Source organism: Nelumbo nucifera, chromosome 2, assembly GCF_055504915.1.
Source record: "Nelumbo nucifera cultivar China Antique chromosome 2, China Antique-T2T, whole genome shotgun sequence".
Classification (NCBI taxonomy): domain Eukaryota; kingdom Viridiplantae; phylum Streptophyta; class Magnoliopsida; order Proteales; family Nelumbonaceae; genus Nelumbo; species Nelumbo nucifera.
Genome location: NC_142650.1, coordinates 49,914,454 through 49,986,542, shown reverse-complemented (window position 1 = coordinate 49,986,542; position 72,089 = coordinate 49,914,454). Strand labels below are relative to the sequence as shown.

At 37.5% G+C, this 72,089-nt stretch overlaps 2 protein-coding genes and 1 long non-coding RNA gene across 4 annotated transcripts; 1 reads left to right on the top strand and 2 right to left on the bottom strand.

The window, feature by feature from the left end:
- Window positions 1–29,750: 29,750 nt before the first annotated feature.
- Window positions 29,751–34,858, bottom strand: FES1C (Fes1C). Its single transcript, XM_010264259.3, is given in 8 exon segments — window positions 29,751–29,942; window positions 29,944–30,408; window positions 30,771–30,873; window positions 30,953–31,174; window positions 33,820–33,870; window positions 33,965–34,107; window positions 34,625–34,657; window positions 34,659–34,858. Coding segments are annotated over 8 exon segments (1,125 nt in total). The 5' UTR covers window positions 34,709–34,858; the 3' UTR covers window positions 29,751–29,884.
- A 393-nt stretch (window positions 34,859–35,251) lies between these two features.
- LOC104601068 (uncharacterized) lies at window positions 35,252–38,305 on the top strand. Its single transcript, XR_016082949.1, has 3 exons — window positions 35,252–35,585; window positions 35,723–35,915; window positions 37,474–38,305. It is a non-coding gene; the product is annotated as an uncharacterized LOC104601068 (long non-coding RNA).
- Window positions 38,306–44,615: 6,310 nt separating this feature from the next.
- Window positions 44,616–60,699, bottom strand: LOC104601067 (pumilio homolog 2-like). 2 transcript variants are annotated; one of them, XM_010264258.3, is made up of 9 exons: window positions 59,310–60,699; window positions 54,095–55,632; window positions 53,869–54,010; window positions 53,649–53,756; window positions 49,236–49,448; window positions 49,012–49,122; window positions 47,756–47,950; window positions 46,237–46,411; window positions 44,616–45,149 (listed from the first exon to the last, which is right to left on the bottom strand). In XM_010264258.3, exons 1-9 carry the CDS (start codon window positions 59,940–59,942, stop codon window positions 45,112–45,114), a joined length of 3,153 nt encoding a protein of 1,050 aa, XP_010262560.1. In that variant the 5' UTR covers window positions 59,943–60,699; the 3' UTR covers window positions 44,616–45,111. The 2 variants fall into 2 exon arrangements, with proteins under 2 accessions (XP_010262560.1, XP_088755192.1); XM_088899066.1 differs by lacking the exons at window positions 44,616–45,149; window positions 46,237–46,411; window positions 47,756–47,950 and adding an exon at window positions 48,847–48,903 and having other exon boundaries at window positions 59,310–60,693.
- Between the last annotated feature and the right edge of the window lie 11,390 nt (window positions 60,700–72,089).

Sequence of the window (72,089 nt, the reverse complement as noted above, 5' to 3'; positions counted from 1 at the left end):
CACTGCTGCAAAAGGCTGTATATCTTAGTGCAAAAAAAAAAAAAAAGGTATTGAATTTATGGACTTGTCAATCTCCATCCTCTCTTTCTCTCTCTCTCTCTCTCATGACTGCATGGGTTGTGATTCTAGGTTTTAGCCCTATATGCAAGAGCAAAATAGTAGATATTGGCATTTGGATTAGACCCTATCCGAATCAAAATAAATTTAAATGGATTGGATGAACTAATGAGGCATTGAATTGGACTAGTCCAGACTTAATGGTCCAAATTTTTTGGATTGCACCGGACCTGTTCCATTTGTAATGAATTTATACTAGATTGGGTTTGATTGAATCAATATTCAGTCTATTAACATAAGAGTATAGGTGTCAATGGACGAAGTTTGGGTACCCGATCTAAATTCAAACCGATTTGGACAGTTTGGACAGCGCTGGCATTGAATTGGACCAGTCCAAAATGGTCCAAAGTATTCATTAGATTGGATTTGACCCGGTCTACCTATAATGGATTCATACTGGATTGGATCGGATTGGACCATTAGCCGTTCCATTGGCAGCCCTACTCCCATCCTAGTGGTTCTCTTTTTTTTTCTAATTATTCTGTCTTCTTGCCTACCAATACCCGGTTCATTATAAAAGTTTTTTTTTATCTTTTTTTGAGGTCAAGTTTAGCTTGGAAATACTTGTTTTGGTAGGAAGAGGCAGTGTTTTCAAAATCGGACCAGACTGGATGGTTGGACCATAAAACCAAGAACTGATTCTATTTCACTCCAGAACTACTTTTTTGGCCAAAAATCATTGATTTGGTCAACGAACCATCGAATTGACCTAGACAATGGTTTTTGGCCTTTTTGTTTTTCTTTTTTTTTTTTTTTTGTTAGAATGGGCCATCCATTGAACTTGGAAATCGGTCCAACTGTCAGACCGTTCAACCTGGAAATCGGTCCCGAATGGTTCCCTGTCTGGTTCTAAAACCTTGGGAAGAGGTGCCTTCACTAAAAAACAACTTGAGAGACTCAACAAGAAGAAATAATAAAATACTAGTGGGGATCCATGTGATGCACGGAATTTATTAAGCGAAGGCTAAATAATAGAAAGGGTCATTTACTAAAATACCCCATATAGTTTCATAGATTTACTAAAATCTACTCTAGATTTTACTAAAACACCCACTTGTAATTGTTTTATATTTTCAACTTTTTAAATAATTAATGATTATTCATATTTTCTATACTACTTTTAATAATTTTTTTATAATACAAAAATAACAATAATTAATTTCAGTTAAATTTATTCATCAAACTAATGAAATTGACCAATCTAATCAACTTGGATCGAGTTGATTACTTTTCTAGCATTTTAACTTGAATTTGGTTCAACCTGAAAATCGGTCTAGGTGTCAGACCGTTCAAACTGGAAATCGGTCCCTAATGGTTACCTGTCCGGTTCTAAAAACATTGGGAAGAGGTGCCTTCACCAAAAAACAACTTGAGAAACTCAACGATAGCGGTTTGAATTCCATTAGATTACCGGCTACAAGTTCATCAATCTTTTCTTTTGTGACTTTTGAGTTTTGCTTTACAGTTTACGCTTCACAGGTGAGCGGGGGAAAAGGCAGAGTAGGTGGAAGAAGAATTATTTATTTATTTTATTACGAGAAGAGAAACGCTGGTCTCCCTGTTTCTTTAACAAACGTATCCAATCCAATTACAGTAAGATAGATGTAAATACAGGGATCATCGGGTGTAACCTCTTCTCCCTTTGTATTTGTGATTTAACAAAATCCCTATAAGCTTATTTTGAATCACAAAACTCAAGAGTTCATTTCTTCAATAATCCTTCTTTGACATTGGTTTTATTTGTAGCTTTTAACTAGTGAATGGAGCAGAAATAGGGTATTATTACACTATTTCTTTAACTAGTGACGCTGGTCTCCCTGTTTCTTTAACTAGTGAATGGATATATATATATATATAGATATAGATATATTTGCATTAAACTATAACTATTAGTAAGATTAATTATATTGAAATTGAGATACTTTCATTTAAAATTACAATCCATTTATATTCCATTTGAAAATAATAAAATTTTATTAACCATAATAAAAATAATTTAGTAAGTTACTTAAATAAAATAAAAGAAATAGTAATTATTGTTATTAATAAAAATATTTTTATTAATATAATAAAAAGAATAGCATAAATTAAGAACTAATATCAATTTAAAATTAATATAAAATGCTACAAAAATATCAAACAATTATTAATTTTATAATTAAATTTTATTAATTTAAAACCAACTTATGTTCCACTAAAAGATAAAAATTTATATAGTTAATTAGAATTCATAAGGAATTTAAATTCAATAAAAATTAATATACTTAAATAAATTCAATTTTAATTAATTTCACAAATTAATAAAAAATATTAATTTTAAATATAGCTTAATTATTTTTAAAAAAAATTAAATTCCATTTAAAAATAAGGAAAATTATAAAATCCTTGGGTTTTCTAACAATCCTATGAAACTCCCCAGTATTCTGACATAAGGAAAAACTTAACCTATTGTTTTGAAAAAATGTGCAAATACATTCCTTTTGTCAACATTCCAAAGAAAAATTGTTTATGTAATGCATTAGTTTTACTTCACTTCAGCCTTTTTATCTTACTTTGTCCAAGAAGAGTAAGGATTCTTTAAATTATGTATGATAATGCATTAACAATGATAAGGGTATTTTGGTAACTTCAATGTCTTTGTTATCGAAAATTCAAGGGGAAGGGGGTATTTGCACTTTTTTATCAAAAACTATAGGAGAGGCCTTTTTTAGAGTCAAAACAGAAAGGTAGTATATAAAATTATTATATGAGGATGTGCTTTTAGAATTTTATCTAAAAATTAATAAAAATACTTGAATTGAACTTAGATGTATACCATTTGATTGGAAATGTCACAAAGCTCCATATTCAATTTTGCTTATAAATAAAGCTCGTGCATTGCACGAGTCCTGATTAGTACTTAAAAAAGATGAAAAAAAAAGTATATTCATACTTTCAGCTTTCCACATGCCTACCCATGAAACATTACAGTTGTGCATCGGGAATATATCCCTTATCATTTATGAGTGATGTTACCAATACATAGCGGTAGTATTCTGCATGTAAAAATGTGGGAACAATTTGTAAGTAGCAGATCTAGAATGGTCCCAACTCCCATCCCATGATAAAGTACATGTGCAGTTTCAAACGAGATTGGCTTCCGTCAATGCAACATCTATTCCAACAGCCTTTACAACCTTTGATGGAGGCCCATCCCAAGGCCCATCTCACCCCTAGGGGCGGCAGCTCCTAGGATAAGGACAAGAATCCAAGATAAGTCAAAAAAGGATAATTCAAGACCCATCAAGACTTAATCCAAGACTTATCAAGAATCCAAGATTATCAAGACTCTTCCAAGATTAGCAAGAATCCAATCAAGATCCAACAAAGACTCCAAGAAGCATCAAGAAATCCAAGACTCCCAGATTCATGCATAAGGAGAGCCAGGGAGATCGGACGGTGGAAGATCAAGCCCAAGAATTCCAAGAGAGTTTGACCTTATCAAGACAGCCCAAGAGGATCAAGATTCATGTTCTTTCCTAGTTCTTTTACAATTTCTAAATGTATTATAAATACTGTTATTTCCCCAGAATTATGCATCAATTCATACTTCACATTTTTCAGAATTTCTTCAAGTTCTCTTCTTGAATTTTCGCCACCTTTTCTCTCTCCTAGAGAATTCGGTGTTCTTCGCTAGAAGCTAGCGATCGCCCGGTGCTTGCATAGCCAGCTCGGTTTCTCATTGCTTCCACGCTGCGTCAGGTGGTATCAAAGCAGGGAATTCGCCCAGTCATGTCCAACCTAGACGGTAGCAGTCGCAACCCACCCCGTGACGGAGATCAGGGGTTTCCAGCTGTTTGGAGAGCAATCGAAGAACAGTGTACAGCCACACGTAACATCGAGCAGCAGTTGGTAGAGATGGTTGAACAACAGCGAACCTTGTTACGGGAAGTTGCTCCACGGAACCGGGAACATTCACAGCAAATCGAGAGAGACGACCATGACAGACCACCCGTCCATACTGTGCTACGACGACCAGTCCTGGATGACGATAGTGATGATGATCTGGAATTTGGTGGTGCTCCAGTTCTTCCCGGCAACGACAGAAATGGTAGAAATTGGCACAATCAAGGTAATTTCAATCCTCGTAGGAATAATGATGAATTTAAACTCAAGGTAGATATTCCTACTTTTAGTGGAGATCTTGGTATAGAGGGACTTCTGGATTGGATCACAAAAGTCGATAGGTTCTTTGATTACATGGAGATACCAGAGGAACGAAGGGTAAAACTGGTAGCTTTCCGATTAAAGGGAGGCACATCTGTTTGGTGGGAACGGATGAGAGAAGGAAGGGGTCCTGTTCGAACCTGGAGGCACATGAAACAATTAATCAGAGGTAGATTTTTACCTCCTGATTATGAACAATATATGTTTGAATCTTATCAGAGGTGTGCGCAGGGTTCACGTAGTGTTAATGAGTACACACCAGAATTTTTAAGATTAGCAGAAAGAAACCAGTTGTCTGAAAGCGATAACCAGTAGGCAGCCCGTTATCTGAGCGGGTTGAGACCGTCCATCAGGGACAAAATTGGTGTACAGATGGTTCTCAGTGTGCAAGAAGCAAGGAACCTAGCCTTGAAAGCAGAATTAATGTTCCAAGACAAGGCACGCAGTGATAATTACCGCCGATACAGCGGGAGCGACAACAGACCAGCAACTGTCGACAGGAACAAATCAGTCCCGGCAATACAACCTTCTCACCCGCCAAGCACAAGTAACGCCGGTAAGGCTACTACAGGAGGACATACTCGAGGTAATCCTTCCAACCCTCCTAAACCCAGTAACCCTTATGCAAGGTCTGCTCCTATTAAATGTTTTAAACGTAATAAGGTGGGACATAGATCCAGTGACTGTCCCAGGAGGAAGGCAGTTAATATGGTAGAAAGGGAGGAGGAAGAAGATATTGAGGAGGAAGTATACTGTGGACCTGATGGGGAGGATGAAGAGGGTCCATATGAACATGAGGAGTATACTTATGTGGTAAGAAAATTAATGTTGTCCCAGAAAAATAAGGATACTTCTCAAAGGCACAGATTATTTCGTACCAGATGTACTGTCAAGGAAAAATTATTTAATTTAATTATTGATAGTGGCAGTCAGGAAAATATTATTTGCAGGGATGTCATCCAACAATTACAGCTGATTCCTGAAAAACATCCCAACCCATACACAATTGGGTGGACCAAGGGAGGAGGCAGCGTATGAGTGGAAGAACGCTGCAAGGTACCTTTTTCAATTGGTAAGTACCATGATGAAGTATATTGTGATATTGTAGATATGGATGCTTGCCATATTTTGTTAGGGAGGCCTTGGCAATTTGATACAGATGCAAGGCACATGGATAGGAAAAATACCTACTAACTTGAAAAAGAGGGTACACGTTATACTTTGTTACCCATGGCAGAAAAAAATATTACAAATACTCCAAAGGCACATGAAAAGAATTTCCTTGCCATCACCCATCATCATGCTGAATTTGTTAAAGAATGTAAGGATACTCATGAAATACATTTGTTAGTAGTAAAAGGAGAAGATGTTAATGATGAAAATAAAATTCCAGCTGAAGTACAGGGACTACTGGATGAATTTAATGATGTAGTTCCAGAAGAGTTACCAAATGAACTCCCTCCCATGAGAGATATACAACACCATATTGATTTTGTTCCAGGTGCTAGTCTACCTAACCTCCCACATTACAGAATGAGTCCTAAAGAGAATGAAATCTTACGGAAAAAGGTAGAAGAATTATTGAAAAAGAGACACATTCAAATCAGCATGAGTCATTGTGCAGTACCTGCCTTACTTACACCTAAGAATGATGGCAGTTGGAGAATGTGTGTCGACAACAGGGCCATTAACAAGATTACTATTGGGTACAAACTTCCCATTCCTACGCTGGACGACATGTTGGACCAACTGAGCGGAGCTGTAGTTATCTCAAAAATAGATCTCAGGAGTGGATATCATCAAATCAGGATCCGTCCCGGAGATGAATAGAAGACAACCTTCAAGACTAGAGATGGCTTGTTCAAGTGGTTAGTCATACCCTTTGGACTAACCAACGCACCCAGCACATTCATGAGGCTGATGAACCAGGTATTGCGCCCCTTCATTGGTAAATTTGTGGTAGTTTATTTTGATGATATTTTGATATACAGCAAATCTATCACTGAGCATGTGGGACATATTAAGGAGGTCCTAAAAACATTGAGGGAAAATAAATTATATGCTAATTTGAAGAAATGCATCTTTATGAATGATAATTTATTATTTCTGTGATTTATTATAAGCAATGATGGTGTGAAAGTAGATGAAGAAAAAGTAAAAGTCATTAAGGAGTGGCCGACCCCATCCACTGTCACAGATGTCAGGCGATTTCATGGGTTGGCAACCTTCTATAGGTGCTTTATTAAGAATTTTAGTAGTATTATGGCTCTCATTACTGAATGCTTGAAAAAGGGTAAATTTCAATGGGGAGAAGAGCAAGAGCAAAGTTTTGCTCTCATAAAAGAAAAATTATGTACTGCTCCTGTTCTTGCCTTGCCAGACTTTAATAAATTGTTTGAAGTTGAATGTGATGCCAGTGGAGTTGGCATAGGGGCTGTATTGTCTCAAGAGAAAAGACCCATTGCTTTCTTCAGTGAAAAATTATGTGAAGCCAGGAGAAAGTGGTCTACTTATGACAAGGAGTTCTATGTTGTGGTTAGAGCCTTAAAGACATGGGAACACTATTTAATTGCAAAAGAATTTGTTCTCTATACTGACCACCAGGCTCTAAAATATCTTAGTGGGCAAAAGCAATTAAGAAGTGATTTACGTGCCAGATGGTCTGCTTTCCTAGACAAGTTCCCATATAAAATTGTGTATAAGACAGGACAGCAAAATAAAGTGGCTGATGCACTTAGTAGGCGTGTAGCTCTCATCAAGACCCTCAGTGTTGAGATTGTGGGTTTTGAGTGCCTAAAAGACTTATATGCCCAGGATGAAGACTTCCAACAGGTATAGGAGAAATGTGTGAATAAGCAGTCAGTAGAAGACTTCTTTATTTATGATGGGTTCCTTATGAAAGGGGAACAACTGTGTATCCCTTGCACCTCCCTCCACGAAAAGATCATCAGGGATTTGCATGGGGGTGGACTAGCAGGACACTTGGGAATGGATAAAATGGTAGAAGCAGTTAAGGGGCGATATTACTGGCCGAAATTAAGAAGGGACGTGTCTACTATTGTAAGCAGGTGCTATGTTTGTCAGACAGCTAAGGGACAAACCCAGAACACAGGTCTCTACATGCCCCTACCGTTCCTACTGCTATATGGGAAGACTTGTCCATGGATTTTGTGCTAGGCTTGCCAAAGACCCAGAGGAACATGGACTCCGTCTTCATGGTGGTTGATAGATTATCAAAAATGGCTCACTTCCTCCCACGCAAGAAAACAGCAGATGCATCCGCAACAACCAAATTATTTTTCAGGGAAATTGTCCGCTTGCATGGGGAACCCAAGACCATCACATCAGACCGTGACACACGGTTCCTCAGTCACTTTTGGATGACCCTGTGGAGGTTGTTTGATTCATCACTTAATTTCAGCAGTACAGCCCATCCGCAGACAGATGGACAGACAGAAGTGGTAAACCAGACCTTAGGGAATTTAATTCGCAGCATATGTCAAGAGAGGCCAAAACAGTGGGGTTTCGCCATAGCCCAGGCTAAGTTCGCCTATAACAATGCAGTGCACAGTTCTACAAGAAGATCCCCATTCTCCATCGTATACAGGAAGGTACCTAACCATGCACTGGATTTAGTAAAGCTACCCAGAGTACCCAGCGCCAGTATCTCAGCAGAACAGATGGCAGAACAAATCCAGTCCGTCCAAGAGGCCGTGAAGCAGAAGCTTGAGCAATCCAACGCCAAGTACAAGATGGCCGCAGACAAGCACCGATAGTCTCAAGTGTTTGATGTAGGTGATGAGGTTATAGTCTTCTTAAGGAAGGAAAGAATTCCCGTAGGTACCTACAACAAGTTGAAGCCTCGGAAGTGCCTATATAGTGGACCTATATAGTGGTCCATACAAGGTTATGGTCTTCTTTCCTAGTTCTTTTACAATTTCTAAATGTATTATAAATACTGCTATTTTCCTAGAATTATGCATCAATTCATACTTCACATTTTTCAGAATTTCTTCAAGTTCTCTTCTTGAATTTTTGCCACCTTTTCTCTCTCCTAGAGAATTCAGTGTTCTTCGCTAGAAGCTAGTGATCGCCCGATGCTTACAGCCCGGTTTCTCATTGCTTCCACACTGCATCAACCTTGCATTGAGAATATCTCCATTCGAATTCATTCCAAACCAGTCCCTATATAATAGGATTCACAATCACAACCAGCAGGTATCATTCAATAATACCTGATTAAAATTGACAGCTATACTTAGGTAATTTGATAATAAATCTTACTTGTCAAAATAATACATTAAGACATTATAACATGATAATATTAACCTTTGGAATATGTCAATATACATGTATGCAAATATATATAATTGGGTCAGTTTGGTTTGGACCCACCAGGTCTGCTAATACATTGACAGCCCTAGATCTTATGATTAATCAAGATTATTCATCAAACAAGGGATTCAATCACATTTTCAATCCCAGGTCCACATCAGCCATATATCTCACGAACTCCCACCTTGTGTTAATGATTTCCACAACTAGTAGTAATTATTGAAAGTTCTAATATAAAAGTTACCTATAAAAATAAATTTATTTTGAGTAAGAGGTGAAGATAAGAACGCTACTTTGGAGATCCAAACGGATTCATTTGGTTGTAGGAATTGCAATTGAAACAATTCAATCATTTGGATGGGTGGAATCACAATCTCATTCCCATTTCTGGTTGAATGGCATTCTTCCCATTCAAGGAAATTGCCATTTGCTCATGTTGGGAATGAGAATCCATTCCAATTGATTTGAATTCCCATCTGAACCAAACTGGTAGGGAAATAGATCATTTTAATTCTAATTCTAATAGATTTTAATTTCGACTCCGATTGTGAGTCCAAATAAAAAGAACCCAATAAAAGGTAAAGATAAGAACCGGAGTCAAACAGGACTAGACTTTCATGGTTTACGGAAAATTTAAACAATCTGGTTCTAGGCCAATCATAATATACCATGTCAATTCCATATGATCACACAGTTAGGTTGTTCTAACAAATTGTAATTGATCTCTATTATTGTTCGTCTCTACACCAGGTCCCACTAAGTTAAGGCTGAGGTTTTTCCAGTGGCATAGATCCTTAGCATGACTCGTTTATAGGAAGAGTTCACTGAAGTTGTCTTCTACGTGAGAAAGACAGAAATCTCAGCGGGTGGATAACCTGTATTCCAAATACCGGTTGATACCCAAAATTTCAGTATTGGTCACATCAAAATTCACGGGATGTCTGGTTCTTCCTCACGTCTTTCCGATATATCAATTTTCCTTTTAATTAACGCCCATCAGGTATCGATGATAATTATTTATTTAAAGTTGCCACCTGTCAATAATTCCTTCTATTACTATATCAGCCACCTTAATATATACTGAGTTCACTTTCGCTAGGACACACTGTCTTAACGCAGAGCTAAAATACAAAATCATGGCCTTAAATGTAATGCAGTGGCCCCCAACAAAAAGTCATCAAAAAAAAAAGTTACTTCATCCGAAAATTCGAGGCCCGATTTGACATTTTATCCGATTATTTGGGATTTGGATGATGTATACATAATTAGATCGGATTCAGATGTTACAATCTAGTAATAATTGGATTAGATTTGGATTGACCCTATTCAATTCAATTAAAGTCTGAATCTGATTATAATATAATATTCATTAATTTTAATATATAAGTTTTATATAATTATATTTAAAACTATAAAATATATTTTATATATTATATTATATATGAATTCATGTATATAATAAATTTAGTATGTTATGTTCATATTAATTTATTATATATAAAGGTCAAAAAAATAAATAAATTTTTAATATTTCTGATATTTTATAAATTTTGTAGTGGAGTCGGATTAAATCCGAGTCCAGTTAGGATTTGGATTAGAATCCGATCGGATTTGGATATATGCTACCAGTAATCGGATCGGATGCAGATTTTGCTGCCTTCGATCCGAGTCTGATTTGATTACTACCCTAATTACAAAAAAATCAAGAATTTTGATTAAATTGTTTCAGCATAGGGTTACGATACTGTTGTAGCAAACGTAGATTGATATATATCATAAACTAGTAAATGTGCACATGCGTTGCATGTGACAATGTCAATAATAATAATAATAATATCCTTATCAAATCCATGAACAAAGTAATGGAGGCATGTGTTGCTGGATTTAAATTTTGTATTCCATCATCTACAAAAAAAAATTCTTCTTTTTTTCTAATATTTCTTATTTATCATACTTATTTTTGTGGGACATATAAATATAGAATATCAGGGATTTATGCATAATCTTTTACAAAATTTTTGTACCATCTAAAATTTTGATTTTTATCAAATTTTAAATTTTTATTATTTAAATATGATGAATTAACCCGCATGACTCTAAAAAGAATTCTCTCATTTTTTGGTAACTTTAAACTTTCTATTCCATTTCTATAATTAATAAAAAATAACTCTTGTGTATGACATTTATCTTTGTATAATGTCACAAATGTATAACATCAAAGAAATGTCAAGCTTTTTCTTATATTATTTGTATTTATATGTTTTTAATCTTTATTATTTTAACAAAAATAATAAAAATAATTCTTGTAGGCCTTGGCACAATGATTGGGTTGGTCCATTGCAACCTAGGTGACGAGTGTTCAAATCTTGGCAATGTATAAGTAGAAAGGGGAAAGGCCGCATAGATCTGTCCCTCCTAAACCCTCGCTCATTTGTGGAAGCTTTGTGTATTGGGCTTCCATTTTCTAAATTTTTATTATATTGACCATTTTATCATTGACTGGGCACCTAGATGGAAAATAACTGTTATGATAAGATTTATAAATGGTATATTTACTTTGATTTTTTACCACTTGGTAATAAATTTTAAAAGTGGTTAATGAGAAATCAGATCTATTACATTGATATTTTCCCGCTTCAAAAGCACAAATCTCTTACAATAGATGAGAGATTAATTCTTTTGCTATCATTCGGTACCTAATTCAAAAAGAAAAGAAAAGACAAGATCGAATCATCTTAATATTCCAAAAACTAAACACCCCTGTAAAAAACAATTTAACAGATTGAATGGGAAGTTCATAAAGCAAAGAAAATATTTGTAACGCATGGGAAGTATTTTCCTTTCGACTTGCATGATGATTATACCTAAGATAATTTAAATAAATAGAATAGAACTAGGGGTGGCAAATGGGTGGATTGGGTAAGGGTTGAATATCAAATCACCCATATTGATCCACCAACCCATCATCAATCCTAATTAAAGAGTCATAACCCACCCTAACCCTAACCCACCTTGACCCACTTGACCCATCATATTGGCATTTAACCACCATCACTCATACTAATCCACTCACCCTCGCTTATAAATACAAAAATGATTAGGGATGACCCGTATACACAAAATAATAAATTTTGAGAGAATAATCTCTCTCAAAGCTGTCATGTGACAAAAATGAGTCAAATCAACCTGTATACCCGAAAAGTCAAAAATTGTAGATAAATGCAGAAAATTGAAAAAAAAAATTGCAGAAAATGCAAAAAAATAGAAAAAATTATAGAAAATACAAAAAATAGAAAAAATTACCAAAAATACAAAAAATACTAAAACATTATAGAAAATTCGAAATGTTTGCAGAAAAAATCAGAAAATATGCAAAACAATATCAGAAAATTGTAGCAAATGCATGAAAAATGCAAAAAAAAAGCACCAAAAATTGTAGAAAATGCAAAAAAAAAACCAAAATTTGCAAAAATTCAGAAAATACCAAAAAATTACAAAAATGCAGAAAATAACAGAAAAAATTGCAAAAAATGCAAAACTTTTATAAAAGTGCTTTCGCAAAAATACTTTTATGAAAGTACTTCTATAAAAGTGCTTTCATAAAAGTATTTTCATAAAAGCACTTTTATTAAAGTGATTTTGTGTAACTTTTATAAAAGTGCTTTTATGCTTTCATAAAAGTGTTTTCGTAAAAGTACTTTCATAAAAGTTCTTTTCATAAAATTACTTTGTAAAATTGCTTTTGTAAAAGTTTTTTTGTATAAAATTGCATGTGAGCACGAAAGGTATTAAAATTTATTTTATTTCACTTTTATTAACAAAATGAGATTTGGCATAGTGGTTTGGAAGTGTAATGAAATGTTTGCACGCCAAGAGGTTTAAATTCGAATCACTATAACTTCTAACTTTTGAGATTTGGCGGGTATAGGTAGAATTGACTTTGACCCAATCCATCTTGACCCTATGAGTACCCTCAACCCAATACACCCTAACCCATTTCTACCGACCCTAATGGGTTACAAGGTGAGTGGGTTGGGGTCAAGATTGCCAGCCCTAGTAATGAGTTGACCTTTTCACGAGCTACTCGAATTTGGCTCATAATATATATATATATATAATAAATTTTTTATAATTCTTAATTTTTTAAATATCAAATAAAAATATTTTTTATATATAATTTTTTATTTTTATAAAACATTTTTCCTCAAATCGAGCTCAAGCTTATGAGTTTTTGAAACCAAGTTGAGCTCCAATCCACCCCTAAATAGCACAATCAGCCATCATAACATTACCTTGAAAATCATTTGTGTTGAAAATGCAGCTTTGTGTTATGCCATTAATGAGAAAACAAGAGGCATGTAGTTATTTCTCCACTCTTTCTTCAACATTTAAATATTATCAGAGATAATGATGACAACAAGAAAACCAAAGGTTCTCCTACAAAATGTGAGTGGTATAAGAATCAAGGTTTTTAAAACCGATTTGGACAATGAATCGGTTAGAAATCTGGTTCCTGGGTTGAACGATCCGACCGTTCTGACAAATAAATAAAAATTTTTAAAAAATAAAAAATAATCAAAACCGTTCAACGGTTCAATTGCCTTTTGCTGACCAAATCAGCATTTTTTTGACAAAAATCCAATTTTAGAGAAAACCAGAACCAATCACCTGACTAATTCCTGGTTTTTCCAGCCCGGTTTTGAAAACCATAACAGGAACAACCAAACAGGCAACCCAAGTGCACAAGAGGGTGTCATGTAACCAGAATTCAAAATTGATAGACCTCTTGACCTCCATGGTATTATTGGTTGAGATTGATCATCTCGTTAAGCAATCTATTGATTGAAGTTTTTGTTTCCCTCAACACTTGTAGCTTTGGGTGAATCAAATCCAAGGAATATTCTGTGAGAATTTTCATCACATCTGTCGAATTCAAATTACCCGCTTTCAATATTTTTCTATTTGCAAAGTTGCATGAATTTTTCAGTTTGCAAGAACCACATACCTGAAAGAACATGACATACAAAAGGATAAAACCAAAGGATTGAATGCTGGAAAGCATGACTCAAACGATTGTGACTACTCTTCATAAATGTCAAAGAAAGTACGCAATCTTTTAGCTGGAAATACAGTATCCCTCACAAGGGAAGGGCAAACAAATAGGGCAACCGTTTTTAAGTGACTGATTGACAAGCATCTGCATAACCAAATTTGAAGATTTCAAAGGTCACACTGTATAAACAAGTTACAAGTCAAATACTAAGGTAGTGTTTGAATTGAAGGAAAAGGTAGAGAAAGTGAGGAAAATGTAAAAAAACTTTACAAACTTTGTATAGATTTCCCTACATTTTCCTTCATATCAAACATAACTTAATGACAAGATAATGAAAATAAAGCACTAGACATCAATTACAGTCCAAATTATGCCAAAATTTTAAATCCAAATAGAATATACCCACAAATTTATTTTCAATTTCCCCTGTTACACATACACACGTGCAAGAGAATATCACCACCACCACCATCAATAGCAACCATATAAATAAAAAGTGGTTTGACCCTATTTATTACTATATTTCAGTTAAGCTACTAAAGGCAAATTTCTATCATTATTTACAAATTGTAACAAATTATCAGAAGGAAGATTATTTGCAGTTCAACATGATATAAGTATAACACAAATGATATGGTTTTCTGTCCTTTGTAATAGAGTGCATAAGATATATATCATGCATTGCAAATTTCTACAATTATCTCTTACATATTTGACAAGTAAAAACCACAATAGACAATCTGCATCTCCTACCACTAAACCCACAAGGTGTTCCCATCTGAATTGAATTAGGCCCACCTACAGCCTATCCTAGCCGACTCGTGCTAGAAGAGCATCAATCCATCAAACTTGGGGAAATTTGTTTACCGATAGTCACATTAATTAGAAGATGCTCTATGAACTGATCTAGATTCCAAAATTATTAAGATGGAGTCTAGCAAGAAACAAAATATTTACATGGAAAATGAAAATTAACAGAGATTGATGATCAAACAAACCTATAAATGGATTTTTCACTTCGTTGTTTGTAAGCCCGTCTACCTTCATTAGTTCCCTAATCTGCTTAGGTGTTGTAGGAATAAATTAAACAATCATGCAGCATATTAATGGCCAATTTACATTGTTAATTCCCTAATTTCCTTAAAGGACGGAGGAAAGCCGAGGGAAAAGGGTAGGCTAAAGGCTCTAAATGACAGAATGTCATTCTTCGTTATGATTCAGTCTTCCTTTTATAGTGAATATCCCGAGGTCTTGAAAGGAATGAAGTAAAAGTGTTTGATTCCTATTAGGAAAAAGAATCTTGGATTTAGTGTCAGTTGTCAGAGAACACTATTAGGGTTTTTCCACGTGTCTTATGAAATATTTCAAGGACAAGGTTTCCTTTCGCCTGAGGATTTTCATAATACACATGTGTTACTTCTTTTTGCAAGTCTCTTACATTGACATGACATGAATGACATCAATACTTATCTCACATGTCTTTCCTAATCTTATTGGGCGTCCTATCACACATGTTGTTAGTGAAGCACATGCTTCTTTACTCGTCTCTGACCTGTGATAAACTTGAGCTCATCACAGGTTTGTGGGGGCTCTGATCTCATCACAACCTCGCGATGGCCTCGTGTTCATTGCAGATTTGCAATGGATCCGAGCTCATCAAAGCCTTGCGATTGCTCCAGGTTTGTCTTTGGTATTGTGGTTTTGGGTCTTATTGCAAACCTATAGTGACTTTGAACTCATCGCAAACTCATTTTAGGCTCTAAGTTTGTCGTAAACTTATGTAGAATCAAAACTCATCGCAAATTTGTGCTGAATCCTGAACTCATCACGAGTACCTTTGAGGCATTGGTTTAGCATCTTCTAAGTTACTATAGTTTGGTGATCAACGTGTACCAACACACATTTAATCAAGAATTGTATCTAAGAAAAAAAAGAAAAAAAAAGAGAACCACCAAGCTGATGAAGGGCATTTAAGAATCGTCGGTGCAGTTCCGGAGACCAACATCGCCTGGGCTTCCTGTTTGTCTGTGATTTAGCTTTTCCTCTGTTGTCGCCATTAATTGTCTAATAATTGTTTAGGCTGACGATGGTATCACCCTTATAGATGGTGTTGTGAGTTTATCATCTCTTTGAAATGGATGAAATGTGCCTCCACCTTTCTTCCTTTCAATCTCTGATGGTTTCTGGTTAAGATCATGCATTCTAATTTTAATTTAATCAATCAAAAAAAGGAAATGATGGACTTTTGTTCCTTTCTTGTTTTCCAAAAGAAAGAAAGATCTGATTTTTAATCTGATTTAGGGATGGATTTGGATCTTAGTTCCATAATTGGACAAATTTCAACCAATCTACCTTCTTCCCTGGCTTCTCATTTATGTCCTCGTTCTTGAGCTTGTTTGATTCTTCGTCTTCTTCAGAAGAGAAACCCCGTTTCAAAGGAATAAATTCCTCCAACATAGGAGCTTCGCTTGATGTCTCCTCTGAACATTCAAATTGTCCAACAAAATACTCTGTGGTGGTCGCAAGCTGCTGCCTACATGTCTGGAAGCTTGGAACATAAACAACCCAAAAGGGAAAAAGAAAAACATCAATACATCAAGAACCCACATGAGAAAACATCAAAATCAAGAAGATTCAACGTGTAATCTTATGATAGTGGTCATTGCCCGCAACTGGGTCGCGAGATTCATTACTAGGGAAGTAGAAAAGCAATTAATGATGAGATGGGTATATGAGGGATACCTTGAGTAACAAGCTCCAGACAGAGAGGGAGCTCACGACCAAAGACGTGGGTCCTGCGACGTTCTTCCTCCAAGGCTTCCATGTAAGTCTGACACTTGTGCATAATTTCTGTATAATTAGCCATGATGGTCATGGGGAAATCTGTTTACTAAAACTGAACGTGGGAGCGCGATTTCCATTACGGTGGGAGTAAATTACATATAGACATGTAGGGATAGAACATGTCCAATGAAAATATCAGAAAGGAGGTTATTCGTACTTTAGAATTAGTATAGATATAAATATAGATATGATGCATACCAAGCTTTGAAGTGGTTTACTGGGCCTTGGTTGTTAAGGGTCTAATAGATTCACATGGTTGATTGGACAGGAGGGGAAGGGTTTGGCTCTGGAATGCTTGACAGAGCGCTTGCTTCTACGACTTGGATGGAATTGTTTGGCTCTGGAGTGCTTGACAGAACGCTTGCTTCAACGACTTGGATGGAATTGTTCTCAAACTCTTTTGTCAAACATTTGGTAGCTGGGAGAAGTGACATCTGCCAATTGTGTAATTGTGTTGAATCCAAAGAATACGAGACGAAATAGGAACATTTCCTCTTATTTCGAGGTTATTCTTGTTTGAGAACCAGTTTTCAATATAGAGGTGGAGCGATTGCTAAGGTAGCTAATGCTTCATTTGTAAATAAAGTCCTGGGTTGTAAAAACGATAAAATTGTGTAATGGTGCAGAGAGAGAGAGAAAGAGTTGGTAACTTCAAACAACGGATTTCGTGCATTTAAGATAAACATCAGCCCAAAATTCAATTAAAGAAGCCAGCTTCGAATGGAGCACAACAATTTGTTAGAAACAAAAGATCTATACTGGGGATAATGGGTTCAAGCATATTGGTTGAAAGGAGACGAAATATATGGAGAAAAAACATATAATTTATGGACTGTTTAATGTTGTGAGGAATAAATCTAGATTCAATTAGTGTTATGTATCTTTATTCTTCTTAATATAAAAGATTTTTATTAAAAATGAAAAAAAATGAGATCCCTCTTCCTCTTCTTCTTCCTCCTCCCTTTCCTCTTCCTTCTTCCTCTTGACCCCCTTCTCTCAAGAAAATTCTTACACCTTTTATGTTTTGAACTATATATCATATCTCTAAATAGTAGAACACCTCTGGTTATGCGTTCATGTTTTAAAACATTGATTGTCTTACTACTCATTGGTAGGGTTCTTATGAAGTTCGCCATCGAGTTTGCATGTTCCTTGTATTTTGAGGTGGTGGGGTCCTCCATTCTGAGATGTCTGGTTTTAAAATTGTTTTGATTGACCGGACTGATGTGATTTTGTGGCTAATGTATTATCCAAATATATCATGACCATTATCATTGTTTCCTGTGATTGAAAAGGGATATGATTAAGAGAAGGTTTATTCCTTTCCCACAATAGCCCTTCTTTTAGAAGCCATTAATCATCTCAGAGGGAGAAAACTGTAATCTTGTTCAGTTCTGTGTTTCTTAATTTGTCTCTAGTGGTGTTGGTTAATTAAGTTGAAGCTGCGGTTGGGTGTTATCTTGACGCCCCCTGGATTATATGAATCTTTTTTATTTTAATTAAATTTTTAGGATAAATGGACCGCAATCCATCTTACAAATCTGAATTGCAGCCCCTTCTTAGTTTAATAATAGTCCCTTATGAATCACACACCGTTTATAAATTTGGCATCAATTCACGAGTAGGATTTAATCCACCTTAAAAATCTTAATTCCACATTAAAAGTGAACTGAACTATAAAAACCCTTGATTTTTTTTTTGATTCTTCGAAAATAAATCATCGTTCTAACTTTCCAAAAGATTATCATCACTAAGTTGAATAAACAAAAATAGAAGTATGGTTCTGCAAATCAAGATTGCCACAAATTGATTAAGAAGCTTTGAACTTATGTATTGCTCTTAGCTCTACTGATAGAATATTAATTATTGTTTTACTATTTTTTTTATTATTTGTTCACCAGAGTGAGACCCCCATTGGACAATGTGAGGAGGGTTGGTTGGCTCGTTGCAGCCAAAGTTAACTTCTTCATGGCAGTTGTCATGGTGAGATATAAAGTTGGTTTTTGAATGGACAGGTTGCTTCTCTTCATTTTTTTCCTAGCTTTTCTTTTTGTTATTTTATTACTTTTCTAGGTAATCAGGTTGCCCTGGTTTCTTTATTATATTTGTTGCTAATCAGGTTGCTAAAGTGGGAGAAATCTCCTTCAAAGGCCTAATTTGAAAGAATGTTTCCAACAAAGCATTTTAATAATAACAATCCATTAAATCAATCTAACTTCAAGATCTGAGACTAAAACTAAACTTCAACCTGTAACCTTTATTGCATCTGCTAACAGCTTTATGGTTCATGGATCAATCCATGAACAAGATCCACACTTGTTTGTTCCTACTTTTACTCTATCAAACATGCATATAATTTAAGTTGTAAGTGATGGTTGTAGTTAGATTTGAAGATAAATGCATGCCAAGATGTGTTGGTATGTTGGGTATTGGAATTATGGTGTTAAGTAACCATTTAATCCAACTACTAAACCAAAACACCTGACACGCCAAAACCAAAAAACACAGGCCTATTGAGACTAATGGTTAATATTAAGTGAAGGAATAGAGGTTTATAGATTTGAGGTTTTATCACCTATTGCATTTTGTTTTTGTCTCTGCCACCTTTTTTTATGTTTTTTTGTTATTAAGTGAAAGTGTCTCTAACACCTTCATTTGCATCTGATTCAAGACTATAAGGTAGAGATTCATGCTGCAGATGCACAGGACTCTTATAAGAATGGTGTTATTGCTGTTTTTCTGGAATTTCTATGCTTTTCCCTGGATTCTTGTAGCCAACTCTGCATAGTTGGGAATTAAAGCTTTGTTGAGTTGAAACGAGTTGAGGCTTTTATTCCATAATTCGTGTTCTCATACCAGGAAGCAGCACAGAAAAGTTTTTATTTTTCTAGAATTTTTAATAAAATTTTTTGCATTTTTATTTTTATATTTTTTTAATAATATATTACCTTTTATATTTGTTTAATGGCGGGAGTAGTTGAGACACCATTGGGTAGCAAGACAGTTTTTTTTTGTTTTCTTTAAAAGAGGTGAAGTATTGACTGATAAAAAATTAAAAAAAATAAAAAAGAAAAAGGAAACCCATGTACAACTATAGGCTATACAACGGGAAATACAATATAAATATGGGAAAAGTACGGATAGATCCATTGCAGGAACCTGAATCCCAAGTCAGCCTATACAGAAGCTACAATAACAATTAAATTCAACTTTTGACAAATTCCCACATCAATCAAACATCTTTTCCCTATGCTTTTCCTTTTCCTGTGAGGTGACAATCCAGTTTGTATTCCATGTCATCATAACACTTATTTAAATTTTTATTTTGAAATATAACCTTAAGTTGCAAAGGACTAAAATGACCCTGCTAGGGCCCACGGTCATTGCTCTCTCCCGCCCTCCCTCTTCTTTTCTTCTGTTGTCACTCGCACTCTCAACTCTTTCTCTTCGACTGTTTTTCCTGCAACCGCTAGTTCTCCTCCCCAGCGGTGTTCCTCTTTTTCACTCTCATTTTCTCCTCCCTCGCTCTCCCTCAGTCTCACTCACCCTCTGTCGCCCCTCACTCTCTCCCGCTCTTCTCGCTCTCCCTCTTTTTCATTCTCATTTTCTCCTCCCTCGCTCCCCCTCACTCTTGCTCTCCCTCTGTCGCGCCCTCACCCTCTCCCGCTCTCCCTCTCTCAGTCTCTCTCGCTCTCACTTTCTCCCATTCCCGCTCTCCCTCTCTCCCGCTCTCCTTCCCTCTCGCTCTCACTTTCTCCCGTTCACTCTCACTTCCTCCCGAATTCAGGTTCCACGGCCTCCTCTGCTCACTTTTCATTTTCATTTGCTTTGTCCGTTCTATTTTGATTCTTAAATCACTGGATTGTACTTTCAGTGCGAGAAATCACTGTTCAAGAATCAAAATAGAACGGACAAAGCAAATGAAAATGAAAAGTGAGCAGAGGACGCTATGGAAAACGAATTCGGGAGGAGGGCAGCATCGTAGGAGCAACTTTATTCATTCTCAAAAGTCATTCATCGTTCTGTCAAGCTAAAGTCTCTGTTTCTGATACGAGGCCAAGAAGAACGAATAGAAAGGGAATAATTTCTCTTGATAATTAAATTCAATAGGCAACAGCTCTATGAAAGAAAAGAGATAAAAAGCTAAGATATGTACAGCCAATTATCTCCTAGAAGTAAAGAGATATAGGATACGCTAACAGTTCCCTCCATTTTTTTTGTCTTTGATGCGTTCTCGTTTTAAGGTCTTTCATTATTGGAAACTTGCAATTCCGCATGAAAAGGCGAAGAGCTTCCAACAGATTTTCTGCTTCAAACTGAAGTTTTGCTGCAGAGATCGAATTCATGTCGCTTCGCTTAATCGCTTTCATTTTGTTAAAAAAAACCTCGAACTGAAGTTTTTTTTAGGTTGGCTTCTTATTCTTTTTTTTTTTAAAACATTAGCCAACTTAGGCTCGAGAGAGCTTGTAAGTCTTAACTTCATTGTCGCAGAACTTATTTGAATCTCTTCATCAAATTATGTTTCTTTCTTTAGTTGAATTCTTTGGACGAAGAAATTGTTGAATTACTAGTTCCATTTCGTTCAGTTGATAAGTTGAAACCAACTATTTATTTTTATTTTGTAAAAGATTAAAAATTTGCAAAATATTCTTATCTTCAAACTTGACAGATAACATCACAAATAATTTTTCTTCCCATACAAATAAAGGAAAAATACGGACAGGCCCATTGCAGAAATTTGAAAACTAGGAAGAAGCAGTCAAAGAAAAGAGAGTTGAAAGTGTGAGAGACAACGACAGAGAGAAGAGTGAGGGCGGGAGAGAGCAATGACCATGGGCCCTAGAATGTGAGAGCGAGAGAGGGTGAGGGCGTGATAGAGGGAGAGCAAGACTGAGGGGGGAGCGAGGGAGGAGAAAATGAGAGTGAGGAAGAGGGAGAGCGGGAGAGAGTGAAGAGCGACAGAGGGAGAGCGAGGGAGGAGAAAATGAGAGTGAGAAAGAGGAGCGCCGCTGGGGAGGAGAACTTGCAGTTGCTGGAAGAAGCAGTCGAAGAGAAGAGAGTTGAGAGTGCGAGAGACAACAAAGAGAAAGAAGAGAGAGGGCGGAAGAGAGCAATGACCGTGGGCCTTATCAGGATTATTTTAGTCTTTGCAAGCTGAATTGCCACCTCACAGGAAAAATTTAAATAAGTGTTATTATGGCATGGAATCCAAGCTGAATTGCCACCTCACAGGAAAAACAAGGGAAAAGCATGATGTTTAGTTGGTGTGGGAATCTGTCCTATAATTTCAAAAGTGAATTTGATTGTTATTATAGATCCTGGGATTCAGGTTTTTGCAATGGGCCTATCCGTACTTTTGACCACTATCCCATTTGTCATTACAAAAAAGTTTTCATAAAGAAAAAGAGAACTAAGGGGAACGTTGTTTCTTGATAGATGTGCAATGACCAGGATAGTAGTTTCCCAGCTATTTTTTGCCACACTTCCTCGTCTTGGCAGCCTTTACTTGGAAAAGCTATTTTTTGCCACACTTCCTCGATCATTTACCATAGCACTTTCCCTCTCATACTCAGACCATGTGTCCACCAACCTTTTGCAAAAGCTTCCACTGATGCAGGGTAGCATCTTTTAATGGCAAAAATTCTAAACATTTTCACCCATATGTTGTATGTAAAACTGCAATGCAATAGCAAGTGGTCACCAGACTCTTCTATTCCGTTACATAACACACAAACAGGTGAGTCAATCACCACTCCCCTCCTAGCTAATCAGATTGTCTTTTGTAGGAATCTTGTTCAGATAAGCAGGCCAAACAAAGAAAGCTACCTTTGAAGGGATAAACTTACTCCAGATTACATGCCAAGGGACATCCTGCTCATCCTCTTGGTCAGTTTATAATAAAAAGATTTTACTGTAAGTCTGTAAACTTACCCTTTCGATCTGCTGTCCACACCCTTCTGTCCTCTGAATTAAAATTTATTTGCATGTTGTACAATTTCTGAAGTAGTTGCCCAAGAGGTTCAATTTCCCAATCATTTAGAGCTCTTCTAAACTGTGGACTCCAAACATGAGTTCTTTCCACACTAGCATGTTCATTCAAATGTGATCCCAACTTTATTAAATGGAAAAGGTAAGGATTTGGGATTATTAATTTTTTATCAATGTTTAGATGGTTGATAAAGAAAATTAAATAACACTTAAAGGGCATTTGTATCTTTTTCAAATGTTACTTAATGGCTGATTAACGACTAATTAACGGCAGGTATTGGATTGTCATGTTTTAAAAGTTTGGGTACTGAATTGTCACATTTTAAAGTTTGGGGACCAAAATGACACTAGGCCCAAAATACAATGTACTAAATGGGAATTTTCTCTATTTTAAAGGAAACTTTCCCACTTTGAAACAGCATGAATCAACCCAGCTTTCTAATTCTTGTACCTCACCTACTACAACCAGTTCACGTAGGCCAAAGACTACTTCAAACCACTATAATATTGCCATCAAAAAATCAAGTTGCTCCTGCAAAGCATTGCGGAAGAAAACTGAACTGTCTGCAAATTGTAGCAAGGGAATCTCTAATATGTTCTCTCCCACTGAAAAACTGTTATGGGCCCGGGCGTAGGATCGCGTCACGGGTCGCTCCACTGCAGGAACCTCATATCTCTCCTTGCCCTTGTTCTTGCGTACAGGCCCTATTTTGACTATCTCAGGGGTGATTTGTCCAAGAGATCACCGAACTCTCCTTTACTATCTTTTTTGACTGAATATTCGATATCCTCATTCAATAATAGCATCTCCTTAAATAGGAGATTACAAGAGGAGGGTTCCTTGTTGGATTCGGCTAGGTTAGTCCTAAACGGACTCAAAACTCCTACTTCTAATTAGACTACTTACTTTTAATGGTACTACAATTCCTTCTAAGAATAGGGGATAAGATAAGGGAGAATGGGATAAGGGATAAGGGATAAGGCGCGTTCTCTTGTCGTGTCCGGATAAGGGTGGGCCCACCCTATGAGTTGTCATGTGGGCCCCGCTCTGCTGCTGCTGCTGGTGTGCGTGCACGTGGTGCTATGTGCGGTGCCGCTGCCGCGCGGTGCTGCGCGCGACTCATGGTGTCGCTGCCGTGCGGTGCCTGTCGTGTGCGCGCTGCTGCCTCAACTGCTGCCGTGTGGTGCGGGTGCTCATAACATCACTCCCCTCTTGGACTACGAGCTTGTCCTCAAGCTCGAGGTCTGGATAAGCGTTGTGGAGGTCGGTCCAAGGAATCCAGGTCGCCTCTGCTGGGGGTAGTCCCTCCCATTCGACTAAAACCTCGAAGGTGCCTTGATGGATGCGGGCCGGATGAGGGCACAGGGCTGAAGAATAGGTCTGCCCTCCTGCAAGGGGGATAGGGGAGGCACATGGTCGGGAGGGGTGCCAACATAAAGCTTTAAGAGGGATACATGGAAGATGTCGTGGATCCTGTTGTGCTCCGGGAGCTCGAGTTGATAAGCTACCTTCCCTATCTTCCTTAGAATTTTGAAGGGCCCGTAGAATTTGGGGGCCAGCTTAGGAGGCCCCTGGCGCCTGAGGGACAGCTGCCTGTATGGTCGGAGTTTCATCCAAACGTACTGCCCTGGTTCAAAGGTGACTTCGCGGTGCTGCTGATCGTAGGCGTGTTTCATACGTGCCTGCGCCTGCTGTAGGCGCAAGGAGACTTCGGCCAGGAGGGCATCACGAGCTTGGAGGCTGCGGTCCACTTCTTCCAGCCGCGTTGAGCCCGGCTCGTAAGACAGAAGGTGTGGAGGATCTCGATCGTACACAACTCTGAAGGGAGTCATTCCAAGGGAGGAGTGATAGGATTTATTGTAGCAGTATTCAGCCCATGGGAGGTACTCCACCCAGTGGCGCGGCTGGTCCCCCACAAAGCAGCGAAGGTACATCTCAATTGTCCAGTTCACCACCTCTGTTTGGCCGTCTGACTGTGGATGGTAGGCTGAGGAGAAGGCGAGGGCCGTGCCTTGTAATCTAAAGAGCTCCTTCTAGAATGTGCTTGTGAAGATCAGGTCCCGGTCGCTGACGATGGATTCAGGGAGTCCATGTAGGTGAAAAATGTGGGTGAAGAAGGTATGGGCGACCGAGACTGCGGTATAAGGATGGGATAAAGGGAGGAAGTGAGCATATTTGGAGAACCGGTCCACTACCACGAACAGGACTGACTTCCCCCCAACTTTGGGAAGCCCTTCGATGAAATCCATGGCAATATCGGCCCAGATCTACGTTAGGAGGGAGAGGGGCTGGAGCAGGCCTACGGGGTGCAGATTTTCCCATTTTTGCTATTGGCACACTGTACAGTTCTGGATAAAGTCCCGTACCAAGGCCCTCATAGCTTGCTAGTGGAAGTCAGCATGAATGCGATGCAGCATTTTTTGAATGCCCTCGTGTGTCGAGTGGTGTATGCTGGCGATGATGGAGGGGATGAGGGGGCAATCGGCGGGTAGGTAGATCTTCTTTTTGTAAAATACCAGCCCATCATGGAGAGACCAGTTCGGGTTAGCAGACCCCGACTATATTTATTGGACTAGGTTGTTCCATTATGATGACTGTGGCAGTGTGTTCCGAATGTCTTCTAACAGGGTGGCTCGTGGTTGGGAGATCACATGGAGGAGCACACTATCTTCTTCTCGTCGGGACAGGGCATCCGCTGTACGGTTCAGGGATCCTGCCTTATAGTCCACTCGGAAGTCGAACCCTAGAAGCTTGCTGACCCAATGTTGCTGTGGGGAGGTGGTCAGTCATTGTTCCAGCAAGTATTCGAGGCTATAGTGGTATGTTTTGACGACGAAGGGTCTACCCCACAAGTACGGCCTCCAGTGTTGTACTGCCTTGGCTAGGCCAATGAGCTCACGTTCATAGGCGGGTAATTTGAGATGGCTGTCAGCTAGCTTGCGGCTGAAGAAGGCTATCGGGAGCCCTTGCTGTTGAAGGATGGCTCCTATGCCCGTGCCGGAAGCATCACACTCGACTATGAACTCAAGATCAAAGTTTGGTAGCTGGAGGACTGGTGTGGAAGAGAGGGCTTCCCTTAGGCCTACGAAGGCCGCATTGGCTGTGCTATCCCAATGGAAGGCATTTTTCTTGAGCAGGTTGGTAAGCGGGGCTGCTAACAGGCTGTAATTCTGTACGAACTTTCGGTAGTACCCTGTTAACCCTAGGAACCCATGGAGGGCCTTGGCGGACTGTGTCCGAGGCCAGTCCTTAATGGCTTGAATCTTGGAGCTGTCCACAGTTACACCTTGCCCACTGATTACATGTCCAAGGTAAAGGACTTGGTGTTCCCCAAAGGAACACTTGGATCTTTTAAGGAAGAGTCGGTGCTGCTTTAGGAGCTCAAGCATGACCCGCAGGTGTTGAATGTGTTCCACCCACGTCTTGCTATAGACCAAGATGTCGTCGAAGAAGACCAGTACATATTTACGGAGGTGGGAGTGGAAGACTTCATTCATCAGGGCCTGGAGTGTGGAAAGGGCGTTGCAGAGGCCGAATGGCATAACTAGGAACTCGAAATGGCCATGATGTGTCCTGAAGGCTGTCTTTTCTACATCTGCGGAAGACATCCTGACTTGGAAATAGCCTGACCTGAGGTCTAATTTCGAGAAGAATTGTGCGTCGTGGAGTTCGTCCAATAATTCGTCTACGATGGGGATCGGGAACTTGTCCTTGACGGTTCGGCTGTTGAGTTCCCTATAGTTTACACAAAATCTCCAAGTCCCATCCTGTTTGGGCACCAACAAAACTAGGGAGGAAAAAGGGGAGTGGTTGGGTCGAATGATCCCCTGCTGTAGCATATCTGCGCATTGCTTCTCTAACTCATCTTTCTGTCGGTGGGGGTAGCGATAGGGCCGAACAACGATCGGGTCTGACCCTATAATTAGAGGGATCCGGTGGTCACAGGCTCTAGGAGGTGGGAGGCCCTTGGGTTCTTAGAAAACGGCCGAGTAATCGGTGAGAAGTCTCTCCACATCCGTTGTGCACGAATTTTCCCCCTGGAGTGCATGTAGTTGTGTCTTGGTCCTTGTCCGGGTTCCCTGCCAAGTAACCGGTTTGCCATCTAATTGGAAGGTCATGGTCAGGGCAGCGAAGTCCCATAGGATTGGGCCTAGCGTGATCAGCCATTTGACGCCTAGGACGATGTCAAATTCGTCCAAGGACAATACAAATAAATCTGCTTGGAATGATTCTTTTTCAACCTGAATTCTGGTGTTCTTGCAGATACCGGGGCTGTGGACTCTTTCCCCGTTCGCCACGGCTACCTGTAGTTGTGGCCTGACTTCCATGGGCAACTCTAACTTGCAGCCCGCCTGATTGCTGATGAAATTGTGGGTGCTTTTGGAGTCTACCAGAATGCGCACGGGTTTCCCCGTCACTAGTGCCCTTAGTTGCATCGTCTGGGAGGTTCTGATCCCTGTGATTACGTGAAGTGAGATCTCGGGTTCAGTTGGTGACGGCTCTTCCTCATCCTCTTCAGTCTCGTCTACTAGAAGGCAGAATAGTTTATTGCATCTATGCCCTACGGAGTATAGATCATCGCAATTGAAGCATTACCCCTTCGCGCGCCGTTCTGGCATCTCGGCTCGAGACAGACGCCGGATGGGGGGTGACACCCTGCTGCTCCCTGTCTGTGATACTGATCTGGAGGGTTACCGGTGTGGGTCCTCTGCTCCCTGTTGGACGGAGGGGTAGACACTCTCGCTGGCCTTGACGGTGCCCAAGTCGTGGCTGGCCGTCTAATGCTAAAGGGTCCCTGAGTAAGCTGCATCTTTCGTTCAAAGGCGCGGGCGAGGTTCATTGCCGTAACCAGATTTGGGGGGTGTTGCATCTCTACGTCCACCCTTAAGGGTTCTATCAGCCATGCTGTGAACATGTCCACTTGCTGATCTGGTCTAACCGTGGCCGCTCTGGCAAGCAAGGTTTGGAACTGGCGTTGATATTCAGCCACGATTCCCATTTGCTTGAGGTTGATTAGCTCACCCAGCGGGTTGCTCGTCATCGGGGGTCCAAACCTAAGGAGGCAATAGGACCTAAACTGCTCCCAGCTGAGCCCAGGTTCTTCTTGCTCCACGCGGTAGAACCAGAGTTGTGCCTCTTCCGTAAGGTGGAAGGTTGCCAGGCTGACCTTGTCTCTGTCATCCGTGCGCTGGTTGTGGAAGAACTGCTCGCAACGGTACAACCAACCTAATGGGTCTCCAGTGTCGTCGTAAGATGGAAATTCAAGCCGGCTGTACTTGAGGACAACTGCAGTCATCGGTGTTGTGGCTTGATGTTCGTTGGCTGATTCTGTCCCATCCGTGCGGCGACTACTGGTAGAGGCTAGTCCCTCCGAGTTTTTTTCTTTGTTGGAGAGGAACGCTTCTAACAGGCGACGCAGCTCCCGGACGTCATCTTTGACCTCTCGGACCTCCATACTGGTTTCTGCGAGCCTATGCTCCAGTTCATGGACTCTGAAAGACAGTGGCTCCTGTTCCCCCATGACGGTTGGCTCTGATACCAAGATGTTATGGGCCCGGGCGTAGGATCGCGTCATGGGTCGCTCCACCGCAGGAACCTCAGATCTCTCCTTGCCCTTGGCCTTGCGTATAGGCCCTATTTTGACTATCTCAGGGGTGATTTGTCCAAGAGATCACCGAACTCTCCTTTACTCTCTTTCTTGACTGAATATTCGATATCCTCATTTAATAATAGCGTTTCCTTAAATAGGAGATTACAAGATGAGGGTTCCTTGTTGGATTCGGCTAGGTTAGTCCTAAACGGACTCAGAACTCCTACTTCTAATTAAACTACTTACTTTTAATGGTACTACAATTCCTTCTAAGAATAGGGGATAAGATAAGGGAGAATGGGATAAGGGATAATGCGCGTTCTCTTGTTGTGTTCGGATAAGGGTGGGCCCACCCTATGAGCTGTTGTGTGGGCCCCGCTCTGTTGCTGCTGTTGGTGTGCGTGCGCGCGGCACGTGGCGCCGCTGCCGTGCGGTGCTGTGTGCGGTGCCGCTGCCGTGCGGTGCCTGTCGTGTGCGCGCTACTGCCTCAACTGCTGCCGTGTGGTGTGGGTGCTCATAACAAAAACCTTCTAAAAAATTGCATGAAATTGCTCTCAAAGTCAATTTTCCCAAAACTTTCATCACACATGGAAAAAAAAGATCACCTTATCTACCTTATCTAAGACCCCTCAATCTCCTGAAATGACCACAGGCCATGCCATTAACCAAAACTGAGAATGTAAGAATTGTAATACACACCTTCATCCAATTCCTCCAGTTTGAGCTAAAATTCATCCTCCTTGATATATAATCCAAGAAACCCCAATTTACATGATCATAGGCTTTTGCAACAATCCAGCTCTTCCACTCTTAATCCGAGAACCAATATTAGTTCGTTTGCTGTTAGAACCCCATCTTCCTTCTGTCTTCCATGAATAAAAGCACCCTAGAACTCTGAAACAACATAACCCATGACTGGTTTCGTCCTTCTCGCAAGCATTTGGATAAAATTTTGTAAACACTATCAATAAGACTGATCGGCCTGAAGTCCTTAAGTTCCTCAGCCCCCTTTCGCTTAGGAATTAGAGAGATAAAAGTGAAGTTTAAACTTCTTTCTAAAGCAGCTAAGAGTGAAACTAGAAGACTACCATTATATATCCTCTTTTAGAAAACTCCAACATTTTTTGAAGAACTTCATTGTGAAGCCAGCTGGTATTGCATTGACGAAAGTGCCAAACATCCACAAAAATTGTATTGTTACTTGCATCGTTCAAACAAATGAACTGAGTGCAAAGTGGGCATGAAAATTTTGAAGAGACTTCGCACTGACATAAACCAGACATTTTTGATACGTTAATATTTGGATTTAAACTTTTAAATAAATACTTTATCCATGGAATTCTGATAGAGGTCAAAATGGAATTGCATATTGAATACCATTAAATATAAAATAATGAATCCGAAATATTGTATATCATTAACAAGAAATGAACTGAAAAGGACATAAAATATTGCATAGAATGAAAAAAATAATAATAATTTAACATTGTATAGCATATTCGTGACTTCAAAATAACTTCTCCTGACTAAAATCCATGGCTCTTCAGTAAACAAGCCAACTATTACAAACTTATACATTTGAAAATTATCAGATCAATCGCCTCAATCGGATTGTCTAAGATCTATATTGATCCAATTAAACGGGATCAAATTGGGATCGCCATAATCAAAATGGATTCCAATTTGAATTTGGACAAAACGGATACATACCATTTGTAGCTCTAATTTCTTGAATTTGCTTTCCCCATTTTTAGGTATCAGTACTTGCATCACCACCTGTGCTCGGACCCGCCCTCAATAGCAAAGGTGTCTTTCTTTTTGCTGGTTGGGTCTCTATCAGCAGCGCAGGCTCTCAGCGGAGGTTCAAAAAACTTGCTGGCAACATCAGGTGGGGGTGCATCTTCTCCCGGCAGAACAAGTAAACCTTTCTCTCGGAGAGGAGATGGCTCATTATAACAGGCGTTCCACAGGGAGTCAGCAAGCTGCATTTCCTCCCTGGCGCCCCCAGCGATATCGGAGGCCATGAAGATGATACCTTTTATCCAATCCTGGAGAATTTGCTTTAGCTTCTCACCATGTTCGGTCAAAACGCTTCTGCTTTCACCTTTTCTGTCTTGGACAAGTTCCAGAAGGCCCCTAAGTGCAGCTTCTCGTACATCTGGATGACCACTTGATGCTAAGTGTATCATCAGGCGGGGAAATCCTAATTCTGTAACCACGCTGCAATCAGAACTATTTTCGTGTAGAAGGTACTGGATCAGGTTGAGTGCCTTCATGGCTTATTTATTAGAAAACAGTCGTTCAGAGAGAAATACATGAAAAATAAGGTGTCAGTCATATCAACCGAAGGGCAGGCAGCAATAAGGGCAAACTAGCATAAACCCATTAAAATAAGCAAAAGAGAAGGTACTGGGATCAGGTTGATACGTCAACCACAAGGCAGGAAGCAACAAGGAGAAACTAGCATAATTTGGTGAAAACAAGCACAAGTTTTTTCTAAAAATTAATTAAATGCAAGTAAGTTCACCAACTTCAATAATCATGCAGTGAAGATAATGAAGTCAAAACAAAACATGGCTACATAAGGCCAATGAAAGAACAAATAAAAATATCTGGAAAATCTTTGGAATGAATACCGTTGAAATCTGACATTTTCTGATCCCAATGCCTCCCTCAGTTCTGCATAACCATTTGCTAGACGAAATGCAGAAATCCCAGGTTTATTGTGTCGTATAAGAGCTGAAAGACCATACAAGCAGAAAATTGTAAGCAGCTTGACCAAACTTAATAATAGGAGCTGGTGGGGGGGAGTACTTACATGATATTGCACCAAGTGCTTTGGTCCGAACAGTTATGTCAGAATCTGACGTGAAATTATGGAGGAGAGGTTCCAGACCATTTGCCTCCATTACAAGTTGCTGACTCCTGGGGTTGTTCTGAACAAGGGTGGTTACAACCTCTGCAGCCTTTGCTTGGATGCCAGCATGGGAGTTTTTCAAGTAACCTAGAAGAGGTACTAAACCACCTATTGAATGAAGATCTGCACAACCAACAGAAGATAATAAGCAAGTACCATTTAACAACATATATAGATTTGCATCCTCATTATCACATGTCATACAATTTTGCTAGAGAACAAAAATAAATTAGATAATGGGTTTGGAATCTACATGAATCAATCATCTAAAACAAAACCATTATCAAATTGTTAATGATTAATGAAAATTAAAAAAAAAAGAAATCTATCAAAAAATGAAAATTGTTAATGATTAATGAAAACCAAACGTGGTTCTTTATCACTCTTCAGTAATGAAACCATTTTATATGGTGAACTTACATATTCAAACATGAAGAACGTCAACTAACATGTCTTCATTCCACATAGATTATGCCCACTAAATCTTCCCTTGGTCCTTATTTTTTAACATAAAAAGTTAGGGAAAGAAAACATTCTTTCCAATGGAACTGAACTAAACCATAGTTATAGATCATAATCTTGACAGCTGGAGGTGGAGTAAATAAAGCATAACACATCTGTCCCCTCCCCAGACCCCGCATTGGCAGGAGCTTCGTGCACTGGGCTGCATTTTTAAACATTTCTATAATAACAAAAAACAAAAGATAGCGGATAGAATTGATGAGGTGAAACAAATTTCAGAACCCGGAAAATGATCCAACAGGATATGAATAATCAATCCAACAAAGCATATGTACACCAGTCTAGATGACGGTCACCATACAGTATCAATTTAGAGCATTTGTAGGACTGTAAGAAGTAATCGGCCAATAACCAATTACTATTTGTTTGAGCTTATGAAAGAAAGGAAGAAACAACAGAATGTCTGGAAGCAATTGGTTTGAAGTACAGCTGATGATTGGAAAAATTGAACAGGCCATCTCTTTACACTCCATCTAGAAGATTTTGAATCTTTGGTTCTCCAGCCTTAGCAATGACCAGAGTTCATAGAGGATGTGCATACTACAAGTTTTTCATAAGCTGATATCCTATACCTACATCTTTTTCTACCACAGGGGCGGGGGTTGCCACTAATCTTTTTTTTTTCAATTTTTTTGATGAATGGGGGTTTCCATTTCTACACTTAACACAACATTGCATGGAAACTCATAAAAGACAAGGACAACCAGGTACAGGTTAACGAATAAAAGATTTTGTAGCAAGATAACACATCTGTGCAAGAGAAACATGCTAATGCTAAATCTGACCTAAGCAACCCACTGAACCCAAAAACTAAATATAGAAGGCCATTCAAGTCCACCAAAATGGAATAGAGCATGCACTCAGTTTTGTGTTAAAAGATTGGTTCTGGTTCTTTTTTGCTTGCAAAATATGGGCCATGTAAGGCCATCTCAGCAGAGTATGCTGAAGTTTTTGCTATAAGGGTGTGCTGTTTGACTGCTAAAAACCATGGGCTTCAAAAGTGCTTGGTTGGAAGCTGACTTACTGAACGTTGTAAAGGCTTTATCTTCCTGTTCTTTTGATTGCTCTCCAGTAGTTTGGCCTTTGCTGCAGGATATTTACAGTTTAACAGGGTTCAATGTTAGGTTCATCCATGTTAGCCGAAGAAACATTTTGACTGCCCATGCCCTTGCTGCCAAAGGCAAGGAAGGCCTTCTTTCTTATTGGAGTTCTCCTCCTGATTGGTTATCTGGTTTGGTGACTGCTGATGCAGCCCTTGATAGCTCTTTTGTTGCAGGTGTTTCAGGTTCTCCTGGTTAGGTTGTGTGTTGTCGCTTGGTTCCTATACTGCTTTGGTTTTCTTACCCAAATAAATAAATAAAAAAAAATAGAACATGCACTAGTAGTCTGGTATTGTTTTCCAACTAGACCAGCTCCAAAACGATAAGTACAGACTAAATGCAAAAATGTTCCTAAAGCTTGAAGCATGGACATGTGCCTGAATAAAGTGAGGAACCACATATGAGGAAAATAATTAAAACAAACGCCTAACATATATAGCAATATGCAAATCAATCTATGCTCTAGAAGAAATAATTTCCTGTTAGTTCAATTGGTTAAAGCTCATAATATTACCACAGCTAACCTTAGAACTTTAATGAAATTCAGATACACATGAAACACCCTTATCCAATTTCAATGGAATGGACTTTCTCATGTTTTAACTTGCCGACTGCCAGGCAAGCCTTTTGTTTTCTAGTTCTAATCTATGACTGAAAGCAGATCCTTCTGACATAGACATAGATGGGTCTTTGAGAACCTAGTTTTAGCCTTTTTTTTAAAGAAGGTAAGGTAATTTTTATTAAAATAGAAAAGACAGTATACAAGAGTATACAAAAAGAAATAATGTAGTTTATCTCAATTTCTTCTTCCTTCCCTTGATCAAGTTGGTTTTAGTCCTCCTAATTCAAACATCATGATTGCAATTCTTATGTTAATTGTCTAATTACATAAACAAACAAATAATTTTCTAGACGAAATCATGTTTACAATGTTTATGACTTATCATGGAAATATAGTTGACATTCTGTGTGCTTTATCTGACTTATTATCTGTTTGTGTCACAGGGGATTTCTGCTAGAAGATTAATTAAGAAAAAAAAAAAAGAAAGAAAGAAAGAGAACTCACTTTCATCTTCCATTTCACCATCCAACATTGCAAAGAGAGAAGAAATAAAAAGATAAATGAGACGAGTGTAGCAAACCTACCATTAGCCATGTCAATGGATTCAACATGCTCTTGCAGTTCATCTAACATATCTGCCAAGTTGTAAAACCGGTAGTGAGTATAAATGTAGCACCTTCTATGGAATAGCAATGGAAGTTCAGTAATATGGAATATCAAATGTAGCACCTTCTATGTCTACTGCAGCAACACCTTCAGACTCCAAGACTTGCTCGGGAATTTGCATTACAAGAGTTATCTCTTTCATTCGTTTAATAATATCAATGGTCTGTGACTGCATAGCTTCCATAAACCATTTTCGGTCTTCCTCGCTGACAAACAAGAAGTAAATAAATAATAACATCCACCACTTGTGAGTCTATATAACAACCGCCCAGTTTTTCAGTTTGTGCAGTTGAACTAAAATTCAAATAGGTGATTATCAAATAGGTTCTCATATGGATTAATAGGTATGACTACTATGATTGAAAGTATCTAGAACTATGATTGTGAGAAAAGTCCAAAAGCAGATGGCTTTCCATTGACTAATATCATTGTCGGTACATATTGTATTTAACAGTCCAAATAAAAGAAGGGAAAGTAAAGAAGGAAGAAAAACAAGCGAAAGTTTATAATGCAATCGGTTTATTCTTCAGAGTCCTGTTGTAACAAGGGACTTGCAATGCGTTCCTAAGAGAAAAACTCATAAAGCAAGCAGTCTGCATTTTAGCACTGAGATAACTAGTATGAAGTAGTAATAGGAAACAGCGCCAACCCAACTAAAATAAGGAAAAAAAAAACTGTCCTATCTACAAATTAATTCCAATTTCAGAGAGAGGAGAGAGAGACCTCAAATTGCGTGGGGGACGAGTTCCATCAGAGTGCGAGACTCCACTTCAGCAAGCCTTCCCAAGTCGGTCCTTCTTTGGCCATTGCTACGAAAACAAACCCTAGAAAGAGAGACAGTCAGACAGATAAGGAAGATTTGGAATTGTGTGTCACTCGGAAGATTTGGAACGAAGGAAAATCTTCAGATCAAATAAACAGAGTCCGTATTTATAGAAGAATAAATCCCTCGATCTTACGATCCTTCTGGAAGAATAGAATGATGAAGGCGTTTGATTTTGTAGCGGAACGGAAGGACTCCGCGTCCGAGAGAACTCAGGAAAGATCTGGTATAGTTGAACTTGAATCGATGGTCAGCGGCGAGACTCGGTGTTCCACGGTTCCACCGTCCACGTCACGTGTCCCATATCTATTTTGCAACTTGGCTGGCCCAACTCATATTCAGTCCAGCCCAACTTGTGCTTCAGTACAGCGGGCTAAAATTGCGGACTGCAGGGTGGGCCTGGACCAGTACAGTGGGCCAAAATCACTTAACCAACCTGGACCCGCATTTCGGTGTTGGACAACCAGGCGCAAAGCAAAATTACTCTCTCAGAGGAAGAAGTAGCAGTAGCAGTAGCAGTGGCAGATGAGACATGGCTATTGCATCTACAGTTCTATCTTCAACACCTCTCATCTTGTTTTCCAGACCAAAGCTCGGTTCTTCTCTTAGGGCCTGCCACTCACCTTACCCACCCTACTCCACTCAAAAAGAACATACTTTTATCGACACCTACCACATAAACCTTCACAGAAAAACACTCGAATTTGGAGAATCCCGGCTACATCCGGAGATGTTTTGCCATCAGACGCCCCAATTGAGACTGCCCAACGGATCGTTTCCTCTGACGACAGCGGTGTATTTACAGTCATATCCGTTCTTCTGTTCATCGCTTTTTTTGGTCTCTCCATTCTTACTATTGGGGTAAAGATTCTTCTGGTCTTGATTTTCTTTTCTTTTCTTGGGATTTTATTGATTTTTTAGTTGTCTTGTTTTCTGTTTGGTTCTGGCCGACTAAATCTTTGGTTTCGGAATGTTTTTGGATGGTTTTGGGAGCACAGGTTATCTATATAGGTGTCTCGGATTTCCTGCAGAAAAGGGAGAGAGAGAGAAGTTTGAGAAAGAAGAGGCCATTAAGAAGAAGAAAAAAAGTGGGAAAAGAGTTCAGGTCAGGACTAAGACAGGGCCCAGAGGATTTGGACAAAAAATTGATGACGGCGATGATTTTGATGATTAAATTTGCATTGTACCCAAGTAAGCATCTCAATTTCTTTGTTTCCCTCCGTTGTTTTTATTTCCAATAATTTTCTCTTATCAGCTTTTAGTTGTCTAGATGATTTTTCTTTATTCCCTTCACAATTTGCTTTAAAACAATTTTTTTTCTAATATACCAGAGGATTATGGAATACCCTCTGATTCTGTTCAATGGAAGGTGGATTGTGCCTCCATTAGCACATTCTGAAATGGCACCAAACAAGAACTTCAACAATTTTAGCACAAAGTTCTACCAAAAAAAGAATTTTAGCACAATCTTTCTAAATTTCTCAGGGATATATTTTTATATATATATATGCCTACAATATTAGGAGGAAAGAAAAAGGAGGGGGAAAACAAGATCCCTGAGATTTCAGATAATAATATACGTGTGAAGGCAAATAAAGAAAATTTTTACCTTAAGTCACTTGCAGTTTTTGTGACAACAAAGCTTTTACAAAGTACAAACAAAATTGACTCTCATCTACATTGTTTTTGAGGTCGAATGGGATAAACAAGAGTTCCCCTTTGTTTGTTACTTTGTTAGAACTCTCACAGAAAAAACACTTTTGAAAACATGCTTCCAACTGAGTATGGGTGGGGGCAAATTGTTTGTGCTAGATTTCTCTACTCTCTAACCTGTGAAAATGATCGAGCAAACCATAATCCCACCAAGTACTCCTTCATATTCTGGATTTTTACAGAGTTATGTTGATCTAGTCACATCAAAAAGCTGAACTGATGGTCTCAATGTTCTTGGTCACATTCCCTATTTATTACTCCATTAACCCACATAATAGCTAATGACTGCATATTAGTTTAATTTTGATTTGTCTCTGCATTAACATGACTGTTTGAATTGTAGATGTGACATAATTCCCACATTGTACTTGTGAAAGGATTACTTCTCATATTGTATGGCTTTGTTCATTAGCCTGAATTAGTTTACGCAAATTCTTGGAGATCTTAATAACTTGATTTTGCATAAAAATTGTAAATATGGTAAGGACAGGAGGGGGTGGAATTGTGGAATTGTTGACTCTCTCTCTCTCTCTCTTCAGTGAAATGTTAATGGCTCCTTTTGAATGTCATACAATCTTCCCACATGGAAGAAAAACTAAGAGTGGAAAGTATCCCCCAATAAACCAATTTATCTTTTACCTAGTTTAAAATTTTTATTGTCTTACACTCTTACTCATAAATATCTAGTTTCAGATAACCTTTAGATATTATTGTTTTAGGCATTTATCAGCAGAAATTTCAGTCACTTGTATTTAAGGTGTATTTCTGTTGACTAAAGAAGTGAACTTCCCTAAGTGTGGTCTCTCCACCCTCTCATCCTAAGTTATATCCATAAAAGGAATGGAGAAGTGAAATTTAGAGATAGGACATATAGTCTTGAAAAGTAGAAATAAATCATGTAGCTGCTTTTTAGTCTCTGTTTGCAAAATTTGCTGGGTGGGGGAGAAGGGATTACAAGCTGGTTAGTGCAGCATCTATTTGGGATGCAGGAATAAAGGACAAGTACTAGAGGGGTTAATGCTTTGTACAATGGTAGTCCCAGGCTAACAAGTGTGAAAACATGGGTTCGAGTTTAAAAGCGACCACGAATAAAATCCTGGTATGGATCCTCCTCCACCACTAGATTTGGAAGAATCAGGAATCAACAGCGGAAACCGTTGACCATAAGCTTAGTTAATTTAAGGGTCCGAGCTTTTGATGAAGTCTACAATGGACCACAGCAAACCTGGTTCAGAACCTACCAGATCATCTAACATTGAAAAGAAAAACTTGAAAGCTAGGACAACTTCCATGGATTTCAATGACCGATGGCAAATGAACAGTGGCAGAGAAGGAACAGATGTCGAGCTTCCAGTTCAGGGGAGAGCTAGCGCTTGTCATAGAAAATCCAACAATGGGAACAGAACTTTGGTGATCGAAGAATTGAATGCCAGGCTATTTCAGCTTTGCTTCGGTCAAGCTTGAATAGGGGTACGAGTTGTGGCGTCTTACATATTTGGGTGACAATGAAGAAGAAAAAATAGAGCATGACAGACTGGTTTGGTCTTCCAGCAAGGAGGAGGAGAAAGGAGAGAGAGATGGGAGGTCACGGGAGTAGTGCTTTGTTCGGCTGGGAGGTCATTGTCTATTTCCAACCAGCTGCAGTGTTAATAAACAAGGGGAAGGGAAATAAGAGAAGAAAAAGGAGGCGGCGGCGGCGGCAGTGGAGAGAGAGAGATCTGATTCATTGGTTCGGAGGCGGCAGTGGAGGGAGAAGAGGAACAAAGAAGAGGGAAGAAGAAAAAAAGTGAACATTTTCCTTTTTTTCACTTTTTTAAATTTTAAAAAGTTATGAAAATATAATGAGGCAAGCATGCTTCTTAGTTTTATTGCACAAGTGAGTTGGGGTACCCATGCAAACTATAACATGTTCCGATCTCATTGGAAGTGTACCTGGGCTCATACCAAACCAAGTGCAGGAAATCTGGTCTCATAGCCAAGAGATCTTATTTTCATTGGCTCCTCACAGGGTGCCCCACAACACATCCAAACTGTGCATTGGGAACATCTATCTCCCCATGAGAAGTACTAGAGATATTCTTAATGCATGTTGAGATGTGATGTGGGGTAATCCAAACTGTATATCTAAAACACGTAAAAAACGAGTTCACATCCCAACCGGGTATTGGGAACATCTCCCAATGACAGATAAAAACATGTCTATGTCATGGCAGTACTTCATGTGATTATTTAAAACCTGAGAGCCCTGTACCAGGGCTACAAAATGTATCCCTTTGATCTTCTGACGGTACCATTTTACCCTAAAAAGAAAAGGATTGTTGTATTTTTGTTAGAAACTACAAGTTATTTTCAGCTATTTGCAGTTTATTTATTACTAAATAATAATTTGATTATTTTAAATTTAATTTAGAGTTTCACTATGGTGCATTCCCTTATGTATTGGCTGTGTGTTAAATCCAGATCTCAATCAATAACGCTTATTTTTTATTGGTTCACATTTGATAAAATGTATGTCCATATTTAGCAAAGTGTGCTTACCATTACATTCGACCAATCACGCATCTCCCTACCATAGATGCTGACTTTAATTTGTTAATGCTGCTCAATATCCAAGTTTTACAAGAATCCAAGATAAACCCAACGGATAACATTTGGATCAAATTTGGATCTAGGTATATCCAATTCCGTCTTATCAAATCTTATATTTTTTTCACAAGGCAGAAATATGGTAAATTGGCAGGCGGTGTATGAAAAATTAGGGAACCTTTGGTTGCATGACCTTCTGTTTACGCTCACATATGTAAACAGGTTCAATTCACCACCTCCGGAGTCCGGTTACAATGCTTTTGGACTCAAAGGGAACGGAATGAATATATTTTGTGAATTAATGAAAAGAAACAAAACCTTCCAACGGTGAGAATTAGAAACCATCCACCCTAAACTTGACACTTGAGGTGGCAAATCTTCCATTGTCGGAGTCCAAAACGAAAACGAAAACAACAATATAACAGCCAATGGCAACCAGAAAGCTCCCTATATTTGAATGGTTTAGGTTCAGTTTGGGAAGACGGTGCAAATACAAAGTTTAAAATGAACTACTAATTTGCACACTTACCAAACTGAGCCTACTTTGTATTTGTGTTATACATATTTGCATTTGCACGCTTACCAAACTGAGCCTTGCACTCTTCCCAAACTGACCATTCGATCCAAATACGTGGAAGTAGAACTGTATCTATGAAGCAATGCTTATCTAGTTGAAAGAGTGCAGCTTCAGTGCAGATGCTGAATGTTAATCTATTAATAACAACAAAATAGTAGGTGATGGCGAACAACAAATTTCCTATAGAATAATAGAACATGAAAGTTGAAACCATGATTTAGGTGCACATGACTGGCCGACTAGGAATAAGAGAAACAGAACTAAGATCTAGTGTGAAAATGAGCTTTTCTTTCACACTATTCCAAATGGGGGACAGTCGACCTAGCTTTTTCTTATTGATTTTTGTTAAAGGGAACAACTGGTTAAAGGTTTCACCGTTTCAGTGAAGTAAAACCTTGTTAAGGTTCTTGAATAAGAGAATTTCATTTCATCCCCACGCTTGAGTGTTCCTTCACAATGTCTTATGCTTCCTAGAGGCTAGAATCAAATAGAAAATCTCGTTCATAGTGCCCAAGGTTTCACAGTAATGTCTATAAACAAATACTCTTTGAATAGAGCTGATTATTTCTTCTATCAAAAAAAAAAAAGAATACAGCTGATTATTGCTGTATTTAACTTGTAGAGTTCTCCAAATTCACCGTCTGTAGAGAAGATGCACGAGACTTCAATATTTCAATCAAGGTTTAAAATATTATTACATATCGATGTGTATCAATTGATACGTATTGATTTTCAAGGTCCCAGATATGTTAAATAATGAGGCTAGGATTGTTGCATATGTTAATTAATGATGTATCGTTTTTACTGTTTAAACATCAAAGCAAAAAATTTAAAAGAGTGATTGGTTACCATGTCTACCATAACTGGTCATAATTTTTTCTAATATCATGTCTTTCCGGCAATGTTTTAAAAATTGATCGGAACTGAAATCACTTTGGCCACCGGTTTTTGGGACAGCAGTTCAACCATTCTGTTCGAATGGATGACTTGTTTCAAATTAAAATAAAAATGGCCAAAGATCATTGTGTGGTTTGAATTGGTCGATGGATCAATCACCTGGGTCAGTGGGTTGCTGACCAAGTTAATAGTTTTTAGCCAAAAACAGGTTAAGTATGAAACGGAACCAGTTGCCTAGACGATTCTTGAGTCAAACAGTCCAACTGGCTAGGTCAAAGGTGGTTTTCCTGTATTTAGTTGAACCCAAAAGGAAAAGGTTTAGACATTTGGAAGAGTCCTGCTAGCCTGTGCAATGAACAGTTTCTCATTCGACAAATCAAAAACCCTCAGCCTCTAACTTTGTAGGACCTGCTGTCATAAAGTGGAACACATGCCCAAACAAAGGGGGGATTGTATGGTCACAGTTCATTACCTTATCATGTAGTTTAAAGTGAATTCCACATACTAGCATTTTCCTATTTGGAAACTCTTGATACTTTAAACCTTGGGCTCAGTTGTAAAGAGTGCAAATACAAATATAAACAGTATTAACAATGTTTAAAACACAGTATTACACTGCACATATTTGTGTTTACTCTCTTCCTATAGTGAGACTTGATTTCAATAATAAAATCCTTCCAAACAAATGATAATTCAAAGAAATTACATTCTTAAATATAATATTTCATAAAAAAGAGAAAATACTTGCCAAACAAGCCAGTTGTCCGTATTTAGCAACCCACAACCTTCTGACTGAGCTTTTGGTTGGAACCTAATTCACCTGCTAGATGCCTCCTCACAGATTACTTTTCCAGTTACTGCATGGCTATCCATCGCTTGACCCACTAGCTGCCCACGGTGTTTTCATTTTTGTGAAGTTTAAATCAGCCCCCCACAACGTCCCACAGTACATTTCCACCGTGTATTGGGAACATCTCCTGATGATAATAACAGAAATGATAATATCATTATCAGGAGATGTTTCCAATACACAGTGGGGATGTGCTGTGAGACGTTGTGGGGACTGATTTGATCTCATTTTAGACTAATTTCCTCTTATTATGATTTTTTTTTTTTTTGCTGTGGGGGGGGGGGGTGTAAAGTTCTAGCCATGATATGAGACCATGAGGCCATGACTTAAGATGTAAGACAGAACTTATTAAGGCCTATCAATGATACCCAGTGATCCAATCCAATGATAACCGAATTTTCAGTTTTTAGCTCTAATTAGGCCTATCAATGATACCCGAAAATCAATGACCCAACCCAATCCATCAGAGATCTCGGATTTATACCATTGGATCATATTCAGATGATGTAAATAGTAATACAATATACTATATAATAACTAAGGGTAAATGAGGAAATAAATAATGCCCTATCACCTATGCCATTCCGAAAATTGAAAAAATTTACATAAACGGCTAAACCCTATTCAGTGTGACCATCTCTGTCCTCGCTGTGGAAAGGAGACTGAATCTATCTCCCATGCTCTGCTTTCTTGTGATCACGCTAGGAGCACTTGGTTTGGGTGTAATTTCACTTTATCCCCCTTAAATGGTCCTTCCCATACCCTGTTTGCACATTGATGGAAATGATGGTTGATTGGTGTCAGTTAGCCTCTGGGCTTTCCGATGACTGTGACAATCTCCTAGAATATTCAGCACTTGTGATGTGGTACATATATAGAAAGCTAGAAATGGCTACATTATAAATAATGTTGACCCAAATCGTAATGCTACAATTCTGTGTGCAAAGAAAATGATTAAGGAAGCCAAGAAAGTTTCCCCACAAGACTCAACAGAATCTTTGCAAGAGAAGAGTGCAGGTTCTCCTTTTGTTTTGTGGAATCCTCCAAGGACAGGTTTTGTGAAAGCTAACACTGATGGAAGCTTTGTTAGGACCGGATTAGGTGGTTTTGGGATTGTTCTTAGGTCTAATTGTGGGTCGTTTTTTTGGGGGGAAGATCAATCATGTCCTTGTAAAGCTTCCTCCCTCTTTTTGCTAAATGCTTTGCAATTAGTGAATGCTGTCCTCTGTTGAATGAGCTTGGCCTGACACATGCGGTAATTGAAAACGATTCATGACTGTTATTATACTTTATCAGTTCGATCTTATAATTGCTTTCCCTCTGTTCTTATGTGGTAGTTCTGTTTCCTTCCAGTGTGTCAAGAGAGAGGCAAATGTGCCAGCTCATCTGTTAGCTTCCGGAGGCCGGAGTGGGCAAGTTACCAATTACTGCAGTCCTCCATTTTACTTGCAGGAGGATCTGAGGTTTGGTCTATCAGCAGGAAGTCTTCACCCTCCCCCCCTAATGATGGCTTTTATAGTCTTTCATTTGTTGCTTTGTTTTTGTCGGTGTTTAGTTTCAGTGTTTCTTTGGCTGTTTGCTTTGTTTGTTTCGTTTTGTTTGTTTGGGTTTTCCAGTAATGAAAAGTTATTTTAAACAGAAAAAAAAAACAACCACCATAATCTCTTGCTTCTACTTTTATTGTCTTTCAAATCTCTGTTTTATTCTTTGTCTCCACTCCTACATCCGTATTTTCATCAAACTAGACTTTGACAAGTTTAGATGTAGTTGGCAAGGTTCAAAATATCGATACGCCCAATATGCCAGTAGGGGCATATCAGGTGAATCGATACTTTTTTTACTTTTTTTTATTTTTTTTCTGAAACCGATTCAGGGGGGGGGGGCGGTTTAGAGCTCCTCCACCCCCTGAACTGGCCAGACCCCCGATACACCCACTATAGGGGCAAATCTCTGTTTTATTCTTTGTCTCCACTCCTACATCCGTATTTTCATCAAACTAGACTTTGACAAGTTTAGATGTAGTTGGCAAGGTTCAAAATATCGATACGCCCAATATGCCAGTAGGGGCATATCAGGTGAATCGATACTTTTTTTACTTTTTTTTATTTTTTTTCTGAAACCGATTCAGGGGGGGGGGGCGGTTTAGAGCTCCTCCACCCCCTGAACTGGCCAGACCCCCGATACACCCACTATAGGGGCACATCAGAGAGGTACCAGAACAATACGTATCAGCTGATATGGGCCAATACGTATCAATACTTTAAACCTTGATCGTTGGCCCAACCACCATAAAACATACTAACATAGGGCTGTTGCTGACTTGCTGCTAACAATTACCATGGCGTCGAGCTTTGGACCCTAAACTGCTGTGCCACCGTTGCTATCTGTGATGTCACAACAATAAGCCTACAGATATCCAGTTGAGCTGTAATCATTCCACACGATGGCGCCACCACTGCTATTTGCCATAGTGTTGCCACAATAAGCCCACAAATTTCTAGCTAGCTACCTGCTACCATTTATTGAAACAAAGAATGAAGCTAAGAAGGAAGCTGGGGATTTTTTCCCAAAACTCATTGATCTGTTTCCTCGAATCTAAAATTCGGATTCTATCTGTGTCTGTTGTGATTGAATAGTTAATTAATTTTATCCATAAAATTTTCAATCTTCTGTTTCGGCAATCTATGTGATTATTTCTAAAAGAAATGTCATTTCTTGGTTAAACCAATTTAAGTCTGATAAAATCCGATACTCAAAAAATAAAAAACCCAAAGGGAATCGAATGCAAATCTACAGTGGATCGAGTTCAGGTGTTGTTAATAATTGATCAGATCAAACTCAGATTTAGGTGCATCCAATCCCATTGCAGGCCTAGTCTTTTAAGCTCATGCTAAGTCTTTCAAGTATTTTCAGCCGATACCGGCTGATATAATGTTATCGTGTTAGAGATACGGGTGTCTGATTATCTCTATCCACAGTATCGCCAGACAAAAGCACAGCACCGGCTGATATGTTTGATTTTTTTTTTTTTTGGTTACATTTGTGTAGGTTATTTCAAATTCAAATTCATGGAAATATCTCCTAATTATCAAATGAATCCATCTTAATGAGCAGTTCAACGTAACAAGCAGAATCCGACATGAATTTAGTCTTCACAAGTATTAGAATCATGATTTGTAAACATAATATAATTGACGATTAACTCGCTAAAACACCAAGAATAAACCAATAGGGTGCAAGAGCAGCATAAAAAGGGAAACGACGGCCATACGTACAAATACATAAAATGAAATATAGAATTAACGAAGCTAGAACATGTCCTCAAATATGGGACTTGGCCGAAACAGAAAATTGTGCTTTAACAAGGCAAATAATAAAATCCCATGAGTTAAAAAGAAATTTCCTAACCTCACCTGAACACCAAAGGCTCTCCACACGGCAATATTTGTACAGTCACGTTGACATATTCACTACCTCCTTTTCTTCTTTACTTTTTACACCCTTAAAAACTTGTACAGTCAATTTATCTCCTCCGCAGGGGCATCAGGTGTTTCATCTGATGTCACAGCTTGGCCTGATCCTAGGTATATATCAAACTACACAATGTACAATATTTTTTGTTTTTCTTGACTACAAGCAACAATTTATTTCCAATCGACTCATACCTGTCCAATGGATAAGAGCGATGGCTAGACAAGAAGAGAGTGAGGGAGAGCATCTCCAGCCTCAAGTTAGCTGTACAACTTCTTTCTTTCCGATGCCATCTAAGCGGGGTGTGGAGTCTGAATATTGATTCTCCTCTCTGCATGTAACAGATTCTTATTAGATATCCATTGCGGTATGCAAGAACCATTTAATGCTACGACATAATTACATGCAATGATAACTGTCCCATGCCATCTTAATTATCATTGCGGGAAAAAAGAATGATGTCACCACCACAAGGTTCAAAATATCATCACGTATCGGCTGATATGTATCATATCGGAGCCTTCCCAATACGCCCCTACAGGGGGTGTTTCGGGTCGGCAAGTGGTTCAGGGGGTAGACTGGCCTTAGACTGGCCCCTCTAAACCAGATTCTAAAAAAACCAAAAAAACAGTACCAATACGCCCTACTGGTGTATCGCCCTGAATCGATATTTTGAACCTTGCACCACCATTTTCTTCATGTTAAAAGAAAAGAACAAGGAAATGCAACCTGGGTTGAGACCTTGTTAAATTTTAAGGGGAATGGCCCATGGACTCAGACCTGATGCAGTAGAAAAATTTTAAATCAGGTACCTGTTTTGCAATTCTAAGCATCATCCTTTGTTTTCAAGGTAGTGCTGGCACCACCTCTATAGCCATTCAACATCATATATCCAGACATTAGAAGGTGCATAGGCTGATTGATCAGGACTTCTCAATCAACAACTCACATACAGGCTACCCATTAGAGCATGTATAAGATAAACCTGTATGATAACCTATCGTTCCACTGTCATATGTTTTATCTAATGTTCAAAACAAAGTGATTGTCCACGGATCATTAAGCTCCTATAATAGTTGGCGTACAAGAACAAGGAAGATGACATTCATCTAACAATCAAGAACAGCTAAGAAATGAACCAAATACTGGTAGAGATGGCATGAAGCATCAAAACTGTGCTAGCATCACCAAGGAGAGAACCCCACAAACCACGGAACAGGACAAATCACAATCAATCCACCAAAACAAAATTTAGAGGTTCTCTTGCTCAGTAGTGGAAACAAGTGTTAAAGAGAATAAAAACCTATTCATGGAGACTCACCTAAAAGCCTAGCTGAGATCCATGAATAGATTTTTTTCTCTAATAATGAGGAAGACAAAAATAGGAAAAGAAAAGGAAACAAGAGAAGAAATAGTACCCCCAGCAGCAACAAGCTTTTCTACACGGGCAACTATATGCTTCCCATAAGTGTACTTCTTCAGAGCATTCAAGTGAACCTTTATTCGTGAAAGTATTAGCTCACGTTGCTGGTCATCACAAGTCTCCAACACTTTCTGTACAACATAGTTTGCAAACTGATCCTTCATCATTGCCTGAGACGTCAAGCAGAAAAAAGTGGAGATTAGGTTTTGTAACCACATCCACCAAAGTAAAGAATCAGCAGCATAGTTTCTTCTCGGAAATATGGAAAGTTTAATAGCAATGTAGAATGACTTGAATTATATGACTAGATTAATGCCAAAGCTGCTGAATTTTTCCTAATGACACTCATTCAACTTAAAGAAGCTAAATGATCATTAGATGCAACACACCAAGGTCATGGAGTTGTAGCCAAAATCTCCATGAAAAAGAACAGAATATTTGGATAATGTGACCCACCAGCTACAGAAGTTAGACATCCCAAAATATAATCAACCACCCACTTAACCTAATAAGTATGATTTACTCCAAATTTTAACAATAAAATGCAAGATTAAGGAACTTGAAATTTTGCTGCAAACATATTCATCAAAAAACAAAAAAAAAAAAATGCCTGATGTCAGCCAGTTTCCACAGTCAGTGTTTCTGCAGGGCTAACCAAAAGTATAGAACTGTAAGCATCATTGATGTTCCTGAACCAGCTCTAGTGAGCTATTATATTTTGTTCCCTTTTATGTGTGTATGTGTTGCTATCATATTCAATAACTAAGACAAACCACAAAGAATTGTAACCACACTTTCCTCGGGTGTGTATAGCCTCTATATTTTTTGGAGAATTTATTATTTTCACATCTGCCAAAAGTTGGTTATCATATTTCTATGTCAAATATTCAGTCATTCAAAAAGGTGTCTTTTTCATGCTAATAGATGCAACTCCCAGTTTGATATTAATGTCGTGAATAAACCAGGAAGATAAAACATCATTGACTGCATACGTGCAGTATGATTATGTAATATAATATAGAAAAAGCAATTCACCAAGGCAACAAAATTTGAAGGCATGATACAATTATACTTTATCTTCTTAGGAAAAGAAAAAAAAACATAATTTTAATAGCAAAAATTAAAAGGTATTGTGCTTTTCATGAAATCATAAATCACTTTCACTTAGCCTGGTAAAACAATAAGCTCATGCTTGATGCTCTCATTCTCATAAGATGCTTTTAAGCAATGTAATAAGTTCCATAATCCATATACAGTCAGTACTGATAAAAGGTCCATATTGGGTCAAAGAAAATCGAATTTTTCACTTTAGTTTCAAAAAAAGATAACAAGAAGCAATTGATGATGACATAATCTCTCCAAGTCCAAGCAATCATCAACCACATGGAACAAACAGGCCAAAAGTGTTACCTAAATGGATGAAGAATGACAAGTATATGACCATTGGCAAGAACAAAATTAGTCCTAGTATGTTTTATTTGATCCAACCATAAAACTAGAGAGAGTTGACAGACCTGCAAAGGTTCATTCTCGTCAGTTGTACCAAGCATCTCATTTACTAAAATCTGGCGTTCTGTAGGACCACCAAACGTCAAGCACTTCTCCACAACATTGGAGGCAAATTTCTGCTGGCTCATTTGAACAATTTGTCCAGCTAATTTCTTGATTATAGCAGAACGCTCATGGGGTTTTCCATGCTCCAATACATGCTGTTAAACATGTGTGGCAAATCAAAACAGGGAAATGAACATAAAAGATAAGCATACATTGCAGGATACTGTAGGTGGTAGTTTGAACTATTGACAGCTTATAGGTTTGTATTTATCAAAAAAAAAAAAAAGACACCTTATAGGTTCTGAGAGCAGGAAAACTTTTAAACTCCAAAATAGGGATTTGAAAAGGCAATCAAACAGATCTGAGCAAACCAACAAAAGGTTGGAGTAAGCTTATCAATTATCATAATAACAGTCTTTAAAAACGGATGGACTCATGCAGGAGACCCCTTCATTTCAGCAGTAACGTAAAATCCATAATTTAAACTCATCCAAATTTAGCAACAGATTTCAGTTATAAAATATTGAAGATCCCAGAGGGATGGACACGTGCAGGAGGCACCCTCATTTCAGCAGTAGATCAAAGCCATCACTTCATGACTTCTACCATCTGCTTCAAGAAAGATCCAAATGCACTGTAAATAGTATGTTATTTTACCAAGGTGTTACTCACAAAAGCAAGAGTTGCATGATGCAACTTACAAGCTCATATTGCTTGAGAGGTTCTGGGTTGATCTCTTGTTATCCAAGAAAGAAAAGGGAAAAAGGTACTTGTCATCTTTCTTTTATTTGTCGATTTTTAATAAAATCCTTTCCAAAATGTATCAAAATGGTAAAGCCTCAATTAAATAGTAAGTGTAAAACAATGTCTATTGTACTTGTTTCTGTCCTCCAGAAATTTGGCTTACATAGCCCTCATCCACCAAACTTTATGATGGAACAAGGCAATAGAAGGCAACAAATGGAATAACCAAAAAAAAAAGTCCAGGATTATAGGCATGAAAACCCCAGAAATAAATAACTTCATGGTGAAGAAAATACCATGGAAAACCATAACAGCACAGAAAACCATAATCTCCATATCCAGACATATCAACAAGTTAATTGTTCTGGAATACAACAGAAAACATGAAAATGGGACCATGTGCAATCACTAAAAACTACATAAGAATACAAAAACAGGCAGTAGATATAAAAACTCTATGAAGACAGCACACCTGAACAACATAATTCCCATATTGGTCTTGTGCCAACATACAAACAGATTGTAAAATCTCATCCATCATGATACGCTGGGTTGTTGGGTCATCACAGTGTTCCAGTACTCTCTGGTAATAAGAAAGGCATAGCATATTAGCCTCTAAAATTGTTATTTACTGAAACCCTTGGAATAACAAGATATGAAACATGTAGTTAATTAAATTGGTAAAATAATTCAAACCTGTATGACACGACAGCCATATGGATGAGTGGACAGTGTCACAACTTGGTCATAGAATGATGAGACAATAAACTGAATAGCATCTTGAGGTATGCATTCAATGCATTTCTGTATAACATGGTTTCCATTCTGGTCCCGGACACAACGCATGACATGACCATCAAGCTCTGCAACCATCTTAGTCTGTTGGTCCAAATCAACAACTTCTATTGCCTGAAACAAAGATTTTAAACAAAATTCAACCACCAAGTCAAGTCATGGCAATGTCAGTGCAATTTTAAATTGATTATGTTTCTTGTGGAATAGAAAATGGCTTGAGTAACAATGTGAAAAAGACCCCTTGGACACTAGAAACCAGAAAATGCAACCTTTTACGATATCTACTTATGTGAATTTAGGTAGGTACTTTTACACAAATATGGATGAATATCAAGACCGTTAATATATTGAACATTAATACATAGCAGAAATAAAGAAAACGAAATCACCAAACCTTATGCTAAGAGAGGGAACATGCTAGAACCACATTCCCTTACACCTGCCGTTCACCTCTAATGGAACAAAGAACACAAACATGTAATGAGTGCAATTACACACATGATAGTATGACACAATGGCAGTGCCTGTTAACCTGACCAGTTGATGCAAGGCATGTTTAAGTCTATTCCAGAAGTTCAAATGCTCCACTAGGGTTTCTCTACTAAAACAATCAGAATGTAACATATGCCTTTGCAGAGCTATTTTGGTCAACATACAAGGATTACTTGATTAAAAACACATTTCCTCAATCCCGACATAAGCTTAAAATAGGCTAAAATAGAGACAGAAAACCTCCAATAAGAAAAATCGAAGTCATTTATCAATACCTCTCAACAGGCACAAATATAATAGATATGCATGTGCTATATATACAACCAACAGGCTAATACTAGTTGTTGCCATAGACCACAACCCAACCCAACTGATTATTTTCAACCTGTCATTGGCCTGGAAGGTCAGACCAGAGACCCAGTCACAATTCCAGTTTGGGCTAAGCTCTAACCTGCTATATTTTATTTAAAAAAAATAAATATCATTGACCCAATCAATTACCTCTGGACCTGGACAACTGAACCTTTGACCTGTATGACTTTTTCAACGGGATTCTGGTCCTTTTTTTATATTTTTTATAGTGATGGCATCATGGGTTGAACGTTCAATCATGGTTTTAAAGCACTGACCCAATCTGAGCATGAAAATACCAGATTAACATTTAGGTCAAGTTTATAAGCAGGATTCAACTTTCCCAAAGTCACAAATCTGCCAATCTATTACTTTGCAGTGTCTAAAATGTCTGCTTGGGGGGCGAAAAATACTAGAAAAGATCATGAGGGATTTCTCATGGAACCTAGGGATACTAAGAAGAACCATCTGGGGAGTGGAGAGTGCATTGCAATAGTAGGGATGATGGGAGATTAGGATTGGAGATGTTAAGGGAAATAAATCAGTGTTGAGGAAATGACTTTGGGGATTTCCCTTGGAGCAAGACAAACTGTGGCATAACATGGTTAGAAGCATTCATGGGATGCTGGACTATCTGCGACTGTAAGAGCAACACTGTGTTCACCCTGGAAAGCAATCCATGGTCTACTTGTCTTGTTTTCTCATACATGTTATGGTGCCCTCTCAAGTGTGGGCTTGTCTTGTGAAAGGTCGTTGTTCTAACTTCTAATGTTTGTCTTTTCTCATATCAAAACCTATTTCCTCTTTTGTGGTTTCACAATTCCAGGTCTAAAGAGCTGTGTTTCATTAGAGGCATAAGAGACTCTGCATGAACTGATGCCATTAACTTTACCACTGTTGGGCTTGTCTTACACCACCAGTCCAAGCCCGGATAAAGGAGGGTTGTGTCAGATTGGCAGCTGGCACAAAAACTTTTATCAAACTCTCAAGGTCATGGATCCTGATTCATCTTTTCTTGGGCACTGAACAGAATGGAAAGGTAAAACAGGATTCATGTAACCAACCTCATAGTTGAGACAAAGCTTTGATGATGATGATGATGATGATGAATTACCCAATGTCATTAATCTCTTAGGGTCTCTGCAATGTGTTTATTTGGATGCTTCTCTGCCAAATTGCAGAATCTAGACAGCTAACCCTGAGGTGCCTTTATGTGTTCCTTCCTTCTTCAGGATTTTAACTCTTTCCTCTCCCACCCTCAACCGTTTCTAGCTAAAGAAATATGGAATAACCACCGATGAAAAAAATAAGAAATATGGAATAGATTGGTTCCACCAAAGGTAAGAAGGGTGTTTCACAAGAAAATCAATACTTGTGATGTTCCACAGAAAAGGAAACCCAACAGGTGTCAATCTCCTCATTGGTGTGCTCTATGTAATGCAAGTGAGAAAGTCTTGATATCATTTACTAATTTCTTGCTCCTTTGGTTCTAATATTTGGAGAAGGTGTCGTTTTGGTTGTAGGTGGGCGGCTCCAACAGATATGAGAACCTCGTTCAGCTCGGCTGTTATAGAAGGGCAGCTGTAATATAGGTAATTTGGGAAGAACAAAATGTGAGAATCTTCAAGGAGAAGACATGGGATATGAAACAACTTATTGAAAGTACTACAAATAGAAGTAGTACACCAGGCAAAGACTTTGCCCAATGTTTTAAAAATGCAAGGAACTTTTTGTGCCCAAGGTGCACGATATGTGCCTTTTGGAAGTAAAGATCAAAAAGATATTTTTTAAAAGACAAGGAACTATAACTAAATTATAGTTATAGGAGGAATGCACCACCATGCTTAAAAAAAGAAAAAGAAAAAGAAACACACACACACACACACAAGGCATAGTTTTTTTATCAGTAATAAATATTTTAACTAGTATACATATATACAAAAAATGTACACTTACAAAGGCACTTTCTTGGGCTGAGGCACAAGGCACACCATGCACACACCTTTTCTAAAGGGGCTACATATGGACCTAGGCAAGATACTTTGAAATTGCCTCACCTAGGCTCCTAGGCATGCCTTCCAAATCACTAACGTTGACTTCATTCTTTGTGGTGAGCCATGGATTAAGGTTTTTTCTTCTTCTCTCAAGTGTTCTGGTCACCTTTCATGTATTCTCTTTTTTCTTTTTTTAATAAATTTTATTTTTTACTACCAAAAAAAGACTTCGACTTTGTTTGCCCTCTTCTCCATGGATGAAATCTAGATGGCATTACTTATCAAAAAAAATGTAGAGAATGGTATTGGATAGCTTCCTCATTGACATCACGGTAACTGCCACAGTCAAAATGGTCTCGACCTAGACCTAATTACATAAAAGTAAAATTTGATGGGTATTGTTTAGAAAATCTAGGGATGACAGGTATTAAAGGGGTGCTAAGAGATCACGAAGGGTCTATCTTAGTGTTACACTTAGGCCTGCAGGGACAAGGAAACTCCTTGAAAGCAGAATTATTGGCTGCACTAGAAGGGTTAAGAATCAATGTTTCAAAAAGCGTATTGTAAATGAGAATATGCAAGCAACTTAAGGTAGAGGTGTGCGGGATGATAAAAAATAGTAAAGGACCATGGAAGTATATAAACTATATGGGGGAGATTAGACAGCTGGCAAAGAACTAATTTCTCCTGGGTCTAAATGTCAGCCAATGGGATAGCTGATGCTTTGGAAAAGCAGGGTGTAAATAGGGATAGACTGCATTGGGCTCAGTTGTAATTATTAATTGATTAAGCATGGGGTGATCTGTCACCCAATATCAGGCTACCAAATTTCTGTGCGTGCCCCTTAGGGCCCTTATCTTTCAAATATTAATTAATAATAAAGTCATTGTTACTCATCAAAATAAAAAATTGCCAAAGTTGCACTGCCTTATTCAAGTCCACGACTCCAGCTAAAATAACATTTCAAAGACCATAAAAATACAAGGTTATAAGTAGGAATTGGATTGAACATGGCCATAGTTCCATCAACTTGTTCAGGTCCATAACTCCAACTTAAAATAAATGGTTCCAAGACCAAAGAATATAGAGGTGAAGAAAGAGTTGCACTGCAGAGTGGGGAGGAAGCTGTGTGGCAGTACAGAAACAAGCTACTGACTTGAGGAGGTGGAAGTGACATTTTAATGGGTTCAAAGAACAGCTAACAATATGGCTGATGAATGCAAGAGGTAGAGAGGGAGCAAATCTTTTGAGCACAATTGTATGGAAAGATGTATGGAGAGAGAAAAGTTTTTCTCTCCAACTGATGCTTGTAATATGTACTTGTTAATTTGCTAATAAAACGTTCAGTTATTGATCAAAATAGAATATAACAAACAGATGATACATGAATAATAAAGAATATATCATTAAAATATAGAATGTTTTATAAAATACAGTAGTTTAAAAATGAGAAAGTAGGTTCATGAAAACAAGTTACCTTCTGGATCACCCGACAGCCATACATTTGAAGGCTAAGTGTCAAAACATGCCCAGTCAACTGGTTCGCTAGTTCTCTTCTCTGAGATGCAGTTCCATGCTCAAAAAACTGAAGACAACCTCAATTTATTAGCCATGTGTATGCCACTAACCTAATATAATATCCCCATTAAGAAAGCAAGAGTAAATTGTAAATTATGGCAAATTAAATGATAGCATACCTTCTGAATCACATAATTACCAAACACATCCGTCATCAATGAAAGAGCTTGAGGAATGATTTCCTGAAAAACCATATTTTTCTCCTCTATTGTGGCCGTTTCAAGTTTCTGTTGAATGAACCGGCTTCCATACTGATCAGCACTGCTCATAAAAGGATATCAAATAACACAATTCAATTCCCAGATTCCTGGATTAAACTGCCCTGAGAGAAAGAGAAATAAATACCTGAATTCAACAACATGACCTGCAATTTCTGAAAGTTCAAAACATTTGGTTTTGTTGCTCTTAAATTCTTCCAGTAGGGAGGATGCAAAGCTTTCATCCATGTTGCCACCAGCTTCAGAATGCCAGGATCCCATGACACCCCCCGTCAAGTTTCTCATACCAGGAGGAAAGCGTAAACTTCGCTCATTGTGCCTAATAGGACTACCAGGTCCAACTGGAGAATTTGGGAGAAGGGGACTTGCAAGTGGACTTCCAGGATATGACATACCAAGACCAAATGCAGGGTTTCCATAGTAACCGGGACTTAGACCACCAGATTTACCAAGGAAAGGGACACCATACTGTGATTTCTGAGGTGAAAGTAATGCCCCTAGATAAGCTTTCTGGAGTCCTAGCAAATCAACATAAGAATTCCCCATATAGTTCCTGTCTAAAGAAGGGTCGTTGAGAGCTGCAACCTGTGCTGCAGCATATTCAGCTGTTTTCAAATACTGAAGATACAAAGGATCCAAGACGGGCATCTGAAGAGCACTCCCTGCTGTGTGATTCCCTATTCTATTTAGATTCTGCAACTCTGCTGCCCCAGTTAAATTTCCACCTGAAGGCAAACCTCCTAATGCTCTAGCATCCAAGCCAGAGGCTGCCATAGCGGATGCTGCAGCAACATTCTCAAACAAAGGAGGCAAGTTACCAGTTCCAAGTTGGTTTGCCATCAAAGACGGCAATGCTGGATTGATGGAATACCCATTCTGATAGTGAGGAGAACCTCCTCCCCCAGGAAGTGTAGGTGTAGAGGGTCCTTTTAAGTACGAGTTAGCAGATGACACAGCAGGTTTTTGCAGTTCAACTTGCCCATCTATCAAGGAAGAGGTGTTCAATTCCATCCCAGTTCCGTTGCTTTTACCCAAATTGGAGTATGTTCCTTTTGCTGACTGAGCACCAGAAGGCATATGTAAGTGCCCAGAATCAGATCTCTTTATGTAAGGATGTTGCTTAATATGGTTCTGTCCACCTTGCAGATTAAAGAGGAAATTCTGGTGATCATCAATTTCCTGTTGAATCTGTGACCTCATATTTTTTTCTTCATTCACTCTGCCATTTGTTGACAGGCTCATGCCAGATAAAGCAGCTACCAGATCAGCAGACTCACTCATACTAGACGAGACAACACTATTGTATGTGTTTGAGCCATTAACATTTCTCTTATCTGTTGCACCAACTCTCCCTCCCCCAACAGGTGGAAGGCAAGGACTAGGAGCCCTAGCAACAAGTTGAGGATCAGGAGTTGTGCTACGCGACAAGGAGGCACCTAATGCAGATGCAAAAGTGTGAGAAACTGATGCACCAACATTTTGAGCCCCAGTAATGCCTTGTACATTTGGACCAGACCGTAAAGCATCAACAGATGCCAATTCATGATGCAAATGAGCTAGCTGGGCTTCAGCAGACCCTAAACTCTCTACTCCATCGTCAAAGGCATTGCGACTAGCTGGACGAGAAGGGAGACCAGAGACAGGTGTTGCACGACCCAAATCATCCTACATTTAAAGAAAGAAGTTAATCCATCAGAAGAATCATAAACAATTATCTGACAAAGGAAAAGAAAGTGTTCCTTTTCTTTTCAGGCTCCACAACCGATAATTGATCAGTTGTCGATGGGAAAAGTTGCTGTCAATACCCAGGTCTACACTATGAATCCGAATGAATTCCCAATTAGAAAATTAGCATCTTCAGAGAGTATAGTGTGCATCAATGCGACAAAATGACAGTCACACGATATCTATAAAAGATAAACTACAGCTAAGAAAAAAGGCAACAGAGACAAACACATATATTGAATATTAAAAAAAATAGTAAGATGTACAGAACACTCATCTTTAGAAGGGGGATGATAAAATATACAAGAAAGCTGATCAAAAAAAAAATATATATATATATATATATACAAGAAAGCCTTCCTAACTTCATATGTGATAATAAAATATACAAAAATAGAATGGTAAATGATTTGTATTATAAAACATTAGTAGTCAAAAGTTGTAGATGATGGGAGAAAATCCAATGAATTCCCCACTAATGTTAATACATATTAATATGGTCAAACACTAAGTACCATAATCTATTCCTTCTCTTATTTAGCTTGCCAGTATTAATATATCTGACTTATATGCCAGTTTTGTTTATAGTCAACTTGTATGTCATGTTATACGTTAACTACTTGGTTAGTTGTTGAAAATCATTTTCATGCCATACAATTATCAAAAAGAAATCATTTCCATCCATATTTTTTTATTTGTACAACAGCTTCTCAACGAAGATATTCAGAGCATGGCAGCTTTCCAGGTTCTCTAGCCTGATACCTTGTACATCCACATCCCAAAAATAAAACAAAATAAAATAAAACCTTCACTATGGCCATAGATACAGTAATTCTGGATAAAGTGGAAAGACGGCATGGGTTTCATGTAAACAATACCAAATTGGAAGGATAAGCCTTTGTTGAGTTGAATAACAAAATCTCCATCATACTTTACCTTTATATGGATCATAACCTGTTCCTTTAGGAAAATGACATCAGTGCTAATAAATTTTTCTATGGTGTGTATGTGTGCATCTTGAGGAGGAGGAGGGGATATTTAAACCCACCCATAGCAGCCTCAAATCAAAAAAGCTGCAATCAAGGTTCAAATATGATACCACCCGTATTGGGCATATTATATCATATCTTTTGATGCACAATACACCAAATATAAACACTTTTGATATTTTAACTTTAAAACATTAAAACTCATGATCATGATGTGACAGGTCTACTTTCACTTTGTCATATAAAAATAAAAATAAATAAATAAATAACAGAAATTTTGATTAGCTGAACTCTTGATATGGAAAATTAGCGTACTGAGACTATCAATACTTAAAAACTAGGCTGCAATCCCTTTTCAGCTGAAGGTATACCCCACTTGCAGATTCTAAGGAGGGCTTTTATATAGAGAGGATTATTTTCAGAACATTTTAGGTATTACACCTGTCATTTCCAACACATATCCTGAACCTTGATGTTCTTGCTCATCCCAGACTTTTCTTGCAGTCACAAATAGGGTCAAATTTACTTCTGGTGAGCAAAAAAAACAGTAAGATTACAAACCAACATCCAAATGGAATTCCGGATGAGGTAATCACAATGATAACCACTGTTAAATCAACACAATAAAACAAGATGGCAACTGTAGCTTCAGAATCAACTAGCCTAGGATCCTAGCCTCCCAACAGCTGATCTCTTGTCATGTCATCAGCCACAGTGGGCCTAGAAAACCATATGAATAAGCTGTTCAAAGCAGATGCCAGGGGTCTTTCTTATGTACTGCCTTAGTATTCAAAGGCCACCTGAGAATGCCAAGATTAACCCACTCCGTACTACCACCTCTCAGTAACCTTCAACCAATAGACCTCTTATCTTAAGTCAGGGAAGCTAACAATTTTTAAACCTTGTAGCAACAAGTATATTGGCCCTTAACAAATCCCATATCACATTCCTAACCACAAAGGCTTTACAAAACACCAATAGGACTCTTAGCTTCTCCTCCATCTGGCATACAAGGCCTAAAATCATGACAATACATCAAAAAAGGGAGGTTGAAATACAAATCAAGCTTTTCACTGTCATTCCAGCAGATTAACTTGCATCTTGATGGAAAAGGGGGTTAGGTGTTTAACATAAATAACATTGTGCTGCTCCATCTATACCATATATTTAAATTCAGAATGGACTAGGGATGTTAAAACATGAACTCAGAGTCAACTACTAGGGACAAGAATAAAATCAAGTTAACTTCGATGGGCACTAGAACCTATTAGAGTGTCATTTTCTGAGAATAGTCCACCACACTATCTAGATTGTTATAGTATCTCCTCTTTTCAAGCATCCTTCTTCCTCTCATTTTTTGTTATTGAGAAGCTTTGAGTTATATATTTTCAGTATCAAGTTAATTTAAAAGAGAAAATGTAACTTATTGAAGCTATGGTAACCCCAGTAAAGGTCAGCGCCCTTGTCTTGGGACTTTACTGCATATGCTTTCCTACATGAAAGCATATTTATCGCCCCTTTTCAAATTGAGGAAAGAAATATAAGTGACTTCTAGATTAAGTTCAAGTATCACAAGGTAATAGGAGCTGCAGAAGTAGATGATAAAGGTTCCTTGAAGGTCCATAGTTAGGTCAAAATAAAATTTAAAAAAAAACAATGGCTAACAGAATATGAATTCAGATTCAACAAGAAGTTGAATGAAAGCTAGTGGGCAACCAGTAATATTGATAGGTTCATAAAAGTAACCTGATAAAGAAAAGTACCAAAAGCAGAGGCGTCAGACATAAAAGGATTAAGGGACGTCTATATTTATAACAAGCATACAGACAACAGATACATTATTATTTGCAGAAGGTGAGCTGATGTAACAAGAAATAAGATCATTACATTTTGGTCCTTTCTAGCGTTTTAAGGTATAACTTTAACATCAAAAACTGAATTATTATTGAAATGTAAGAAATAGAAACAAAGATCATTTCTTGAAATCATGAAACGATTCTAATATGACCTATTTAACTCCACCTGTGTGAGCTTGTCTTACACAGCCAATCCCAAGACCAGATAAAGGAGAAGCAAAGGAGGGTTGTGTCAGGTTCGTATCTGACATTAAACTCTTGCCACTCTTACAAACATGGATACTTATATGACTTCATTTCTATTTTTATCAGAATATTTACAACTATTCCACCTTAGACAATGAAAAGGTGTTCATATATGCTAAGGGATAAAACTAAAATCAACGGAATTTCGTTGAATGTAGTTTGTAAATGTCACTTAATTACCCTTATCAGTTCCAATAATTTTGATTGTATATAGTTACGGAAATTACATGTTACAGGATCGTCAATATCGAGAAACAGGATGTAAACATAAAATGAAGTTTAAACAGCCCCTAACAGGAAATATAGCCTACCAAAAGACTGAGAACGCTAAACATCAATAGATGATTCTCCTCCCCTGAGACTGAGAGAGAGAGATTTGAACACCTCAATGACTAAAAGAGAAATATTTTTACCACCAAGGTGTTTCCCTTCAAGCCCAAAAAACAAAAAGGAAATAATAAGAAAAAAACTCTGCCTTAAAAAGATAATGGATTAAAGGGAAAATAGAGCTTTTAACGGAAATCACCTGAAAAATATCTGCAAGGCTCTTCTGCCTGCTCCCTAGTCCTAATCCTGACAATCCGATCAGTCCATCCCCACCCCACTCTGCTGAAGCCTGCGGTTTCCTCGACTCGAACTCGTTCTCTTCCTTCTGCGAGTTAAACCCCGGCTGCAGAGAAAACAGCGATCGGCTGCCCTCATCATTAGCACGATTGACCTTTCTTCTATCTCCAATCCCTCCTAGCGCTGAACTCCCACTCTGAAACCGCTGTGCAAACCTCCAGTCTTCCTTGGAGAGTAACGGCGGTGGAAGCCGAGGGTTGAGATTGACGTTAGAGTAATAGTAAGAAAGGTAGGCTGGATCAGAGCGGAGCTCCTCCTCTGACAGAAGTCCATTGCCGCTCTTACCCCCGGCGAAGTCCGAAAGAGAGGCGTTGCTTCCATTGCCAAACAGACCTCCAACCGCAGTTAAGGAACCTTCAACGGTTGGGGGAGCAGAACCACTCCTGTAGAGGTTAAGCTCCCTCTCCCGATCGTTTGCATCCTGGCGCCGCTGCTCCAGAAGTAACATCCCTAGCTCCTTCCCTAAATCCTCTCCATACGATCCATCGTTGCTCCCGACTATAGGCCGCATTCCCATATCCGACAACATCTTCATCGAAACCCAGTAAGCATGTCACGAGCAAAAAAAAAGGCCAATCAAGAACCCTAAACAGGGGGAAAACAACCTCGGCTTGAACTGTTAGTCACTAAAAATAACGTTTCCACAATTGAAATGCCCACTTTAAATTGAAAAAATCCGATTTTTAGCCATTAAAGCTGCTAGCAAGCTCATTTCTCGATCCAAAACCTACAATCTAAAGTTGATGACCCGATAAATCGACGATATAAACACAAAGAAGGTACAAAATGATAAATATTTCATTACTGTATACAAATTCACTCAGATAACTGCATATGGGATAGAAAAGAAAATTCTTTTGTGATTCGTACGTCTATATCGACGATCGGCGATGATTTTCGCCATTTTTGCTCTTAAACATCGCAACTTGGAAGTAAGAAATACAGATAAAAAATCACCAAAAACTACTACAACAGCAGCTGCTGCTGCAACAAATAAACAGTAGGATAAACGAAGGCGAGAAAAAGAAAACAATGTGCTGATAGTCGGCTGATAAGCACAAGCCGTTGTGAGATTTGGACCGTTGGATTCGGGGGCTGACGGCAGAGATGGATCTGTAGAGCGATTTGTTCTTGCCGGAACCCTTTAGGGTTTTTAATTCAGGAATTAAATAGCGAGGGGTTAAAATTTTCAGCGTGGTGGTATGTGTGTGAACTTTTCTTATTAATTTTTCCTAAATGCTGGGTAATTAGAAGCAGCAATCCATGGATTATGATCTATCATTCATGGCCATGGCCGACTGATAAACATTTGGGATAAAATTAAAATTTTATATTGTTTTTCTCGCGTCCTAAATTATCGACTTCATTTGCCACGTCATCACATTAAAAGATTTGCTGTTATGCACTTGAAACGGATTAAGATTTAAGAAACGAGAAACTAGCAAACCTCTTGTGATATGATATTATTACTCAAACAGCCATTAATCTTGCTGTAGGGCAGGGGTAGTTTAGGAAGTGCAATATTTAAGAATGTAGGGATGGATGCATACTAATTCCGTAGAAAGACCTCCTCCCTACGGGCTACGGAATACGGATATGGTGGGACCAGGGAAAAGACATCTACATGACGCCGTTGGACATGTCTTTTCATGGTCCACGGTCTACCACCCCAGTCCCAACCAAATAATGTCTGTAGCGCGTCGTTTGTTGGGATTGCAACTTTGCTCTTATTGCTTTCACTGAACAACGCGTCACGGATCCCAATTCCCACCTTGTCTATGGAGGAGCATGGAGCGAAACGAAGCACCCTCCAGAAAAATAGCAAAATTTTTTTTTAGATTCTTCTATTCCTATTCCAACAAAGAAAATTATAAAGAGCCCCCCTGTACTATGGGGTCTGTGATAAAGACCCTCTGTACTTTGTTTTGCGACAAAGACCCCCTTATAGTATGACTGTGAGATAAAGACCCCCTTTCGTTAGCTTTCCGATGAAATTTGTCATTGTAATATTTTTTAATCCCCATACTACTCTTGTAATAGAATTGGGAGAAAAACAATGTTCATCTTCCTCAATCTCACATTGTTTTGGGAGAAAAACAATGCAGATATAGACATCACTACTTCTCTCCCTCTCATCATGTAGATTGGTTTCCCATAATATCGAATTATTCGTCGAAGTGTTTTGGTTTCTCATACACCGTGGTAAAACGGCTAGATTTTTAGCATGAGAAATATTGGAAACCTGATAAAGTTTCAAAAGTATTTTACCTTCTTGTTTGGTGATTTTGTTGTTTTCGGGATATATATTTTTCTACAGTAGGCATAGGATTCCGATAGGTCTGACTTGATATCTAGGGCTGGAAGCTGGATCAGATTGTTGTGACTAGAGACAAGTGGTGCTAGTTTTCGATGTCCGCTTTTTTGGGTTTAAGTGGGACCTTATTAGCTTCTGTTGTTGCTGCTTCTTGTATTCCTCCGGTAAGCGTTTTGAGTTTAATAGAGATTTAAATAGTCATTGAAGCTCTAGTTTATGTTAGATTACTTGCCGGAGACATATAGGAATTGGTAGGTGGAGATATCAAAGTTTGTGACCGATAGATAAGACTTAAGAGCTGAAAAGAAACCCTAGGAGGCTAGGTTACCTATTGAAGTTCATTTTCTATTCTTCCGATTGAAGAAAAAAATGAAAAAAACATAGAATTCTAGATTCTACCGTAGTCTGTTTTTCTAAGAATCTTAGAATTTTGGGAAACATGCCTGTGGAATTGGAGAATTCGTCCGCCATTACTGTTTCTACAACTTCAGTAGAAGCTAGTGTGTCTTCGTCTAGCAACCAAGTAGCTCTATCGTCGATGACAACAAAGAAAAAGCGCAATCTTCCTAGAACCTCAGGTAAGATTAAAGATAAACATCTAATTAATATAAAAAATTGCATCCCTTTGCCATGCTTCTTTCCTTCATTCTATTTTTTATTTGGGTTGCAGATCCATAAGCAAAGGTGATTGCTCTGTCGCCAAAAACCCTAATGGCAACGAATAGATTCATGTGCGAGATCTGCAATAAAGGGTTCCAATGAGATCAAAACTTGCAACTTCACTACTGAGGACACAATCTTCCTTGGAAGCTTAGGCAGTGATTGAGCAAGGAAGTTTGTAAGCGAGTGTATGTCTGCCCCGAGCCTTCATGTGTTCATCACGATTCGTCAAGAGCTTTGGGCAATCTTATGGGAATAAAGAAACATTTATGTAGGAAGCATGGAGAGAAAAAATGGAAATGCGACAAGTGTTCGAAGAAATACGCCGTCCAGTCCGATTGGAAGGCGCATTCTAAGACATGTGGAACCAGAGAATACAAATGCGATTGCGGAACTTTGTTTTTTCTAGGTTTCTTTTCTCTTCCTTAATTCATCTCTTTACAATTTTAGGCTTTGATGGTGGTGTTGACATTGTTCCTATTGGGGAAGAGAGACTGAGAGAGAGCGGGAGAGACTGAGAGAGAGAGAGAGAGAGAGAGAGAGAGTGATGTCTGCATCTGCATTGTTGTGAGGTTGGGGAAGATGAACAATGTTTTTCTCCCAATTGTATTACAAGGGTAGTATGGGGATTAAAAAATATTACAATGGCCGATTTTAACAGAAAGCGAACGAAAGGGGGTCTTTGTCTTACGGTCATAGTACAGGGGGTCTTTGCCGCAAAACAAAGTACAGGGGGTATTTGTTACAGACCTCATACTATGGGGGGGGGTCTTTGTAATTTACCCAAAATATTTACATCTTTCCTACATAATAGTTTGTTACTTTGGTTCCGTTTGGTTCAGGTGTAAGATGGAGTTGGAATCCCCTAGATCGGAATCTGAATTGCCTACTCTCAATGTTGTTTGGTTTAGACACAATTCGGAATTAGATCCCAATCTTTTTCGTTTGGTTTATCTGAAGTGGAAATCGGAATAAACCGATTTTTCAATTTTGTATTAGCTTATTTATATTATGTTTTATTATATTACTAATTTTAATTTACTAGTACTTTGTTATTGTTTTATTAGTATTTAATAATCATCATCTTAGTAATTTATTATTATTTTATTAATATTTATGGTATATAATTATTATTTTATTAGCACACTATTATGAATCTTTTATTAATAATTTATTAGTTCATTAATAGATCGTTTGTATTTAATAATTAATGTCTTTGTATTTATTGTTAATTTATGAGTATTTTATTTATAAGTTTTATTTTTTATTACGTTATTAATATTTCATTATAGTATTATTATTTATTACTATCTACTAATATTTTTATTAATGATTTATTATTATTATTATTATTACTACTACTACTTTAATAAATCTTGTTATTATTCTTGACAAACACGAGAATGGGAATCCCATTTCCAAGGGGAAGCAGGAATGGCCCTTCCCCCATATGGGGGAATCCTGTTCTGCCAAGAATGGGAATCAAAATCCCAATCCGACCAAACAAATAATTGGAATTGGAATAAATCATTTCATTTCTGATTCCAAGCACCTATTCAAAGGAACCAAACATACCCTTTGTTCATAACATGTTATGCATTCTTAAGGTTTGACATTATTTTACACAGTTTTAATTATTTGCATGTTTTTACTAAGGTTTTTTGTGTATTAACTTTTGTTATTTGTTTGTTAAAGCTTTGTCTGAAGTATAAATTTATACGAATTTTGCACCTATTTTAGTTTCATATTTGTGTATTTGTAACTATAATTTGCACTTAGGCTCAGTTTGGAAAGAGTACAAATTCAAATATGTAGAGTACAAAACCTTATGCTTTGTATTATTTTATTTGTACTTGCATCGTATATATTTGCATTTGTACTCTTTCCAAACTAGAAGGAGCATAAATGCAAATATGTAGAGTGCAAAACCTTGTATTTTATATTGTTTTGTATGTATTTGTGTACATATTTGTATTTGTATTCCTTCCAAACTAAATCTAACTGATTACATCATTTTACTTTTTATTTTGCTTTTCACAAACAAATAAGACAAAGCCAAATCTAAAGCACAAATAAACCAGAATTTACATTTAGCCTATTTGCACTACAATTCATTTACACTGATGCAACCAAAAGCAGCCCAAAGTTCAGTTGCACTTCTATTTTTTATAATTTCATATTCCGTTGCTTAGATTATCCCATCCCAAGACAACATAACTTCTTAGTCCTATGTTATTTTTCTGTTCATGGTATATTACATTTTGTAACTACATAAGATTATTTTTAAATTTATTAGAAATATAGTAATGACATCCTTTTTTTTATAATTTCATTTTGAAGTTTGGACTACAATTTATGTTAACAATGGAATAAAATTAATTTTAATTGCAATAGATACGTATCCTTAGTTTTTAGTTAATATTGCAACTATGGAGAAAATGAACGGTGAATTTGTTTGTTTCTAGCCTATTTGTTTTATATGCAAGTTATTCAAAGAAAACTTAACTAAGGGGTGTGTGTGTGTATATATATATATTACTACTTTAAAAAGTACAAATAACCTCAAGAATATTTCTAAAATTTACCCATCTATATTTAAATTTTTTGATAAAAAATGAGGGTAAATAGGTAATTTAAAGATATTCAATGCATTCAATTCTCTTACATTAAATCCAACATTTAAGGTATTAATTTGCATCAATCTTCATTGAATCATATATTTAAGGCCATTTTGTTTCTTCTCATCATTAAATTCTATAATTAAATCTATACATAATAAATTAATAATTTCAATAACATAAAAACTTATACTTTGAAAATCTACCTAGAAAAAATAGTGTTTTCATCTAGGTGGTAGTAAGAAATTAAACCATTTAGGTCAAATGAGTCAATCCATGTTGTCACAATTAAATAATAAAATTCAAAAATATATAAAATGCAAAAAAATATAGAAATTAAAAAAATTTGGGAATATTTTTAGCATCACATATTTGACATATTAAACAATAATAAGTATGAAAAACAATATTTTCAAAACCAACCCGGAGGCCAACCCATTTTTGCCTTCAAGTCATAAGTCATCTATTCGACTATCAAGGTCAAACAAGTCAAACCGCTATCTGTCAACACTATCTGTGTGTGTGTAAAAATACATAGTTCATCAATAAATAATATAATTGTGTTTTATATATATTAATTACATATAATATATGTATTATGTTACATTTATTTATGTTTTTTATTTTTTATTTATAAAAATATTAAAAAATGCAATTTGGGGCCAAAAAAGGGGTTTTTCACAAAAATAGCAAGACAAGGCGCTAAGGCCCATTGGGACGTATAGATCTTGAAAAATTACTCAAAATAAAAAAATAAAAAGATAACCATAATCGTACATCAAAGTGCAAAGTTATGACTTTCAAAAGTTTGCATATAATTAAGTGCGCAACAAACCACCTACTTATTAGGTTGAACGGGTCAACGGTTGAACCGCTCGGGTTAGATAGACTTTAACTAAAAGGGGGAGTTTCAATAGAACCAAACCTAGAATCAAGGCTGAGTGATGGTTTGAACGGTTCAATCAGCCAAGTCGAAAACAGGTTAAAGCATTAATGATAAATATGAAATGTTTTTATTAATGTTCATCTATTTGGGGTCAAATGTGTTAATAAATAATGTCATGATTAATCAATAATTTTTAAAAAATAAAATATATAATACAAAAAATAAAAATAATTGGTCATATCACTGATATTGTATATTCATTATACTGAACAAAAATAATTATGAAATGTAAGAAGTATTTTTATAAATGATGAAAATGGAATGCCAAAATTAATCAACTTAGAGATGATAATAACATTTTTAAAAATAGAAAATACAAAGAATCAATAAATATTATACATAAGATATAATGAAATCAAAAGAATATATAAAAAATTATATATTAATTATGTCAAACAAAAATTATGTGTGATAAGTAAAAATTAGTTATATAATGTTAATGGAATATATAATTTAAAACTGAACTGGTTTGAAAGCAAAGCTATATTGTTACCTAAATGGTGGGTCAATGATCCAACTTTTGAAATAAATTCATGATGTCATAATTGAATAATAAATATTTTAAAAAATAGAATACAAAAAATAAATAAAGTACATAGTTTTGTCAAAGACATTTTAGAACATCTCTAACGTTATATAGTCATCATATTAAATAAAAATAATAGTTAAAATAGTAGTAGTAGTAGTAGTGATAGTAATAGTAGTAGTAGTAATAGTAATAGTAGTAGTGGTAGAGTTTTGTTAAGACATTTGGGAACATTTCTAATGTTATATAGTCATCGTATTAAATAAAAATAATTGTTAAAATAAAAATATTTTTATTTAAGACAGAAATGGAATATAAAATTTAGTAGTAGTAGTAGTAGTAGTAGTAATAGTAGTAATAGTAGTAGTGGTAGAGTTTTGTCAAGACATTTGGGAACATTTCTAATGTTATATAGTCATCGTATTAAATAAAAATATTTGTTAAAATAAAAATATTTTTATTTAAGACAGAAATGGAATATAAAATTTAGTAGTAGTAGTAGTAGTAGTAATTGTTATTGTAATTTTAAAAAAATAATAATAATAATAATTGTTATTGTAATTTAAAATTCCTAAAAGTGCACATTTAGTACAAATATTTAAGTTTATTTTTAATCATATTGTTACTTTTATTAATTTTCAATTTCTATCTTAACTATGATTTATCTAAAATTCAAGTAATTAATATGAAAAAAATACATACATTAATACATGCAACACACATGCTTAATTACTAGTAATAAGAAAATGCTATTTGGACGATATTAACTACCCAAGTTCTCAACTTAGTCCAATTCACACTAGATTCGCATCATGTGGTTTAATGTTGTGCTAGTGAAGCTATCACTTAAGTTGTGTTTGCCATTGTCATCGCCGGTAAACGTCGAGTCTTCCTTTATTCCTTTCTCTCCTTCATTTCATTTTTTTCTCATTTTTGTCATTCCTTTCTTTCTTTCCTTCCTTCCTTCAACTTCTTTCTTTATTTCTTTTCATTCATTCTTTCTTTCTCAATTGACAACCACTCATAAAAGACTAAAAGAGTAACAATATTTGCCCTAATATATCCAAACTACCTAAACAGTTTGACCTAGATGGTCGAACCACTAACCCATAAATTGGTGATCACAGTGGTTCCATTTTTGGGTCAGTTTTTAAAACCTTGCGTTGAATGCTCTAAGTTCAATTGCCAATGATCACAAACAAAAACTGCAGTGTGTTTTCCATGCTCAAATGGAAGTTTTTTATTCCATGGGATTGAGAGACTAATCAATAAAAGCTTTATACTTTAAGTGTATTGACAAAGTATTATCGATATACAAGAGGTATATCCACCCATGCAAAGAATTAAAGCATTTAGGTCTCATTTACTTTTTGGAATGTTACTTACTTAGGTAAATGCACTTACTCCCATGTTCTTTTATATATTTCCCAGGTAAATAAGAAAATGATCATTTTAGTCATAAAAGCCATTATTAAAAGGGGTAATTTTGTCTCATCCAAGTGTTGGCAACTTTCCTCCCAAGTAGGAAAGTTATTTATCCGCCTATGAGATGGGTATACCTAGGGGAAATAATTTTTTCATGGACCTCACAAAAATCTGAAAAATGAACATTGATATCTTGGTCCATTGACCAACTTTCCCTTAAAAGAAGTCCTTGAAGAGGCTTCCTAAGGCTCAGTTTGGAAAGAGTACAAATACAAGTATGTATAATGCAAATACATACAAAATAATTCAAAATACAATGTTTTGTACTCCTTGTATTTGTATTTGTACTCCTCCCAAACTAAGCCTAAATGTAGGTTCTTTGAAAAATTAGCAAGTAAACCCATGCAAATGCATGGAGTTAATAGAAATTTGGTTAGATTTGGATTGTCAATTTTGGATTTTGACAAGGGCAAGGTCCACGTTTGGGGTCAAGTTGGCCCTTAACACCCAACCCATCTAATCTATACCCCTACTTTATTAAGAGAGCATAGAGCCAAAAGGGTTCAAGAGAGATTTAAGAGGAAAGAAGGAATTTAATGGGGGAGAAAAGAAAACATTAACCATGAGAGAGAGAGAGAGATTTAGAAATGATTTTATTAGAGAAAATTAAGAGGTCCGTGGTTTTTTTTTTAGTTATGACCACTTGTATTTTTAATGATTTAATTTAAAAATGTATAACCACATGTGTGAGAAATGAGAGTAGTGGCGGAAGGTCCATGTGAGCTTTATGGTGAAAAGACCCTTTAACTTCCCCTCTTTCCTCCTTGGAACATAGATATAGTTTTGTAATGGAAAGTTCTTAGTTGTATTTTTGAATCACAACCACTAGTACTATATTAGAGTAAGCCTTCTATAAGTTCAGTTAAATAGGACATCACCCTATGCCGGTCCCTACTATCTAGGGCCTTGAGAGGGTTAAACAATTAACTATAGAAGAAAATCTTGAGCTTTTTATGTATTTTTTATTTTTATTTACGTATCTTGATCTTCTTTGATAGTCTTGCAAACTCGATAACTTCAACGAACCAAGGTTCAAAATATCAAAACACTTGACACTATTTGTTTGTCTTTTTAGATTTGATAACTTTTGTACCGGATTATATGATATGGATCGATGTTAATTATTAACAAAAGGTTCGAACTACTTAATATCTGTGACACTGAAAATAGATACATATCATATGCGCTAACACTTTTTGATATTTTGAACCATGCAAAGAACTTGTATGGAAGGCTCATAGGCATATTCATGAACTATGACAGGGGTAGAACCGTTCTTGATTTCAAACCCAAAGGCCTTATGAGCTTTTTGTAAGTTGATTTTCACAAAATCCCAAGTAAATAATATCATATGTTTTTTTTTTTCAAAAAATGAATTTCTCTTCTCCAAGTTTTCTAGAAAAATCTCTCATCTCTGTGTAGGAGGCTGTATTTGTAGATTTCATGTTTAAAACCTTTCATTTCCTTTCTTAAAAATATGTATTGTTAGCCGATTGCTGCCATTTGTGGATGGAGAATAATATCTAATTAATTACTTTTTCATTCAATGTGGAATACTAATCTTACGCGCATGTAGCTTACATATCAAACCCTCATATGTGACAACACCTATGCCTTTGTTGGAAATAAATGGTAGGTGTTGTAAGAGTAGAAAAGGTAGGTGTCTCATTAAAGAGGTGTTGTATATCAAGGTTACAATACATACCTTATAGGATTGGATTGGCACATGCAGTTCTCTCTCTATGATCATTGATTTGGTTTTCATTTGTGAGAGCTAGGGTTCATGTGAAGCCCATTAGCCATCCACATACAGATTATGATTTTGCAAGATCGTTCCTACTGACGGAAAGCATTGCAAATGCAATATACACAATCACAATATCCAGGAACTGAACTAGAAAGGATATTTGTTGAATCAATTAAATTAATTAGGTGATATTTGATAATGCTTCAAGGAAACAACACCTCAGCTGTTTTTCTTTTGCCATCAGAATAATATATAGTAGGTCTTTGGCATCAATGCCATTTCCTCAGAAAATGACATCACATCAATGCCCTATCATATCAGAAAACGGATGCCTCAAACTAGTGGTCTAGTGCCATGACTGATATGATTCGGGTTAGCAGCGACCTTTTCATGGTTGAGGCAAAATAAACTTTGATGGCTCATTTAACAAATGGAAACATAGGTGCTGTAAGGCTGCAAATGTATCGGATGGTTTTGGATTCAGTAAATGGTACATCCGATCTAATCAGATAAGAAATCCAAATCTGATTAGAGTTTATCGGATTTTCAATAGTATGATTCCAATTTGAATATCTTATATGATACCTTATTTGATTTGAATCCCAATAAAAAAATGCTTTGATGATATAATATGTTATGTATATTATAGTATATAATACATAATTATATAAATAATATATATAATATTTCATAACTAATGAATCGTATCAGATCATGACAAATTCAATGGAGATATAGTCAACTTCAATAAATTAATTAAATGGATAATCTTTTCCGATCCAATCCGATTTATAAGGATTGAAGGAGGTATGAGAATCCAGCTCTTACCCGATTACATTCATATTCGAATTAGATGTGATCCAACCTATTTGTAGCCTTAAAATGATGACATCAATATTAGAGCCTAAAGGTCACAAGGGTTCTCTAATTGCTGCCGGGCAGTTAAGCTCTCCACGCTGAGTCTAGGCCGTGAGGTATTACTCAATAGCTAGCCTTGTTGGAAGCTTTAAAAGTTGGTTCCTACTCTCCAGCTACTTCACACCCACACCAACAATAGCTAGTTTGGCATTTGGCACCCGTATTTCAAATTTCCTTAATGTGGTACAATATTTTTTCTAGTTTTTAAAGGTAGTGAGAATTGATAGCAAGACTTAACAGTATGATAAATTTGGTTATTATTCAAGGCTTCAAGCATGATAAGGTTGGTTGAATTGCCATTCATGCAGAATTGAGTATCACAGAAGTGAGTCAGTGGCCAAGACATTAAAGACACCATAGGCTGGTCCAAAGCTCCAACTAACCCATCTCGAGGCGGTATGGATGCAGGTCTCTCGTAAGTCTTTTTGTTTTTTTTGGTGAAAATACTGATTATATTCCAGACAAAGTAGAAAGAAACAAACAGCAAAGACAAGCACCAAATAAACAGGTTCTCGAACTACCAGAAAGAAACAAAGAAAGGAAAAAGCAAAAAAAAAAAAAAAACTCTACTAAGGCCGATTACTACATTAGAAAGACAAAGAGGACTTGCAGAACTGAATTTAAAATTCCCTGTATAACCACATTTGGCCGCCATATGCGCTGCCTGATTTGCTTCCCTCGAATAGAAATGAATCTTGTATTTCCTTTTATAGATAATTGCTTGAATATCCTTGCAACACAAGAGGATGTCCGGATCTTCATAACCTTCTGTTGTATTGACCATTTTAACAAGAAAATCACAGTCCGATTCAAAATACAGATCTCAAAGATTCATCTTATCTGTAAAACAAACTGCCTCTAGAAGGGCTTGAGCTTCCACTTTGAGAGGCGAAGAAGCTTTACTTGGACCAAAACCTGCACCCTAACAATAACCCTGATAATCTCTAATTATGAAGGCAAAAGAAGTCTGTCTAGTTACCTCCAAAAAACCACCATCAACATTGATTTTCATCCTCCCTTGACATGGTGGTAACCAAAAAGAAGTCTTCTTGAGCTTATTAGTCTTGGAAGAACCTTCTAATCTTTGCTACCAGAGTTGATATTTCTCCACTATTGACCTGCAAATAATGGAGATAACTACAAGGGGATTTGAATTTTCATTGTCAAAATAACAAGTATTTCTATCCTTCCAAATTCCCCATAACACTAAAGCAATTTCAATTAATTTGTCCTGATGGGTCTTTCCTAGCTGAAGGAAAATATTCATTAATCACTCTTTGAAATCTAGAAAGTTTTGGCCATAATTTGGGTTGATGCCACAACTCGAGCCCAATCAAATGCATCTTGACTTATCACACAGAAGCAAACCATGTAGAATTGACTCTGGGTCTTTTCCACATCTTTCACAAGTACTAGAGATTTCTAAACCTCTTTTTGCAATATTTTCTTTGACTGCTATTCCATTGAC

Bases quoted from the DNA above. Each gene is read 5' to 3' on its own strand.
- LOC104601067 (XM_010264258.3), bottom strand. From the start codon at position 59,942: ATGAAGATGTTGTCGGATATGGGAATGCGGCCTATAGTCGGGAGCAAC. The intron at 47,951-49,011 runs GTGTGCTGTCTT...CATGTTTAACAG, and splicing joins ATGGGAATTATGTTGTTCAG to CATGTATTGGAGCATGGAAA. The intron at 45,150-46,236 runs GTACTATTTCTT...TGTTACATGCAG, and splicing joins AAAGCTTGTTGCTGCTGGGG to AGAGGAGAATCAATATTCAG.